The 72089-nt window shown below is 42.1% G+C and overlaps 1 long non-coding RNA gene across 1 annotated transcript; it reads left to right on the plus strand.

Moving 5' to 3' along the window:
- The first annotated feature begins 29119 nt into the window (after window positions 1–29119).
- LOC127412080 (uncharacterized) lies at window positions 29120–36564 on the plus strand. The gene is made up of 3 exons (XR_007892389.1): window positions 29120–33750; window positions 34353–34588; window positions 35638–36564. It is a non-coding gene; the product is annotated as an uncharacterized LOC127412080 (long non-coding RNA).
- Window positions 36565–72089: the final 35525 nt, after the last annotated feature.

A 72089-nucleotide genomic window follows, 5' to 3' on the forward strand; every position in this document is an offset into this window, starting at 1 on the left:
CTGCAGAAGAGCTTTGTCCTCTTATACCTTTGGATCAGTGTAATTGCTGAGCTGGCCTGCTGACAGGAAGTGCATTCTCTATTCCATTTGCAGAACACCACTGCAGGCGTGCATACCAGTGATGGATAGGTAGTTAGTCCAGAGCCAGGGCAAGGTGGGATTTCTGCTTCTATGCCAGCACTCAAGCCCTTAGACCCCCGCTCTCATAAACACACATCCTGTGTTTGGCCTGCATCCTAATACAACCTACACTGCCACAAGCTCACTTGTGTATGGGGAGGGCTCAGGGACAGGTAAATAACAGTTGTTGTTTGATTTCATGTTTACTTATGTTTATTAAAAGTGTGTAGAGTAAATTGGTTCTTAATAAACTTACAATTAGATTTTAATCAAAATATACAGTAAGTAATGCAATGGTAATCAGATTAGATTTCCTAAAATTGTAATCTAAAAAATGTATACATGAATGTCTAAGAGGGATACTGATTGGTATGTTTATTTATTAAAATAAATTCTCACTTGCTCTGTTCTCGCACTCGTAATAACATGCAATGCAAATGTTGAAGCTAAAAATATTGCTGTCTATATATTTGTCCTGGGGCTGATAGAGAGGGCATTGTCTTGGGACTCACTCAGGCCTCTGAGCTCGTAGTTGTGCATGACAGCTGCAAAGTGTGCTTTGTTATGTGTCTAAGGATTGGGGTTCAAGACCTTGCTTTTTCTTGAAATACTAGGCAGATCAGAGCGCACATGTTCCGAGGGGAGCAGGGATCGACGGTTCTCTGTCCAATTTTTCTCCATTATTTATTTATTTTGATTCCCATGCTTTGTATCTTGTCTTCATGCAGCATGATTTCCAGGCTAGACCCTGAGAGTGCCCTGCAGTGTGCGGGGCCCCTGGGGCTTTCCTCTCTACTATTGTTCTCATTACCCAAAACACAGTATTTAACCTACAAACATTTAAAGTAAAACTGGGAACAGCTGTCACATTAGAGGGAGACAGCGCTGGCAGTAATAACCAAAATACTGTAATTGAAGCCGTGATGTAATGCAAGCGCAGACAGAATAAACGATAGTCTTGCTTTTGTTTGTTTTCTAGGCTGTTAAACAGTAGTGAGTTTTCCCTCAAGATAACTAGCAGAGTTATTCCCCACAACAGCGGACTGAGATTGTTTTATTTTTTTTTTCAGGAAGCACAGCTCGTGTCTGTTGTTTAGCATTGATGCTGTCGCTGTGTTGGCACTGCCCGCATATGCAGCTCTCATTGTCTTACACTGCCACTCTGTCCCTCTCTCTGCAGGCCTCTAAACTATAGCAGAGGGTTAGTGTCATATTGCATTTCAGCATTTATTGGCAGAGCATGTTAGCATGGGGGGAGGGGGGATTGTGCCAAACAAGGGCCCCAAGAAGCAATGACACAGTACCTGCTTTGCCACTCTTACTACAAATTATATATATATATATATATATATATATATATATATATATATATATATATATATATATATATATGTCAAAAGTACCAGTACTTCGGTACCAAGTCGATACTAAAATAAAAAAGATGTAACAATACCAGTGTTTCTACAGTACCAGTAGTATCGAGCACCGTTCCAATTCAGTCTGAATGACAGATGGCTGCTTACAAATGCTCACATGCTCATTTAAGTGTGTGTTCTGATACTCCTTTTACACAGAAATGGACAATTAATCAAATTAAAATTGTGATATGTCCTAGTGTGATTATTAAACCACAAATGGATGTGATGTCATTAAATATACAGTCTGCATGTGCTGCATGCAGCACAGTGAATGTGTTAAGCTGCTCATATGCTGAAAACACAAACTGATCTAATACCACATTGTATAAGATTCACGTGCTGTGCTTACTGTTGTAGATAACAGAAGAGAGTGCTCATTCAATGTGACACAGCAGTGCCTGCAGACTATATATTTATATAATTAAATCACAGCATTTTGCGCTTTAACCTTTTCGCACATGAGTTTCTCCTGTATTGACAGACCCCCCAGCGTGAGTTCTTTAATGCGCGCTGTAATAAAAAAAAACATATAATGTGGTTTTTAAATGTTTATAATGATTGATTATGATAGATAAGATGTGATCGCGCTTGCTGGCTATGCGCGCCGCCATATTGTTTACATGCAATGCGAGATGGGAATGAGTTTGTCTTGGAAGCATAGAAGATTCTAAAAACCTAGCCCTTCCACTTTCCCAGTACTGGAAGTGTTTAGAATGAGTGATGGACAGAATGGGAGAAGGCTCGAGTGGATTGACTAGTTTGTATATTCTTTAACGTCAGAAAACATGGCCGCATCACTGCATCAAAACAGTGTGCTTCGACGGTACCGGCTTTAAACATTTATTTAGTGATTGTTTGAATGTTTGTAACATATAAAATTAAAGATATTGAAAAGACTATTTGAGCAGCTGGTTCATTATGACAACCACTTCAGTCCCTGTTTTGCTGGTAAACAGCAGCATGAATGCTGTCATAATAACCAATGTATAGTGTGAAACTACTATCAAAACACAGAACCGGAAATGTATTCATGTCAAAATAAAAGTTTGATTCAAAATAAAAGCTTGACACATGAAATGGAAATTTTGAATGTTAAACATTCAGTATATCTCACCTGCTGTTGTTCTGAATAGGAGTTAATGTTTTTTTTTATTTTTATTTTTTTTAAGTGATGCTCTGTTGTGCAGCACTTTATTTGACAAAATAAGACCAATGTTGTGTTTTAGATTATGTTGTGATGACCTTTATTAGAGCACTTGTTTTAAAAAATAATAATTGTTTTGTTGAAAAGTAAAATACCTATTTTCATTTGATTATAGTGTAGTGTGGGGAAAAGATTTGCACACACAGCTAACAAATACAAAAAATGGGTTCTATTCTGATAAAGTGGTAAAAATTGGTTGTTCCCTATCTGCCACTCACTCAATGTTGTGTCGATGTAGTGACACTAGGGGTCACTCTTGGGAGCCCCAAACACCTCTGATGTTTTAAGAAAAGGCCAATGAAAATTGGCGAGTGGAATTTGCATGCTGCTCCCCCAGACATACGGGTATAAAAGGAGCTGGTGTGCAACCACTCATTCAGATTTTTTCTTCAGAGCCGAGCGGTGTTGATGTATTCCACTGCCAATCCATTCACCTCTGCAAGAGAAAGCAAAGAGCGATCTCCACGACTGCTGGATTTTACGGCGCATCACAGCGGTTTCTCCCCCACTCGCACAGATAAGTGTGGAGAACACCCCTGGGCACTTCGGCAGCGCGTGTTGGGCGCTAAAAGAGTATATTTATCCTTAAAAGAGTGTATATTCCCTAAAAAGAGTGGGCACTGATAGAATGCGTCTTTTTAAAGATGCCTTTCCGGTTATGTGCAGTTCCTGGTTGGGCTCCAGACACGCTGAGACAGCATTCGTGGATGGTTCATGTCTGCACTGCGAGAACATGACCATGGCCACGTTGCAATCACGGCTTTCCTTCTTCAGAGGGAAAGCCACTCCAGCCGCTCCCTGCCTCGGTTCTTCTGCCCGCAGGCACAAGACCGCGACGGTTAGCGCTGGGGGCGATTTTGGGACTTCAATGGAAGTAACTCCGCCGGGTGAATCCCCACGGACCTCCCATTCCCCAGCATGCTCGTGTGCCCTGGTTGAGTTCCAGGATGAGTCAGGCAGCCCGCCACAGAGCATGTTCGACCTCTCATTTGGTGCTCAGGAGGAGATCTCGATAGCAGCATCGGAGAGCAGGCTGCTTCAGTCCGATGCAGAGGACTCAGCTGGGCTTCTGCCTTCAGGTGTGGCTGCCCAGTCTGAGGCTGACAGCGAGTTGACGGCCATGCTTGCCCGGGCTGCCGCGAGCGTCAGGCTAGAGTGGAACCCTCCACCCTGCCCTGAACCCTCACGGCTTGATGATTGGTTCCTGGGGTCGGAGCACCGCTCACGGTGCCTTTCTTCTCGGAGGTGCATGAAGAACTTGCAAAGTTGTGGTGGGCACCTTTCACTGCCCGGACCAGGCTTTCGAGTTCTGCTGCTCTCACCACCCTTGACGGCGGGGTGGCCAGGGACTACACAGACGTTTCCCAGGTGGAGCAGGCGATTGCGGTGCACTTGCAGAGCGCCACCACCTAGCGGAACCATCCTAGGCTCCCATCAAAGGCCTGTAAAGACTACGTCGTATCTGACGGTGAAGGCTTACAGTGCCGCGGGGTGGGCAACATCTGCTCTGCATGCCATGGCCCTCCTGCAGGTCCACCAGGCCAAGGCATTGAAAGAGCTGCACGAGGGTGGTCCTGACCTGGGAGTAATACAGGAGCTGCGCTCGGCTCGGCAACTGACCTTGCCCAATGGGCGACGAAGGTCACAACACGGGCTCTTGGGCAGGCGGGTTCCACGTTGGTGGTCCAGGAGCACCACCTTTGGCTCAACCTTGACGCCCCCATTTCCCAGGCTGGCCTTTTTGGCGACACCGTTGAAGACTTTGCACAGCAGTTTTCGACGGTAAAGCAGCAGACCGAGGCCATTCAGCACATCTTGCCCTGGCGTGGTTCAAGATCGCACACCCCATCTGCCCATAACCGCAGCGACCTTCCTGCAGCAGCAACATCGGCTCCACCGCAGCCTGAGCCAATGGCTCAGCCCCAGCTTAGAGCTCCCTGCAGGAAGTTGATGCCCCCTGTCTCACAGTCCACGACCAAGAACCCTAGGAAGGTTTCTAAGCGCCCCTGAGACGGGCGACCCGGAGGTGAGGAGACTCGCGCCACATTTGGAGGTGGTAGACAGACCACTCCATCCCCCAGTGGAGGGCCGGAGGGAGAATCCTTGGTTTCCTTTTTGTTGAGTTCGCCGCACACCCGAAGGGCCCACATTTAAAAAAAAAAGCACTTTCCTCACTCTCTGGGTCATACACTCGATGCCTTCGGCTGTCGATATTACGACAACCATGCACCGAGCATTCACTGCCAGGGTGTTGCAGTTGTGGGTTTCCCGCCTCCATGCACCCGGCCACAACATACACACACCCACGCACAGGCGGTTGTGGCAGGCTACGAAGATGCTCAGCCTCCTCCCCCATCGCTGACCAGTCCTAAGTGGGGTACGTGGAGCGAGGTAAGTGCTTTAACGTCTCTCCCTATACAGCAAGATCGGGACACAAGGCCCCCTGAAGTAGCACTTTCCTCCCTGCTCCGCCACAAGACCCATTCCGCGGGTACACCAGCAGCGGTCGTCTCCTTGGTGCCCGTCGCCCGGAGTTTGGAGGCGTGGTTAACGCTCTCCAACCCAACGTGATGGCTGGCCAAGATAATCCGGCTACGCGATTCAGTTCGTCAGGCACCTGCCCAGGTTCAGCAGTGTCCATTTCACCTCGGTAGGTGGCGAGGATGCCGCTGCCCTACGTGTGGAAATCACGGTCCTTCTGCAGAAGGGCACAATAGAGCCTGTCTCTCCAGCCGAGATGAAGAGTGGCTTCTATGTTCCTACTTCATCGTGCCCAAGAAAAGCGGCGGGTTGCGACTGATCTTGGACCTGTGGGCACTGAATCGGGCCCTGTACAGGCTTCCGTTCAGGATGCTCATGCAGAAGCACATTCTATCGTGCATCCGGCACCGAGATCGGTTCGCGGCGGTAGACCTGAAAGACGTATACTTTCATGTCTCGATCCTGCCTTGTCACAGGCCAAAGGGGCATACCAGTACAAGGTCCTCCCCTTCATTCTGTCCCTGTCGCCTCGTGTCTTAACGAAGGTCGCAGAGGCAGTCCTTGCCCCGCTAAGGGAAGTGGGCATCCGCATCCTCAACTATCTCGATGACTGGCTGATCCTAGCTCACTCTTGAGATCTGTTGTGTGCACACAGGGACCTGGTTCTCACCCACATCAGCCGATTGGGGCTTCAGGTCAACTTGGAAAAGAGCAAGCTCGCCCCGATGCAGAGCATCTCTTTTCTCAGGATGGAGTTGGACTCAGTCGCTATGACCACTCGTCTCACGAACGAGCATGCTCAATCGGTGCTGAATTGCCTAAAAGCATTCAGGGGGAGTACAGCGGTCCCACTGAAATGATTTCAGAGGCTCCTGGGGCATATGACATCCTTGGCAGCGGTCACGCCCCTCGGGTTGATGCATATGAGACCGCTTCAGCACTGGCTTCAGACTCGAGTCCCGAGATGGGCATGGCGCCGCGGCATGCATCACGTGGCTATCATGCCGATCTGCCGCCGCTTGTTCAGCCCTTGGACGGACCTGGTATTTCTGCGGGCAGGGATTCCCCTAGAGCAGGTCTCCAGGTGAGTCGTTGTCATGACAGATGCCTCAAAGTCGGGCTGGGGCGCCGTTTGCCATGGGCATGCAGCCGCAGGTTCCTGGACAGACCCTCGTCTGCATTGCCCTGTGGATGCTTCGGCCGTTGATCCAGAGCAAGCATGTGTTGGTCTGGACAGACAACATGGCGACGGTAGCGTACATAAACCGCCAAGGCAGTTTGCGCTCGCCCTGCATGTCGCAACTCACCCGCCATCTCCTTCTCTGGAGCCAGCAGCGGCTCAAGTCGCTGCTGGCCACTCATATCCCAGGCGATCTCAATCACACAGCGGACACGCTGTCGTGGCAGGTGACGCTCATGGGAAAGTGGAGGCTCCAACCCCAGGTGGCCCAGTTGATTTGGAGTCAATTCAGTGAGGCACAGGTAGACCTGTTTTCCTCCCGCGAATCCTCCCACTGCCTGCTGTGGTATTCCCTGTCTAGGCCCCCCTCGGCACTGACGCACTGGCGCACAGCTGGCCCCGGGGTTTCCTCCAGTGAGCCTACTTGCACAGATGTTGTGCAAGGTCAGGGAGGATGAGGAACAGTCTTGTTGGTAGCGCCCTACCGGCCCACCCAGACTTTGTTCTCGGAACTCATTCTCCTCGCTACAGCCCCTCCCTGGCAAATTCCCCTGAGGAAAGACCTTCTTTCTCAGGGATGAGGCATGATCTGGCACCCGCAACCAGACCTCTGGAACCTCCACATCTGGCCCTTGGATGGGACGTGGAAGATCTGAGTGGTCTACCACCCACGGTCGGTGCTTTCCTTCCTGCAGGAGAGATTGGAGGGGCGGCTGTCCCCCTCCACTTTGAAGGTGTATGTAGCCGCTATAGTGGCACACCACGATGCAGTGGATGGTAAGTATTTGGGGAAGCACCAGAGGCACCAGGAGGTTGAATCCTCCTAGGTCGCACCTCGCTCCCTCATGGGACCTTTCTGTGGTCCTGCTGGGCCTACAGAGAGCCCCTTTCGAGCCCTTAGAGTCAGTTGAGTTAAAAGCCCTCTCCTTGAAGATGGTCCTCCTGACTGCGCTCACCTCCATCAAGAGGGTTGGGGACCTTCAAGCATTCTCTGTCAGTGATATATGCCTAGAGTTCAGTCCGATGTACTCTCACATGATCCTGAGACCCTGGCCGGGCTATGTGCCCAAGGTTCCCACTACCCCCTTTAAAGATCAGGTGGTGAACCTGCAGGCGCTGCCCCGGGAGGAGACACACAGAGAGCTTTAGATGCTCCGAGCAGCTCTTTGTCTGTTTTGGGGGACAGCAGAAGGGGAACGCTGTCTCCAAACAGAGGATTGCCCAATGGATTGTGGATGCCATCGCGTTGGCATACCAGGTCCAGGGTGCACCGTCCCCTTTGGGACTACGAGCACACTTTACCAGGAGCGTAGCCTTCTCCAAGGCCTTGGCCAACGGCACCTCTCTAACATACATCTGTAGAGCAGCAGGCTGGGCAAAACCCAATACCTTCGTGAGATTTTATAATCTCCGGGTTGAGCCAGTTTCGTCCCATGTGTTGGTAGGTACAAACAGGTAAGGATGTGGGCAGCTGGCCGGGTGTACCGCTTGCACACAAGTGCCTTTCCCCTTCTGAGGGGAAGACGTGTGCACTTTCATCCACGTGAGTTCCCGGGATCGGTGAACCCTAGATTCCTCCCCAGCACCCGCGGCAAGCAAATTCGGCGGAGGAATTCGACGCCAGACCCAGTACTTGTGTCAGTGTGCCCTGTTCAGGTCAGCCCCTGTACTGGGATAGGTGCTCCATATGCATTGGTTCCCTGTCGGTAACCCCATATGACGTAATCTTCCATGGTACGGTCTCCCTGATGGTAGACCCGTGTCTCCCATTGGGCAGAGTCCCCTCTGCCACCAGTCACCGTGTTTGTAGAGCTCTGTCCCATCCAGATAGGACCTACCACGGGGACTTCCTCCACATGCGATACTGCCAATAAAGAATCGGTAAGCCCATGTGACAATTTCCTCCCCTTCGGCCAGGGTGTGGTCTCCGCGGTGTCTTTTTCCAAGGACAAACCCCCCCCCAAGAAAAAAATAACGCCACAACCAAACCAAAAGCAAGTGAACGTGCAACAAAACAAACTCAATTCGGTACTAAATACGGTAGTGGCAAACCTAGACATTAAAAGAAAAACAAACAATTAGTAATCCACAACCCATATTTACACTCCAAAATATGTTCATAAATCACATCAAACATACTCACTTCTTTACGGTGGCCATGAAGTGCAAACAACAAATCTAAAAACACAACAGCAAATCCAAGACAAAATAACAATTCAGAAACACATCAGCAAATCTGAAAACAAAAGAGCAAATCAGGAAACACAACACCAACTCCAGAAACAAAACAACAAGTTAGAAAACACAACAGGAAATCAGAAAACACAACAGCAATTCAGAAAACACAACGGCAATTCAGAAAACACAACGGCAAGACAGAAAACACAACAGCAATTCAGTCAAAACGGAAAGGGTAGGTTTCATAGCTTCTCATCTGATTGGCTGTGTGAATGAGACCTAGTCCTTTCTTCAGGATTGTTTCACTGATTATATCAAATCCATGCCAAAAGGTCACTGACTGAAAAACTAAATCATTTGGAGTGTTTTCTCTCTTGGGAAAACAGTAACAAGAAGCTTTATAACACAGAGTAAAAGCAACGAGCGGGAAAAATTAGAAGACTCGCAGATTTGAGTAAAGTTTTAGATTACATTTATTTGATGAATATAAAACAGGAATGTAATGTCTCTCTTTGGCGTAAGCCCCGTCTGGCAGTCCGAAGTTGTTATATTCGGAACCATCAGATCCTGCTGGAGATAGGAGGCAGGGGCGAGGAGCCTACCCCCGTGCAGGACGGAACTCAACTGGTGGCGGTGGGGTGGTGGAGGTTGCCGTGTTAGCACACTGAAACAGCAATGTGATAGATTGTGAGCAGATTATAAAGCATTGGCTTACATGTGATTGGCTAGGAGTTACCTAGCTAATGGTGCGATGTTGTACAGCTGCTAGTCTTCCTGCTAGAACTACGCTGTGCTTACATTTTTTGGTATGATGTTCATCTATGGTCTTCTTGGTTCATCTAGTGCATAAGGGACCATCTTAAAGTCCATAAATTGCACTAAAACATTGGTTGCGTCCAAGTGTTCATTCAGTTTGCATGTTCTAACTTAAAAAAAAAAACTTTTTTTTCCGTATGATTAAAAAATCAAAATGATAAAGGTTCCAGTTGCTGCCAATGGATACAGTTGAAGTCAGAAGTTTACATACACATAGGTTGAAGTCATTAAAACTCATTTTTTAACCACTCCACAGATTTAATATTAATGAGTGGTGGTGGTGTAGTGGGCTAAAGCACATAGCTGGTATTCAGGTTGCTGGTTCAAGTCCCACAGCCATCACCATTGTGTCCTTGAGCAAGGCACTTAACTCCAGGTTGCTCCAGGGGAATTGTCCCTGTAATAAGTGCACTGTAAGTCGCTTTGGATAAAAGCATCTGAAAAAATGCATAAATGTAAATATTAGCAAACTATAGTTTTGGCAAGTTGTTTAGGACATCTGCTTTGTGCATGACACAAGTAATTTTTCCAACAATTGTTTACAGATAGATTGTTTCACTTTTAATTGACTATATCACAATTCCAGTGGGTCAGAATTTTACATACGAATTTTACATTCTTAAAATAAAGTTAACTGTGCCTTTAAGCAGCTTGGGAAATTCCAGAAAATGATGTCAAGCCTTTAGACAATTAGACAATTAGCTTCTGATAGGAGGTTTACTGAATTAGAGGTGTACCTGTGGATGTATTTTAAGTCCTACCTTCAAACTCAGTGCCTCTTTGCTTGACATCATGGGAAAATCAAAAGAAGACCTCAGAAAAAAAAAAAAATTGTGGACCTCCACAAGTCTGGTTCATCCTTGAGAGCAATTTCCAAATGCCTGAAGGTACTATGTTCATCTGTACAAACAATAGTACACAAGTATATACACCATGGGACCACGCAGCCATCATACCTCTCAGGAAGGAGATGCATTCTGTCTCCTAGAGATGAATGTAGTTTGGTGCGAAAAGTGCAAATCAATCCCAGAACAACAGCAAAGGACCTTGTGAAGATGCTGGAGGAAATAGGTAGATAAGTATCTATATGCACAGTAAAACGAGTCCTATATCGACATAACCTGAAAGGCTGCTCATGGGAAAATAAAAAGCCAGACTACAGTTTGCAAGTGCACAATGGGACAAAGATCTTACTTTTTGGAGAAATGTCCTCTGGTCTAATGAAACAAAAAACTTTTTGGCCATAATGACCATCGATATGTTTGGAGGAAAAAGGAGGAGTCTTGTAAGCCAAAGAACACCATCCCAACCATGAAGCATGTGGGTTGCAGGATCATGTTGTGGGGGTGCTTAGCTGCAGGAGGGACTGGTGCACTTCACAAAATAGATGGCATCATGAGGAAGGACAATTAAGTGGATATATTGAAGCAGCATGTCAAGACATCAGCCAGGAAGTTGAAGCTTGGTCGCAAATGGGTCTTCCAAATGGACAATGACCCCAAGCATACCTCCAAAGTTGTGGCAAAATGGCTTAAGGACAACAAAGTCAAGGTATTGGAGTGGTCATCACAAAGCCCTGACCTCAATCCGATAGAAAATTTGAGGGCAGAACTGAAAAAGTGTGTGTGAGCAAGGAGGCCTACAAACCTGACTAAGTTACCAATTCTGTCTGGAGGAATGGGCCAAAATTCCAGCAGCTTATTGTGAGAAGCTTGTGGAAGGATGCCCAAAAGGTTTGACCCATGTTAAACTATTTAAAGACAATGCTACCAAATACTAACAAAGTGTATGTAAACGTCTGACCCACTGGGAATGTAATGAAAGAAATAAAAGCTGAAATACATCACATTTCACATTCTTGAAATAAAGTAGTGATCCTAACTGACCTAAGACAGGGAATGTTTTCCACAATTAAATGTTAGGAATTGTGAAGTTGAGTTTAAATGTATTTGGCTAAGATGTTTGTAAACTTCTGACTTCAACTGTAGATTTCCAAGTATATCTAATTATATGGATACAGTATCCAATTATTTTAGAAAAAATACACTAAAATTCATCAAGATGTAATTTTTACATTACAAAGGTTGTAGCAGGCTACCAGTGGTGTGAATGACTAACTTACATTGTTTTTATTATTATTATTTAAAAAAAAATAATTGAATACTGTATATGTACAATTCCACATCCTGGTAAAATCTCACCTAGAGTAAATCAGCATATCTAATAGCAGCCTTCGAGAACCTTTACAATATGAAAATAATATAGCATTTTTTTTTTTTTTCCTAAAATAATTTAACACTGTACTCATAATTGGACATGCTGGCTTCAAATGTAGAAAGTGAGCCATCATGCTGGCAGTCTACTGCAACCTTTAGAGTTGCAGTAGATTGAATGAACACTTGGACACCGGCGTTTTAGAGCAGTTTGTGGAAATTTTAAATGGTCCCTTACACACCGTAGTTGAACACTGTACCTAAAAAGTTTCCCGCTCTCTGTTTTTGCTCTGTGTTATGTCCCATTACTGTTTTACTGAGTGACAAACCACTCATAATTTTCAGTAATTGAGCATTTGGAATGCATTTGGAATTAACCACGCAAGTGGGCAGAGAACCAGTCCTGAGGAAAGGACTAGTTATTCTCCACACAACCAATCAGGTGAGACGCTATAGTACCTACCCTTTCCGTTTTGACTGAATTGCTGTTGTGTTTTCTGAATTGCCATTGTGTTTTCTGAATTGCTGTTGTGTTTTCTGAATTGTTGATGTTTTTCTGGATTTGGTGTTATGTTTTCTGATTTGATCTTTTGTTTTCAGATTTGCCTTTGTGTTTTGTGATTTATTGATGTGTTTCTGAATTATTATTTTCTCTTTGGATTTGCCATTGTGTTTTTAGATTTGTTGTTTTGTTTTGCACTTCACGGCCACTGTACTTCTTTCCCATCGTGTGATTAACCACGCACATGTGCTTAACCAAATCTTAATGCCTGGCTGAATGCTCTCTATACCACAAAAAACAGGAAACTTACAATAAGCAAACAACATTACATACATTTGAAAAGCTAACCAAATCACATACATTTTTAAAGCAAAAGAAAACAACTCTTAAAAACATCTTTAATCTTAACTTTAAAACCAAGAGCTAAAAACAGCAATTTCAACATTGAGTTCACATTTTACAGTTTAGAAGAAAAAAACAACCAATATTTCACCAACCTGGAGAGTTTTACACAAAAACAGTTTGCATTCTGAACAAAGGCACGGGCCTCGAAGTTGCCTGTTTGGAAGCACACATTTGTTTCCCCTAATCAAACAGCAGTTCAATGCATGCTTGGCATCTTCAGGTAGATATATGTGTCAGTGCATAATGATGTCTCATCACCAAAGCTCCGGTCTTAAAGGGGCCATGCTCCCTTAAAGTTTCATCCACACAATCATTTCTAAATAAAAGTACAGACTTTACAGACTTTAAACAGAAAAATAATTACAAAAGAAAAATAACATTTTACTTCACACTGTAAACCAGGGATCATGAAATCTTTGAATACCACCTGGTTACAATGGTTTGATTAGACACAATTTTGATGATTAAATTTAATTAAACTTTAAAACATAGAATTCTGAATAAAAAGAAATTGGAAAACGTGGAATTTGGGTAAAAATAAATAGAATTTAGAACAAATAAATAAACTTATTTCATAAGGTCCTACTTATAAAACTTTTTTAAGCAATTTTTACTTAATCGAGAAACACTCGAAGGAAACATGCTATTGTTTTAATGTATTATTTACTTTGTAATTTAACATTTTAATAGACTTAAGGAGTGTGTTTATTGGTATATTACCTTTTTTTCTGTGAAATTGGTATCGATAATCGTGAAATATGACTGGTATCAGTACCGAATACTGAAATTTTGGTATCTTGACAACACTTTATATGTACAATATATACAGTAATGTGCAAAAGTTTTTAGGCACTGGTGAAAAATGTTGCATAGTAAGGATGTCTACAAAAATAATGCCATAAATAGTTTTTATTTATCAATTAATGTCAAAGTCCAGTAAACATAAAAAAAGCTAAATCAATATTTGATGTGACCACCTTTGCCTTCAAAACAGCACCAATTCTCCTAGGTACACCTGGATACAATTTTTCTTGGTTGTTGGCAGATAGGATGTTCCAAGCTTCTTGGAGAATTTGCCACAGTTCTTCTATCTGTTTAGGCTGTATCAATTGCTTCTATCTCTTCATTTAATCCCAGACTGGATCTATGTTATATAGATAGATAGATAGATAGATAGATAGATAGATAGATAGATAATCACATGAATAAGTAGATGTACAGGTGTACCTAATAAAGTGGCTGGTTAGTGTGTGTGTGTGTATGTGTATATATATATATATATATATATATATATATATATATATATATATATATATATATATATATATATATATATATGTATGTTTGTATGTATGTATGAGAAGATAAGAAGATGGGAACATTTGCCTTGAGATCAGCTGCCTTATCAATAAAATGCTGCCATGTTACTTAGATAAATATTGCACGATGATGCCACAGTTTATAAACAGTCATATTACCTCAGTATTTGCAAGGACCTTCTTTTCTGACTCACTCATTGCTTCTCTCCCCAGCCTCTTAAATGTTTGTAGTTCTTGAAATATAAGGGTTAAACAGTAAAACAATATCAAAATATCAAACCATGTAACAAGTACTGTAATCAATAAATTTTATAAATGTGTGACATTTAAAACACATGTGACAACTTGCCCCGACCTGATGTTTATGAAATGTACTCTTGTCCTGAGACCACTGTTTAAACTTTTGGTTAAAATCTACCATTGTTGTAAACTTGACCCGTGTCTGAATGTATGCCATTACACTATGTGCTTTTTTTTTTTTTTTTTACCCTACAGCTATATCAAAAGTATGTTTATAATGATTATTTTCGGGAAAAAAAACCTTTGACTGGGAGTTTGAAACCAACATCCAAAACCACTGCCAGAGAAACCACCCATTTGTGTGGTTGGATTTTTGGCCCCGGTCACCCTATATGTATAAATATTACATGATTTATGTTTATCTGAAGCTAGAGTGAGTCACTAAACTCAGTTTAGCATCTATGGACTCCACCGATGCTGTTCATTTAATCTGGCTGCCTGAAGAAATATATCCTCTTAATTGGTGAATCATGACGCATTGTAGTAGCCGTGATTGCCACCAAAGTGAAACAGTGAGATTATTAGCCAACACGCAATGAAATTTATTATGATCTGCAGGGCTTTGTGTCTGGAGAGACCATTCCACCTCAGCGGGAAAACAACAACACCGCTCTTATTAGTCATACTTCACTAGCTGACAAAAGCAACAAAGGCGACTCGTGATTAAAAATGAACATCTCGCACATGTTCAGGAATGTCTCGTGTTTGGTGTCAGGAGTAAAATGTTTGGTTATTTGTGTGCTTTATTGATGGAGCGGTTTGGAGAGGAGTCTGTGTGTTAATTTTCGTATTGCAGCAAAGAGAAAGAGAGAAGGAGAGGCAGAAAAGATAGCTGGAAATAAATAAGCAAGTGAACACAATTCTCAGTTTCATAATTCTGTGGAAAACATTGGGAATGAAACAGAGGAAATTACAGAGGAAATTGAAGCCCTTTGTTCTTAAGCATTCTCTTTTTCAGATATTTCCCTGGATGGAGTCGGAGATTTGCCGGTCCGGAGTTATCCAGATGAGACAAACAGGAATTAAAACGCCATATGCTTGGAAACGCTATCTCGGCCCTGCTCAAATGCCTCTGCAATTTGTATCAGTGTATTGAGGAAAGCTTCAGAGCACCTCATCCATTTATTTATATATTTTCACCTTGCTCATTTGTTTATTTTTTCACTCTCTTTTCCTGCCATGTTCATCAGTTTTGCAGTGGTAGTGCTGTCTAATGTTTTGAATTGTTCTTTTGATGGCAAAAAGATACGGCAACAATGGGTAATTTGAGTTGATCAACTGAAGCTGAGGACCCAGATGCATAGAAGATGGGTCATTATGCTTAAGAAAAAAATAAAATAAATGCCTGTTTTGACCAGTTTTCCTCAAAAAATAATCTCCATCAAGTGTCCTGAGAGAGTCAGCCTTTGACAATGAGTTCATACCGATGGGTTTCAGCAGGGTTAGATGGCTGGTAGCCTGGGAGCCCCTGCTTTGATTTGTAAAGCCAATGAGATGTTTCTTATTTGGAAGCCCAACTCAATCTCAATCTAGCTGTGCATTAGAGGTGCTGTTCCCCTATGCCCCACCTAGCTCAGTTAATTGTGTGTTTTCAACTCACTGTCGGAGGCTAATTTAACTATAGATTGAAATGAAACAGCCCTGGCCTCACATTTTCTGGCAATCAGGACTCCAATTTGACTGTGTTTTCTCAGAAGACATTAATGATTCCAAAGCTAATACTCATTGTTTGAGGTGACATAGCAGCCCTGGCATTTACTTAACCTTTTGTCTTATGTACAAGTCTGAATCGATGCAGAATCTACTCTTAATTAATATCTTTTCTTCTCTCTGCCAACATTCATTTCTTGAATATTCAGGGACAGTCAAAGTATACAAAGGCGGATAATTCAAAGATAAAAGGACGGCAAGAACATTTTATGTAATCGTTAAAAAAAGGGAAAAAACTTGTTTCTTTTATGTTTTTAATGAGATTTGTCAGGCATAATTAAGATTCAGAGCAATTTCTTGGTTACTGTAAAATATGGCTAACAAAGAACAACTTGGGTCACCTTGAACCTTAAACTGCTGTTATGAACAAGGTCAACAAATTAAAGTGTAATTTCCGTAATTAAATGCAAGTCATCCATCTATTAATAACTATATAGAGCATTGCTATAAATGAAAAACAAATAAATAAATAATAATAATATGCAATTTTATGGTAGAAATTGAGCCACGTAAAGCAGGAGTGTCTTGCTCATTCAAATTGAGAGGGCATGTGCCCCTCAGATTCTTGAGCTAAATGGATTAATGCAACATCCAGGAAAAAAATAATAATAAATGTGTGTGTGTGTGTGTGTGTGTGTGTGTTTTATTTATTTTTTTCTCTGGATGTTGCATTAAAATCCATTGAGCACTACTATTATGCAATAATTATGCACACTATATATGTGTGTAAATGTATAACTTGAGCAAAATTATTGTACGTAAAATTGTGTCAATTTGAAATCGCAGAACAAACTCTTTTTTTCCCCTTTAAATTCTGTCATCATCTACCCACCCTCATGTTGTCTGAAACTCTTTTTTTCACAAATTGTTTTTTTTTTTTTTTTTCAGTGTAAAATTAAAGTAGTTATTATAAAATGCCAAAGCTGCTTTTTTCCATATAAAGAAAATGCATCTGTCTTCACTGGCTGTCAAGTTTAGTTGTAATTTTGCTTGGCTGATTTAAAAAAATAAAATAATAATAATAATAATAATATATATATGCAGCTCTGGAAAAAAATTAAGAGACCACTGCAAATTGATCAGTTTCTCTGGATTTACAGGTATGTGTTTAAGTAAAATGAACATTTGTAAGGTACTGACAACATTTCTCCCAAATAAACATTCTCATTTAGAGCATTTATTTGCAGAAAATGACAACTGGTCAAAATATAAAAAGATGCAGTGTTTTCAGACCTCGAATAATGCAAAGAAAACAAGTTAATAATATTTAAACACCACAATACTAATGTTTTAACTTAGTGTGACAAAGTGCTGAGGTGACACTACTAGTACGAAATCTTTGACAAAAATGCAGAATAGGAGAGCTGACTACGCCACCGTTTTGTTTTTATACACAGGGAAATACTAACCCAATAAGAATAAAGGGCACACAGGTTCGACCATTCCATGGAAAATGGGTCAAGAGACGTGTATACAAACATATAAAACATTTCCCTTTATTAAAGATGCACACATAGAATAATAAAAAAAAGGTAATAGACACTTATTCCATCATTTAAAATTACAGTGTTAACAGGCAATAGACTGAGTGATTCACAATAATCTATAAACTCTTTTTTTATTTTTTTTATTGTGACAGTTTATTGTAGTTGCTGTACCACACAGAGGGCTGAGGGCAGGTAGGCTAGCCGAACTCAGCGATCCACCTATAAAAAAAATTAAATTCTCAGGTAAACACTCACTCACACAAGCACATAGGTGAATCAAGTGTAAATACACAGCACTCAATGACAGGGACACCACCACCATAAACAGAGAACAGCTAGCCTCCTACGCTGGGCCTTATGCACCTGAAAGTAACACAAAAGAAATTACAACAAACAAATATCCTATAATAAACAAACAAAAGAACACAAAACTCTGGCCACCAAAGAAGACACAGAGCTGATATAAACTCAATAAAAATGAACAAAATATGGTTGTGAGAAAAGTAGAGGTGAGGGAGGCTGATGGCAAATCACCCTGCTAAAATCAACTTCACAACCAAAAACAAGGAATAATTTCAATTAAAGAATTCAAAACACAAAATAACACCACTTCCAAACCCAAGACGATCTCACTGGCTCCAAGCATCCACATTTAGAAAGAATTCAAATTTCTCATGTTTTCAGAGCCAGTCACAGGATTTGAGAGCCAGTCACAGGATTTGAGGGAAATCAACAAAACAAAACAAAAAATTAAAAAGCAACACAAAACAGCAGCGTCGGGATTCAACTCTGCCGCCTTAATGCGGATAAACGCATTATGGTGTGCAGATTATATTGCCTAAAAACAGGACAAACAGTAAAAAAAAAAAAAAAAAAAAAAAAAAAAAAAAGTTAAAGCAGCACATGTTTCAAATTGCTAATGAGTTCACATACCAGGAATACTGATGCCACTGCCATGACTATGTCTGTGAATATGCTGACCCCAGTGGCACAAACAAACTAAAACACAAGACAACATGACATCACATGCTGCACAAACACAGATCAAAAACACAAACTAAACAGTGACATACTTGGGAGGAAGGCGTCAGGCGGCCAGTGACACTCGCTACGAGTCATGAATGAGGAAATGCACGATTCAAGTCATACACGAACACGCTATCATACAAAGAGAAAATAACATTAGCCCTAAATACCAGAGCTAGCCTGTTAGCCTAAAAACAACAAGCACATACCTTCAGTGTGGAAGCTATTAAAGCCAGAAAGGGGCGGTCATTAGACAGTGATGCATTTCCAGGTGGCACAAAACTGCCCTAATAAACCCCATGGGTGCATCCTGATTGGCTACCAGGTTCACTTAATTCTAAAGGGGAGTGTTATAATGAAACATATCACTCCGAGAGAAGCATGCAGAGATACACAATGGTCTGTCCCACTACAATCTACCCCTCACTTTTGGGTCATTGCCCCAACGATCATTAAATCAAACCAACCACTCACTCAATTCCAAGGTTTACAATCGCTGTGACAAGAATATAAAAGAACTGAAACACAACATAAAACACATAGATGCACACACACAGAGGCCACGTGTGTCTCTCTCTCTCTCTAACTGGTGCCCCCGGCTCGTCATTATCCCCCTCCTGGCTGATTATGTGACTCAGCGCCGGCCGTGCACCCTCATGGCCCAGCCATGCCCTCCTCCTCGTCTCATTCCTCCACTGCCCAATTCAGGCTGGGGAAACCTCAAGCATGACGTACTCCACTCCACTCCCCTCCCTTCCTGGAGGGGAGGTATTGCCCTTCTGGCCGTCCTTCTGCTGGCAGGTCTTCCCCGCCTCTCTGGAGCCCTGGGAAAGACGAGGGGAGGGAGAGGGAAAGAGCGAGGGGGAGAGAGAGATAGAGGGGGGAGAGAGAGAATAAAACTCGCCTGCCAGTCCCCTGACATGCCGTTGCCTGGTCCTCAGCCACTCCTCTGGCAGATGGCAGTGAGTAGTCCAACCCCTGGCAGACAGAATGGCTCCTCCCCTTCCTGGCGGATGGCAGTGGTTCCTCTGACTCCCGGCGGCCAGCAGCGACTCCTCCATTTCCTGGCGGACAGCAGCGGCGAGGACTCCATGACAGCGCATCCCTGCTCCTTCCCGGGTTTCGGCACCAATTTAACATGTTCAGGATGGGCAAGGAGTAGGTGGGAACCGGCAGAACAGTAAACATAACTTTAATGACATAAAAGAACTGAAACATAACATAAAACATAGACGCTCACACATGGCGGCCGAGTGTCTCTCTCACTCTCTCTCGAACTGGCACCCTCGGCTTGTCTTTATCCCCCTCCTGGCTGATTAGGTGAATCAGCACTGGCCGTGCACCCTCACGGCCCGGCCACGCCCTCCTCCTCATCACAACCCCATATCTCACAGTACCCCAAGAAACTACAGTACCGCCAAACACTGTCAGCATAGGGCCATAACCAGTGACAAGCATTCAGAATAGCCTGACCCCACCCCCCAGAACATTTCAAGACAGCTGCGGCATAGCTAAGGCATTGGCTGTTTCATGCCAAAACCAATCCTGACCCCGTACTACACAACGTTCAAAAAATCTGCTCTGGGTCATAAATGCGAGCATCTACAAAAGCAGGGCACTTAAACAACCCCCAATAAACCAAGATGAGTAACAGGATAAAGCAACTTTACAGCTAAGTGAGAATAAATCTTTCTGAGACTAAAATAGGCAACCTTTAACTCTTCTTCTTGGCCACATCAGCTAGAGACTACCCGTGAAGGGCAAAATCTTACCTTGGTCTCTCCTCTCTATACCCAGCCCACACCTGCTCTCCCCTTGCATATACCCATGAATTGGTCAAAAATGGCATGGACAACCCTGCGTGGATAAGGAGCCTACATACAGGCATTAATCTCCCCATCTCATCTATTTACCTTAAAAAGGGAGCTAAACTGGGGTCCTGTAACATCACTGGATCTCATGTTTACAGCAATCCCTCATTCAAGCATGGTACAAGACAACCCAGTCCTTAACACCCCCTTTCCACAACTAGAGGCACACTCACCACCTGGTAGGCAATGGAGTCCAGGCAATAGAAGGGTCAGAAAGCAATCAATCAAAACATACCTCCCATTCAGATCCGTACGCTGCTGTTTTGTTTTCAGAAAAACACCCACAAAAAAACGAGGAAAGGAAGACAAATCATTAGCCTACATTCGTCACACAGTTAAAAGGATAATCTTTGTACATCCACGTCTCTGCCCAAAATATGAACATCCTGCTGACTGCGCCAGACTGTGATGAAGTGCTGAGGTGACACTACTAGTACAAAATATTTGACAAAAATGCAGAATAGTAGAGCTGACTACACCACCCTGTTTTTTTATTTTTATACACAGGGAAATACTGACCCAATAAGAATAAAAGGCATGACATTCCAAGGAAAATGGGTCAAGAAAAAACATTTCCCTTTATTAAAGATGCACACGTAAAATAATGGTACTAGACACTTATTCTACTTGACTACATTACTAGATACATTAGGAAGAGTTCAGAAATCAATATTTGGTGGAATAACCCTGATTTTCAATCACAGCTTTCATGCATCTTGGCAAGCTCTCTACCAGTCTTTCACACTGCTGTTGTATGACTTTATGCCACTCCTGGTGCAAAAATTCAAGCAGCTTGGCTTTGTTTGATGGCTTGTGGCCATCCATCTTCCTCTTGATCACATTCCAGAAGTTTTCAATGGGGTTCAGGTCTGGATATTGAGCTGGCCATGACAGGGTCTTGATCCTGTGGTCCTCCATCCACACCTTGATTTACCTGGCTGTGTGGAATGGAGCATTGTCCTGCTGTAAAAACCAATCCTCAGAGTTGGGGAACATTGTCAGGGCAGAAGGAAGCAAGTTTTCTTCCATGATAACCTTGTACGTGGCTTGATTCATGTGTCCTTCACAAAGACGAATCTGCCCGATTCCAGACTTGCTGAAACACCCCCAGATCATCACCGATCCTCCATCAAATTTCACAGTGGCTGCGAGACACTGTGGCTTGAAGGCCTCTTCAGGTCTCTGTCTAACCATTAGACGACCAAGTGGAAGAATTGCGTCTTGAGGTCAGAAAGTCTCAAAAAAAAAAAAAAAAAAAAAAAATATCAGACATCACCTACATCACAACATGTTGTTTGGGAGGGTTTCAAGAAAAAAAGCCTCTGCTCTCATCCAACAACAAACTCAAGCATCTTCAGTTTGCCAGACACTACTGGAACTTCAAATGCAACCATGTTCTATGGTCAGATGAAACAAAAAAAAGAGCTTTTTGGCAGCAAACTCCAGAGATGGGTTTGGCACACACAGAGATGAAGAAGTACCCAATACCCACGGTTAAATGTGATGCTGGATCTTTAATGTTGTGAGGCTGTTTTTATGCCAGAGGTCCTGGACATCTTGTTCAGATACATGGCAGATACATGGCATCATGGACTCTATCAAATACCAACAGATTAAAAAAATCAAAACCTGGTTGCCTCTGCCGGAAAGTTTATAATGGGCCCTGGTTGGATCTTCAGCCAGGACAATGATCCAAAACAAACATCAAAATCAACACAAAAATCGTTCACCAGCCACAAAATCAAGGTTTTGCCATAGCCATCCCAGTCCCCTGACCTGAACCCCATAGAAAACCTGTGGGGTGAGAGTCCACCAATATGTACCTCTGAATTTGAAGGATCTGGAGAGATTCTGTATGGAGGAATGGTCTCAAATCCCTTGCAAGGTGTTCTCCAATCTCATTAGGAATTATAAGAGAAGACTCAGAGCTGTTATCTTGCTAAAACAAAAAAGGGAGGTTGCTAAAAGTATTGAATACAAGGGTGCCAATAATTATGGCCAATGCATTTTGGAGAAAAATATTAAAATATTAAAAATGAGATGTTTCCCCTGTTTCAACTGTTTTCAATTAAAGGTTAGATTTTTGTGATTTTTTTATTATTGAAGATCAAAAGGATAAACAATGCAGATTTTTTTTTTCACAGCCTTCTTTGCTCATATTTACCAAGGGTGCCAATATGTTTGGCCACCACTGTATATATATATATATATATATATATATATATATATATATATATATATATATATATATATATATATATACGTATATATATATATATATATATATATATACGTATATATATATATATATATATACAGTATTCAGGGTTGGGAGGGTTACTTTTGAAATGTATTCCGCTACAGATTACAGAATATGTGCTGTAAAATGTAATTTGTAACGTATTCCGTTAGATTATTCAAGTAAAATAGATTTTCAAATAAAAATCTAAATCAAATCATTTTTATTGTCACACAACCATATGCACAAGTGCAACAGTGGGTGAAAGTCTTGGGTGCATTTCCGAGCAACATAGCAGTCATGACAGTGATAGACATATACCAATTTACAATAAACATCAGATTTACACAACACAATTTACAAAACTAATATACACATATTACACAACACAATAATAATATACAATGTACAGTATACAATACACAAAATATAGAATGCACATACACATAATATAGAATACACATACAATAAAAATAGTAAAGTACATATAAAATGTACAGTAGGTTGTATTGTACTGTATTGACATTCAGGCTGATGGTTGATAGTCAGTTGCCAATGTGTTGTTAAGAGAGAATATAATTTATGATAGTCCAGTGTGAGATAATAAGATTAATAATGTGCAGTGCTGATGTATATTGATCATGAGAGATCAAGAGTTCAAAAGTCTGATAGCTTGGGGGAAGAAGCTGTCATGAAGTCAGCTGGTGTGGGTCCTGATGCTGCGATACCGCCTGCCTGATGGTAGCAGTGAGAGCAGCCCATGGCTCGGGTGGCTGGAGTCTCTGATGATCCTCTGAGCTTTTCTTACACACCACCTGGTATATAAGTCCTGGAGGGAGGGAAGCTCACCTCCGATGATGTGTCTGGCAGTTCGCACCACCCTTTGCAGGGCTTTGCGGTTGAGGGCGGTGCTATTGCCATACCAGGCAGTGATGCAGCCAGTCATGATGCTCTCTACAGTGCTGGTGTAGAACCATGTGAGGATGTGGTGGTTCATTCCAAACTTCCTCAGCTGTCTCAGGAAGAAGAGGCGCTGATGAGCCTTCTTCACAATGGCCTCAGTGTGGATGGACCATGTGAGCTCCTCTGTGATGTGGACACTGAGGAACTTGAAGCTGCTGACTCTCTCCACCGGTGCTCCATTGATGGTGATGGGGCTGTGTTCTCTGTCTTTTCTCCTGAAGTCCACCACAAGCACCTTGGTCTTGCTGACGTTGAGGGAGAGATTGTGCTCCTGACACCAGCGTGTCAGAGTGTGCACCTCCTCTCTGTAGGCTGTTTCATCATTGTCAGTGATCAGACATACCACCGTCGTATCATCAGCAAACTTAATGATGGCATTGGAGCTGTGTGTTGCCACACAGTCATGTGTGTACAAGGAATACAAGAGTGGGCTGAGAACACAGCCCTGCGGGGCTCCAGTGTTGAAGGTCAGTTATGAGGAGATGTTGCTGCCCAGTCTAACCACCTGGCGTCTGCTTGACAGAAAGTCCAGAATCCAGCTGCACAGCGAGCTGTTTAAGCCCAGAGCCCGGAGTTTCTCATCAAGCTTGGAGGGCACTATGGTGTTGAATGCTGAGCTGTAGTCTACAAACAGCATTCTCACATAAGTGTTCCTTTTTTCCAGGTGGGAGAGAGCAGTGTGTAGTGTAGATGCAATGGCGTCATCAGTGGAGCGGTTGTTGCGGTAAGCAAACTGCAGTGGGTCCAGTGAGGCAGGCAGCACAGAGCAGATGTGATCTCTGATTAGCCTCTCAAAGCATTTGCTGATGATGGGGGTCAGAGCAACAGGACGCCAGTCATTTTAGCAAGTAATTTTGGTAATGGTGGATGTTTTGAAGCATGTGGGGACTACAGACAAGGAGAGGGAAAGGTTGAAAATGTCACCAGCCAGTTGGTTCATGCACGCTCTGATGACGTGGCCCAGAATGCCGTTTGGACCCGCGGATATTCACCCGTCGGAAGGATAGGGTTACATCTGCTACAGAGACGGAGAGTGAACTAACCTCTGTAGCCTTGGCCGTGAGAGCTCTCTCCGTGAGGGCGGTGTTATTTCCCTCGAAACGAGCATAAAAAGTATTTAGCTCATCCGGGAGAGAGGCAGCGGGGTTCATGGCGGAGTTTTTATTCCCTTTGTAGTCCGTGATGATTTTAATTCCCTGCCACATGCTTCTAGAGTTGGTGGTGTTGAACTGTCCTTCAATCTTGTCCCTGTACTGGCGTTTTGCTGCTCTGATAGTTTTGCGGAGGGCATAACTGGCTTGTTTATTCTCCTCCGCGTTCCCGGAATTAAAAGCGGAGGTCCGCGCATTAAATGCCGTGCAAACATTATTATTAACCCATGGTTTCTGGTTGGGGTAGATCCGTATTGTTTTGGTCGGAACAACGTCCTCTACGCAGTAATGTATTCCAAATATTTTGGATTACTTCTTCAGCATTGGTGGATTTTTTCACTTGTTTTGACTATAAAAACTCTGCCAGTACAGTAAGACAAAATACACATGTTAAAAATGCATTCTCTGAAAAACCTAAATATCTCATGCAGTGTTGTTTCTAAAACAAGATTAATCAAATTGATCTTGTTTTAAGGATTTTTAGATATTTTTCAGGAAAATAATACAAAAATGATTATCAAGAATATGATTTTTGCCCTAATATCAAAGGTCTTACTAGAAAAAATTAATTATGATCCAACATGAATTTTCTTTCTAAATATGATCGCACCTGTTAACTTGTGCATGTAAAATGGCTAGAAATAGCATTTTAGCTTAGCGTAAAGCTGACAATTTACACAATGTTTATTTCTGTTTCTTCTGCTCCAAACTTACTTCAAACTTACTTCTCTGTCTGCTTGTATGAATGTAACACATCATAACTGCTTCGCCGCTGTTCAAATGCACTTTGGATCGCATCATTTATATGTATAAATGTTTTCCATCTGAAAGGACTAAATATTAAATGAAACAAATGACAATAAATGCAAAGTAATCTCTTCAGTAATCAAAATACTTTTTGAATGTAACTGTATTCTAATTACCAATGATTTAAATTGTAACTGTAGTGGAATAGAGTTACTTATATTTTGTATTTTAAATAAATAATCCCGTTACAAGTATTCCGTTACTTCCCAACCCTGACAGTACTGTGCAAAAGTCTTAGGCACATAAGATGTTTCACAAAAACATTTGTCTTAATATGGTTATTTATATCTTCTGCTTTAATGTGTCAATAGGAAATATAAATTTTTGCCTCCCAAACATTCATTTTGCAAATAGAATAGAATAGAATAGAATAGAAGAACAGGGAGCCCTACAACAGATTGCATAGCCCCCAAGGAGCCCCCCACTGAACTTTGTGTCAGTCTGAGATTACATGAAGAGACAGAAGCAATTGAGACAGCCTAAACAGATAGAAGAACGAGTCAGAATATTGATGCATGCTCCAGTGTGTGTAATCTCACATAAGGCCATCTGAGATTAAAATGGTGGGATAATTATGGCAGCACAGGAGTTTCCCTTTGTATTTGCATACACGCGTGAGATTTGTAAGATGTGCATTAGCCGCATGGTGTGGGACACCACTGAGAAGGTAATTTAGGGAGAAAATTCTGGTGGATTCTCCCTCCCGATATCATTACCAGGCTTATATGCTCTGTCACGTTCTCGCACAGCTAACCTCGTGCTGTAGATGAACACCATGGCAAGTAATTGTTCTGAGTTTGAATTTATAGCTTGTTCGTTGACCAAAGCTCAGAGAATGGTTTGTTCTAGCCATTTATATCTAAATTAAATTGTCTTAATCTTATGCTGCTGAAAAGGGGAAAAAGGGGGAAAAAAATTAATTTGTTAGATCAAAAAAATATTAAATTTTTCAACACATCAAACAAACTTTTATTCAGACAGGGTGTACTGCGGCGGCCCTTTTTTCTTAATTAAGAAAGCATTCTATTATTAAACCAGATGAAAAGAAACATCAATTCAAACAGTACAGTCATGTTCGACTACTACTAATCTTTTGGTAATTATTTTTTAATTGAATCTTTTGAACACAAAAGCCCTGAGCAGATGCTTGTATTACTTGAATCCCTCATCACACCAAGTCATATATGTGCAAAGATGATGCTCTTCCATGTGTGAACAAAGGAAAGGGAGAAGTTGAAGCAAAAGAAAAGTGGGGGGGGGGGGTTGGATTGGAGAGACCCAGTGGTATTCTGAAAAGTTGGAAAATTGTGCATAAACGAAAAGCTCAGCAAATAGCTTCCTTAGATGATCACAGACATACACTATGCACATGTACAATGGTGTGCGCACAGGGCTGTGTTGCTGTTTTGCTGATATGTACTGTATTTTTTTAAATGAAGTGGTCGAGGCGGTTTGCACTGAAGCAAAGGTCTGTGTGATTTTACCCTGCGTACAGCCCAAACCTCACTTCTCATACCCTTAAAAAACAGCCAGACAAGCATTGCCTTCCAACTTTTAGTTTAATGGAGTGCTGATTCGTGAAAGTTCATGTGATGAATCGTAAGGAAAACATGTTTTAAAAAACGTATTAGCAAAACCTGGTGCGAAGTTGGAAAGGCTTTGGGAGGTAGAGGGGGAAAAAAGATGTTAAAGAATGGAAAAGCTTGATTTTTGACAGTTGATATGCTCCCTGTGTGGAAATTTGTGAAGTGCACTCTAAGACTCTTCAAAGTACTTAAGGTGGTTGGTGGAGATGCAAAGACGGACTTATGAAACAGACTGTGTTCGTCTGGACAGTTCTAAAGAGACATCCTTAAGAGTATGCAGGAACGCAAGCGGCAATCAGACCCAGCCCAGTGCCAGATAAACCTGGGAAAATCACATTAAACGCATTATGCATGTGTCTACAGGATGGCAAGCCACAAAATGGCTTCTACACGGGCTCAGACTATCACTGCATAAAAAGCTGTCAGCATCATTTCCGACAAAGATGTTTTTCTGTACCACCTTCTTAAACACACACACACACACACACACACACACACACACACACACACACACACACACACACACACACACACATAAACAGATGCAGATCATAGAAATGTCTCTCTTATTCACTATATATTTACGAAATGGAAACAGCGACTATTACTCATTTTGGAAGCTCAGACTGCATCTAGTGTATTGCTGTAGCAGAAAAAGTGTTTGTTGGCAAATTATAGGTCATTTTAAAATCAGAGAAATGTGTCCCTCTGTCCTCTAATCAACATCTTTCAACATCAAGAGTGCACTGTTTTCTTCTTATTGACTGCCTTAGGTGGGCACTTTCAGTTTCCAAAGCGAAGGACTTTCTTTAAAAGCCAATGTTAGTTAAAGTCCTTCCTACTGTAGATATAAGTAGGAACATAGAAAAAGAGAAGTAGAGACAGGAAGCAACAGAGAACTAGAAAAAAGAAAGTGAGGGATTTCTTAGCAAAGAGACGATGATAAATAAACAATTACACGAATAACCTTCTGAAAAGTCACCTGTCCTCCATAAGGAGGCTGCCGACAGCTTGTCGAGGGAAATTAAAGGTTTGTCACCATCATCCATGCATAGAGCCAACAGAATGGAGCTCTTTGAAAATGGAAGTGCTTTTGAGAATATAAAAGGGCTTTTTATTCAGGATGTGTATGGATGCAGGCAGTGATTTGCAGTCGTTCAAAGAAGTGCAGCAATACTACAAGTGCAAAGCGTATGCAAACCCCCCAAACCATTACTCTGTACCCAGATGTGATATTAATCAGTGGCTTGTGGTGGACTTCTGAGATGAGGAGGCAAAGTCCAACAATTGTGTTGTTTTTTTTGGTTTTGTTTTTTTCAATGTATATTCATGTTCCAGTTCCCTTTGATTTTTTACATGGTTTCTGGTTTAAAGGCTAATGGAACACCATTTACCTTACACTTGGGACTAACAACAAGCAACCAATCACATATTTTTGCATGTTTATAGTAACATACTATTTATTAACTAATATATAGTTCATAGTGTTTTTAAGGGACACTACAGAATTCTAGGCCCTCTATCGAGATCTTTTATTAATTTATATGTGGTTGAAACATAAAATTGCAAGTTACTTGCTGAGGAGCATTGTTTTTTTGTTGTTGTTGTTGTTGTTGTTGTTTTTTTAACATCAAATGTGCTTCAGTACTGCTCTTCTGCACAGATGAATCTGATTTTCGGTACACCCATGGTTGCCTGTCACACCATATCAGAGTGGATCTAACTAGCTACAGTACACCAAGAATCACTGATAGTAAGAACAAAGTTCTACAAGACGTAAAGTACATCAGAAAAATATGACGCCTGACCAAGTAATTTAATTACAGCGGCATGTAGTAGCTGTTACGAATACCCAGACTCGATGATGGAGTTGAACCCAATAGCAGGTGTTTGAGACACAAAACACAAACACAAACAAAGACAAGCAGTTGAGTTGTAATTTAACAGTTCGGGGCTGATGTGAAGATCAGTGAAGATCAGTAGCGTGGTGAATACACAACTAAGGTGCTTACATTGAGGAGAAGGATAACAGGGATTGCTGGAGTGGAGGTGGAGAGGAATCGCAGAGAAGACGTATGGAGACACAGGTATGTGAGTCTATATTCAAAGTTGAGACCAGACACTGAATGAATGGAGAGTGAGGTTTAAATAGAGGAGCTGATTGACGCGGTGATTGGAGGCAGGTGTGGGTGATCAGTATTCAGGGGAGAGAGAGGGTTGAGTGTAAGTGGCAGGAGGGTCAGATGGATCTGTGACATTACCCCCCTCCACGGACCGCTCCAGAGGGATGCGCTTCCCGACGCCATGGCCGACCCCATTAGGGGGTTTTTAGGGTGTGTGTCGTGGAAGTTGGAGAGTAGGGTCGAGTCCAGGATGTTGTCTCGAGGAATCCAAGATCTTTCCTCAGGGCCATAACCTTCCCAATCTATGAGGTACTCGAGATGACCCCTGCGGCAGCGGGAGTCCAGAATGTCTCGGACAGCGTCTTCCAGGATAAGCGGCTGTATAAGAAGAAACTCGAAGCAGCAGGGGAAGTGGAAGACCGGATGTATCCTTGCCTGAGGGCCTCCTCGATATAATCCTCCATGGCCTTCTGCTCGGGAATGGAAAGAGGGTAGATTTTGCCACAGGGCACTGGCTCACCGGGGATGAGGTCTATTGCGCAGTCCCATGGTCAATGAGGAGGTAGCTGAGAGGCCCGCAAGTGGGAATAGCAGGAAGAGATCTCCACAGAGGTAGAACTGGCAGGGCTCTCGATGGTGGTTGTGTTGAGATTGAGAGGGAGAGATTTCCTGACAGAAACTTTGGGTCTGGGAGTGAGACGGTTTTGGAAACAGGAAGCAAAGCATTGGGACCCCCACTTCAGGACGTCACCGGTAGACAAGGAGATGACAGGGGAATGTTGTATGAATATGTATCTGCGGCGGAACACTCTAGAACCAGTAGGGTAATGTCCTTGCTGTGCAACCATCCCACCTGGAGTTTGAATGGACCCACACAGTGACTTATGATGCCTTTTCCCAAGGGCTTGCAGATTATGGAGTGAATTTGGAGCTTGGGGTCACAAGGTTGCCTTTGGAGTTGGAGTTGGTGGCAGAGTGCGTCCGAGATAAATTTGCTGGCTGAGCCAGAGTTGAGGAGTGCGGATACTGAAAGAGAAAAACTATGAGCAGTAAGCGTAACATTGGTTAACAAAGGAGAGGTACAGACCCTTGTAGTGTTTATGTGACTCACCAGTGGATGGGGAGGTCGAATGGGACACGCAGAGATTACGTGTCCCTTTCACCACAGTACAGGCACAGACCCTGGTTCAGCCTATGTTGGCGTTCTGCCGAGGTCAGTTGAAAGGCATCCATCTGCATGGACTCCCTGTTTGTTTCTGGAGAGTGGTAAGGGGACCTTCGTGGAGGGAAAGGCAGAGACTGCAAGGCGGGAGACTCATCGAGGCAGTTCTTCATGCAGTTGGCTACTCGGATGGAGAGTTGGATGAAGTGCTCCAGCCCCATGGTGTCATCGTAGGATGAGAGATGCAGCTGCAGCTTCAGTTCAAGTCCTAGGCAATAGGTGGTAAGCAGAGCGGGTTCATTCCAACCACTAGATGCTGCCTGAGTGTGGAACTTAAGGGTATAGTCATTGATGGAACTCTGACCCCGACAAAGATTATGAAGTGTCACCCTCAGGGTGTCCAAATACCTCCTAAAAGTGCTGGGTGAAGCTATCCAGTGATTGTGTTACCGGGCTATTCTGATCCCAAAGTGAACGGGCCCATTGTAGTGCTCATCCGGCCAGCAGGAAGATGATGTTGGCAACCTTCGCCTGCTCTGTGGGGAATCGATGTGGCTGCATCTCAAGGGCGAGCAAACATCTGAGCAGAAAGCTGCCACAGTCCTCCACTGATCCAGAGTAGGGCGCTGGATTGACCACGGAACTGGCGGAATAGACTGGAGAAGAAATTGCAGAAGTGCTGGGTGAGGTTGGAGATGCTGAGGGGTTTGCAGATAGCGTGAGTGCTCTCCGGAGAGCGTCAACCAGCTCCTGGATGGGATCCGGACCTGCTGGGTTCATGGCTTTTGTTGGTCTGGTCTTCTGTTATGAATAACCAGACTCGATGATGGAGTTGAACCCAATAGCAGGTGTTAATTGAGACACAAACACAAACACAAACAAAGACAAGCAGGTGAGTTGTAATTTAACAGTTCGGGGCTGACGTGAAGATCAATAGCGTGATGATGGCAGGGGCTGACTCTGGAGGTGATTATACTTAAGGTGGTGAATACACAACTAAGGTGCTTACATTGAGGAGAAGGATAACAGGGATCACTGGAGTGGAGGTGGAGAGGAATCACGGAGAAGACGTATGGATACACAGGTATGTGAGTCTATGGAGAATGAGGTTTAAATAGAGGAGCTGATTGACGCAGTGATTGGAGGCAGGTGTGGGTGATCAGTATTCAGGGGAGAGAGAGGGTTGAGTGTAAGTGGCAGGAGGGTCAGATGGATCCGTGACAGTAGCCGGTCCTTCTTTTCTTTTTGTACGGACATAATACGAGCACGCAAAGACAAATCTCAGAAGCGTGAATTTTCCCACCAAATTTAACCCGACAGCTCTAAATCTTATTGGTTGCCGTACCATAGTGATTTGGGGTAAGGCAAGAACGCTGTTTTGAACACAGATGTTTTTTTTGTTTTTTTATGTACTGGCTCAATAATGGTATTTTATTCATATCTAACAAAAAATTTAATGAGAAATTCTCTGTACCTATTAAAGATTTATTATTATTATTATTTAAAAAAGAACAACTAGAATAATGCAGTAATAGGCATTTTGTTTATCTATTAGTTGTTGTTTGGCTACTATTTGTAAAGAAGTCACCTTCCTTTCAGGTCAGTCATTTATTTGGATTTGGATTTGGACATGACCAAAATGTGAAATGTCCATCCATCCATCCATCCTCTATAGCCGCTTGTCCTGTGTAGGATCACAGGTAGTGCTGGAGCCTACAAAAGGTTAAACATTTACTTTGTAATTAGTTCATCCATTTCCAAAATTTGTAACCATTCAGGCTGATTTGCAGGGTGATTTTAAACATTATAGCCTGGTATTATCACATTCAGAGGGTAATCGACCAATCATAGTGCTGTAAGGAGGCACTTCCTCCTCTCATGTGATTTTTCCCTGTATTTCGCTGTTAGTACCCCATCACACTCATGGCACTAGTGATGGAAAATCTGATTCTTTTCTGCGAACTGGTTTTTCAGACAGTTTGTTACAATGAACCGTTTTTAAAAAACTATTCAACAGTTCTTTTATGTCATCGCATAATGGCATCACTAGTACATAATGCTATCAACCCGGTGTCGTGGAATACACGTTCACATTCAAACACATTCAAATAAAAACAAATGTAATTTCATATTGCTGATTATTACATTTTAATCAAGTTATAAGTTATAATACTATTATAAGTCTGTTTATTTTAATCAGTGTTTCAGTCAGTGATCCTGCACCTCGAATACAACTGATGACTATTGACTACATCTTGGATAAGTTTCCTACATTAACATTTTGCACCTAAAGCATCCAATACAGACACTGATGTACGACGTTGATGTTACAAGTCTAAAGCATATAAAGTGAATAAACTAGTCATAATCAACTCACCCTTTTTACAAAAACATAATCCAGCTCATAACAATTTAAAATATATTCTGCATGCACAATATTCAATAGTAAAATTAATTTACATCTCTCGACTGAAAGGTTTTTGCATATTTTAATAAAAATGGAGTCTGCAGTTGTGTCATTAAGGCATGTCCAGCACCTGGTAAGATATTTAAACTGCGGGATCCTTAGTAAGTTCAGGAGAAGCGATCTATTTACAGGAGTCTTTAGTTATGTGTAAGTGTGTGTTTATATCATTGTTTCACTTTGTTTTAGAATAGTATTCATCACTAGACTTGTGCTGTTTGTTTACTGTGTTGTGTACTGTTTTGAACTCATGTCGCTTCAGCGTGTGTGTGTGAGCTACATTGTTTTGACTTGTCCTAGGGTATTTACTGCTAGGTTTAGATTTGTTTGTTTACTGTGTCTCTTAACAGTGATTCACTTGTTTTAGAGTATTATTTATTGCCAAGTTTAGCATTGTTTGTTTACGGTATACTGAAGTTGCGTTTGTTCCCACGTTTGTCATCTCGCACGACCCTTAGTTTAGGTTAACTACATGACTGTTTTGTTGTGCTAAGCAACATTAAGGCGTGTCCAGATTTTTTCACTTAACGACACAATAGCAGCGTGTAATTACTGACGTTAATGCTGATGCAGAAGCAGCAGCGGAAGTGGCAGCCCTCTTGTGAAGACTAGCGAGTCTAATGATGCGAGTCCACCGAGCAAGGACACTCACCATAGCACTTAAGTATCTTTTTTCATTTTTTACTGTTTTCCTTATACATTCCCATATGTCTACTCCATACATAACACGTGCCCTCAAGCACATCCCTGTTATCTGTTACAGACAGTTCACACAATGCTGATGCAGGACGCATCGCAACCCACACAACCTACAGTCATTTTGCACATTAGCAGCTGCTCTGCTCTCATTTTCGGTTGGACTCTGGAACTGCCAGTCAGCTGTGAATAAAGCTGTCCTCTCTCCACTAGGCCAGCACGTATGACACCGCCCAGCCCCTGGCTCTCTGGCGTTCTTCGTGAACATCGTACTGACCTCAAGACAGCTGAGAGGAGTTGGCAGAAATCTAAAGATCCAGCAGATTTGAGTAAGTATCAGTCTCTGCTTGCATCTTTTTCAGATAACGTTAAATCTGCAAAAACTGCCTATTATCAGGACAAAATCAACAGCACCACAGACATTTGCAGCCTATTTAGAACATTCAACACACTCTTCTGTCCTCCCCCTCCACTACCTGACACCTCACTGACAGCAGATGTCTTCACCACATTTTTTACTAATAAGGTTACAGCCAATAGCAATATATTATCAGCATCAAACCTTCTCAAACACCCACCTCCTGCATGCAGCTCTTCTATCTCAATGTTTCTTCTCTGACTGACATTGAGGTCTCTTAACTCCTCCTCTCCAGCCACTCCACCACCTGTCTCCTTGACCCCATTCCTTCCCACCTTCACCAAGCCATCTCTCCGTCCATCCTAATTGCACTCACACACATAATTAACACATCTTTACTTACAGCAATTTCCCCCTCTATATTTAAGCAGGCTCGAGTAACCCTGCTGCTTAAAAAAACCTGCACTTAACCCCACACAAGAAGAACAATACAGACCAGTCTCTCTCATCCCATTCATGGCGAAAACACTTGAAAGGGCAGTTTTCAATCAGATCTCTGCCTATCTCTTGCAGAACAAGCTGCTGGATGACAAACAGTCAGGTTTCAAAAGTGGACATTCCACAGAGACTGCCCTGCTCTCTGTTACTGAGTCACTGACAGGTGAGAGCTGGATCCAGATCATCTGTCCTGATTCTACTGGACCTTTCTGCAACCTTTGACACAGTAAACCATCAGATCCAATTGTCTACCCTCTCTACTCTGGGCATCACAGGAACTGTGATTTGCTGGTTTAAGTCCTGTCTCTCAGGTAGGTCCTTTAAGGTAGCTTGGAGAGGTGAGGTGTCCAAGTCACATCAGCTACTTACTGGAGTACCTCAGGGCTCAGTGCCTGGGCCACTTCTCTTCTCTATATACACAACATCACTGGGACCCATCATTCAAGCACATGGGTTCTCTTACCACTGCTACGCTGATGACCAGGGTTGGGAAGGCTACTTTTGAAATGTATTCCACTACAGATTACAGAATACATGCTGTAAAATTTAATTTGTAATGTATTCCATTAGATTACTCAAGGTCAGTAAAATATTCTAAATACTTTGGATTACTTCTTCAGCACTGGTAGATTTTTTCACTTGTTTTGACTATAAAAACTCCAGTACAGCAAGACAAAATACACAGGTTAAAAATACATTCTCTGAAAAACCTAAATATCTTATGCAGTGTTCTTTCTAAAACAAGATAAATCAAATTGATCTTGTTTTAAGGATTTTTAGATATTTTTACAGGAAAACAATACAAAAATGATTATCAAGAATATGATTTTTGCCCTAATATCAAAGGTCTTACTAGAAAAAAAGAAATTATGATCCAACTTGAATTTTCTTGTTAAAAAAATATGATCATGCCTGGTAACATGTGCATGTAAAATGGCTAGAAATATCATTTTATCTTAGCATAAAGCTGACAATTTACACAAGGTTTATTTCTATTTCTTCTGCTCCAAACTTACTTCAAACTTACTTCTCTGTCTGCTTGTATGAATGTAACACATCATAAGAAAGTGTTTCACCACTGTTCAAATGCACTTTGGATCGCATCATTTATATGTATAAATGTTTTCCATCTGAAAGGACTAAATAATAAATGAAAAAAATGACAATAAAATGCAAAGTAATCTCTTCAGTAATCAAAATACTTTTTGAATATAACTGTATTCTAATTACCAATGATTTAGATTGTATCTGTAGTGGAATACAGTTACTAATATTTTGTATTTAAATACATAATCCCGATACATATATTCCGTTTCTCCCCAACCCTGCTGATGACACATAGCTCTACTTGTATTTCCAGCCCAACGACACCAAGGTGATTGCTCGAATCTCAGCCTGTTTGGCAGACATCTCAGCCTGGATGAAGGAACACCACCTGCAACTTAACCCAGCGAAGACTGAGCTCCTCATCTTTCCAGCCAACCCTGCTGTTGAACACAACATCACCGTTCAGCTGGGTTCAACTACAATAACACCTTCTAAAACGGTCAGAAATATAGAGGTAACCATGGACAACCAACTCAGTTTCAAAGACAGTACGGCCATTTAGATTTACAATCTACAATATCAGGAAAATAAGACCCTTCCTCTCTGAACATGCCACACAACTTCTTGTCAGTCACTTGACATAACTAGACTGGACTACTGTAACCCTCTCATTGTAGGCCTCCCTGCTTGCACAATTAGATGCGGAGTATGCAGCAGCACTTCTGGTCTTCAATGAACCAAAGAGAGCACATGTTACACCACTCCTTGTCTCTCTACACTGGCTGCCGGTTGATTCACATATCAAATTCAAGGCACTGATGCTGGCATACAGAACAGTCTCTTTGTCTGCTCCAGTGAACCTAAAATCATTTCTGCAGAGCTACATTCCCACCAGAAGCCTGTGGTAGGCTAATGACGGCACCTTGTTATACCAACACAAAGAGGCACCAAAACACTTTCCCAGACTTTCAGTATCACTGTACCTCGTTGGTGGAATGACCTTCCCAACTCCATCCATGAAGCAGATTCACTCTTTGTCTTCAAAAAACTGCTAAAAACACATCTTTTCCATGAGCACTTAACCATGAACTCATAGTATATACTTTTATATATTCTTGTTGCACTCTAATCTGTCTTGGATACCACTATTCTGATGCTAGTGAAACTTTGTAATGCAGCACTTTTCGTACTGCTGTCTCCTTAAGATGAATTGCTTTTGATGTATTATTCCTCTTTTGTAAGTACTGTAGCTTTGGATAAAAGCATTTACCAATAAATGTAAATGTAAAATATTGTTTAATAAAACTAGTTGAATGCATATTTCCAGCATGTTTTATTTATTACTTAAACTTATATTTCGCCCCCTCATTCAAGTCCTCGTTTCACGTATGCTCATCCGCTGCTCACTCATCAGTTCTCAACACTTCAAATATGTCCGAAAGTGGTGCACTAGTGTACTGGTGACTCGAGAACTCCTGCGACCGACTCATTGTACTGTTAACTCAAGAACTGTCGCGACCGGGGTGTTCAGTCCTATTTGTGAACTAGTTAGAGTGGTTCATTGCAAATAATAGTTAAAAAATATAAAAAATAGATATCAACAGTTCTAGGATCATATTACTCCAAGTTATCGACTCATTTTGAGCCGGAGTGTCAGGCGCGTCCGAGAAACGGGTTAAGATTGAGTAACTTGTGGATCAGTGTTGACTTGAGACGCGAACTGTTTCATATGATTCAGTCTGATTTTGTGAACTGGTTCAACTTGTTCACTTAAAAGAACCGGTTCAAAAGAATGATTCGTTCACGAACCGGACATCACTACACACCACAATTAGGACTTCAATGATGCATTGAGCTCAAGGGAGACAATATAGACACTGCTTCCATCTGAAACTTTATCCACTGGTGTCTGCTGGACAGTATTACTTTAGAAAAATGAATGTTTCACAAACTATTTGATCTCACATTTCGTAATGTTTGTTTTGTTGTATTTTTGTGCTGTTGATTATTTTCACAACTGATTTTCTTTGAGGAGGCTCTGCCTCCCTTTGTCTCCTAGGAGAAAACAACCCTGATTTTAATATATAACCATATCAGTTTGTCATCATTCAGTAACAGCAGAAATCAATCAATACTGTCCAATATTTCATTTCAGGTTGGAATTTTAGCCATAAAAGTATTACTGAGCATAAACAGGAGAGGGTTTCTATTGCATTCACAGTGGGGGGAGTTTTGGCACACAGTTCACACAGAGAAAAGAGGTCACATGCACAGGTTGAGTGGGCAGGTGCTGAGGTACTGTTTAGGTTCCAGGTGTGACTGTTTGGATCAGCAGTACAGCGCTCTTTGCACAGGTCCACAAGATAAAGTGTTTGCCCCCAGATCACTGAAAATGCAGCATCTGAGATGAGCTTTTACTGTTACTCTGACTTATTTGGGGTTATTACACTTGCTGTTTTTATTGCAAATAAACAGCTCTGAGCCACTCATAGAGTTGCATTTGAGCTGTCTATTGAATTACATGGTTTTTTGAGTGTTATTTCCTGTCAAGAAAGGCAATTTTTGCACACTGTATGATTTAGTTGGTTGCTGAATTGCTGTGTTTTATTTATGAGTATGAGCTAGACCTATTCACTAGTTTTGTTGTACGGAAAACAATACAAGAAATAAACAACACTAATCAACAACATGTGAGAGTCAGTTTGGACCAAATATGTTTTCACTTTTCATTCATTTATTTTCTTATGATTGGTAACATCAGTACTAGTGTATTTAGCTCAGCATAAGGAAAAAAATGTCTCTTGGGGTACAGTTTACAACATGGGGAAATAATTTAATTCAATGTTTTGATGTTTTCCTTAAAAAAAAAAAAAGAAGAAGAAAAAAACAGAGAGATGTCCTCGATATCGATGATAAACTTTTGAGTAATTTTCTATACTTAGCCTATGTTCTACATCTAGACCTGGGGTGTTCATTACATCAATCGCGATAGCAAGACAACCACTGGTTGGTTGATCTAGATAAAATAGAAAAGACTGACTTTTTATTTCCTGATGTCTGTAGCTGCGCGCTGTTTGATTGACAGGCGGCTAATGTTTGTGTGCTAATGCGACTAATGTTTGTGCACCAATGCGGGTACGTGCCAAAATGGTCAAATACACTTCATAATTCCACCAATGCCCATCTTGGTAAGGCATTAATGTAAACGCAGTTGGTTTGGTCTAAACTGAACGTACACAGTGGGAAAAAAAGCGTATTTGCATCAAAATGTTGGACTTGAAGTGTACATGTAACCGAATTGAGCACTGTCTAGTAGGCTATGTCATGAAAAGGCTATTAATCAAACAACAATAACAAGGAAACGAGAAAGCCACTCCCTACTTTTGGCTGAATAACTTGAGAAGCTTTAAAAATATTAATGTAATAGAATCAAACAGTGACATTTTTAATAATAATCTTTTTTTTTTTTTTTTTAAATAATATTGTTAGTTTTCTTTTTTTTATAATACTGACCCCTGATGTAGAGAGTGTGTTAATTTGTATAATAAATTACCAGGAAAGTAGAGATGATAAAATATTTTATAATTATGCTTAGCCTTTATCAAGTTTTTTCTAATGCCTGATAGAAAAGTGTCAACCTTTGTAGAGCAATACTTCAGGCAGAACATTCCACCAGTCACAAACTTCAGAAAATTGTGCATCATGCATTAGAATGAGAACACAACTATTTCTGGGCTTAAAAAATACAAGAACTAAATCAATGTGGAACATTGTATCTCAAAAGGAGTACAATGTGTCCCCCCATGTGCTACTTAAAGAAATAGTTCACTCAAAAATGAAAATTCTCTTATCATTTACTCACCCTCATTCCATCCATTTCTTTCTTCAGTAGAACACAAATTAAGATTTTTAGAAGAATATTTCAGCTCTGTAGGTCCATACAATACAAGGGAATAGATGGCAAAATTTTGACGCTCCAAAAAGCACATAAATGCAGCACAAAAGTAATCCATATGACTCCAGTGGTTAAATCCATGACTTCAGAAGTTATATGAGGGGTGTTGGTGAGAAACCCAATATTTAAGTCCATTTTTGCTAGAAATTCTTCTCCCTGCCCAGTAGATGGCGATATGCATGAAGAATGTGAATCAGCAAAAACAAAAGAAGAAGAAAGTGAAAGTTAAAGTGGAGATTGACTGAGCAGGGATGAGAATTTATAGTAAAAATTGACTTAAATATTCATCTGTTTCTCACACAACTTATCATATCGCTTCTGAAGACATGGATTTAACCACTGGAGTCACATGGATTAGGCTACTTTTATGCTGACTTATGTAATTTTTCTTCAAACTTTTGGCACCCATTCACTTGCATTGTATGGACCAAAAGAGTTGAGATATTCTTCTAAAAATCTTAATTGGTGTTCTGCTGAAGAACGAAATACACATCCGTGGTGGCATAAGGGTGACTAAATGATGAGAGAATTTTCATTTTTGTGTGAATTATTCCTTTAAAGCCCAATGTGGCCCCTGTACCAAACAACTGCTCTACAGCCTCTACTGTGCGGGACATGATGCGCCAAGTGACCCTGCTTTTTTAGAGGTTTTTTGGGTTTTTTTTTTTTCATTCCTTGCATTGTTTTGAACATGTTTTATGCACAACAATAACTCTCTCAGTCGGCATTAAGGAAAATTTAGACCCTACACATAAAAGTCCTGGTTACTTTTGTAACCTCCATTCTCTGATGGAGGGAACGAGAAGTTGTGTCAATGTAGTGACACTAGGGGTCGCCCTTGGGAGCCCCAAACACCTCTGATCTTTGAGAAAAGGCCAATGGGAATTGGCGAGTGGAATTTGCATGCCACTACCCCGGACATATGGGTATAAAAGGAACTGGCTCGCAACCACTCATTCTGGTTTTGTGCTGAGGAGCCGAGACAGGGTCCCGGCCATTTCAGTGGGTAGTTCAGTGTTGTGGCAGGAGGGACACAATGTCCCGTTCCCTCCATAAGGGAACGGAGGTTATGAAAGTAACCAGGATGTTCCCTATCTGTCACTCACTCAAAGTTGTGTCGATGTAGTGACAGTAGGGGTCCCTATACGAAACGCCAAAACTAGTTGAACTGTGTTACGTGGACTGGCGGTGCGAGACGGGCAAGCCATTGCGTGCCCCGTAGCCAGTGCACCTGGCCATCACGTAACCTCCCCCAATGCTCCTACGAGTGTCGTGCGGTCCCCCGCACCTCGGGGACAAGTCGACTGCCCAAAATGGGGCCTCTTCTCTTCTTTTTTTCTCCTCAAAAAAGAATTGAAATCGTTCAGCTGGGGGCCATAAGTGTCCGCGTCGGGGGGGTGTCCGCTACCAAGGGGAAGACACCGCAGAGACCACATCCTGCCTGAAGGGGAGGCAATTGTGTGGAAATACATCACTTGGTCTTACTGAGTCTTGTCGGCAGTGTCGCATGTGGAGAAGTCCCCGTGGTAGGTCCTACCCAGAGGGGATGGAGCTCTACTACATGGCAACCAGTGGCAGAGGGAACTCTGCCCAAGGAAGATGCGAGTTTACTAACGGGGAAAGCGTCTCGCAGAAGATACATCACACGGGGTTACATACAGGCAACCAGCGCATGTGGAGCACACTAACCCAGTACAGGGCCTATTAGCACATGTACTGGGCCGGCATCGAATTTCTCCGCGAATCCACCTGCCACAGGGCTAAGGAGGAAGGACATCCAGGGCCCATGGTCTCGTGAACACTGCTGGGGGGTAAAAAGCTCACGTCTCCCCCTCCAGGAGGGGAAAGGCACTATACGCAAGTGGTACACCCGGCCAGTTGTCCTGCCAACTTACCTGTTCATACCTGACAACACACGGGATGAACCAGCTCAACCCGGAGATTGAGGAACCTTGTGGAGGTATTGGGTGTTGCCCAGCCCGCTGCTCTACCGATGTCTGCCAAAGAGGTGCCATTGGTCGGGGCCCAGGAGGCCGCCACACTCCTGGTGGAGTGTGCCCAAAGCCCCAAGGGGAGTGGCACGTACTGGGCGTGGTATGCTAAAGTGATGGCATCAACAACCCAGTGGGCAATCCTCTGTTTGGAGACAGCGCTCCCATTCCGCTGTCCTCCGAAGCAGACAAAGAGCTGCTCAGAGCATCCTAAAGCTCTCTGTGCGGTCCAAGTAGATGCGCAAAGCATGCACCGGACACAGCAACAAAAAGGCTGAGTCTGCCTCCTCCTGGGCAGCTTCGCTTGCAGGTTCACCACCTGATCCCTAAACGGGGTTGCGGGAACCTTGGGCATATAGCTCGGTCGGGGCCTCAGGACCACATGAGAGTATTCTGGACCAAACTCCAGGCACGTGTCGCTGACAGAGAATGCCTGCAGGTCCCCTTCCCTCTTGATGGACGTGAGCTCAGTCAGGAGGGCAGTCTTCAAGAGACTGCCTTTAGCTCAACTGACTCCAGGGCTCAAACGGGGCTCCCTGCAGGACCACGGAGAGATCTCATGAGGGGACGAGGCGTGGTCTGGGAGGCCTCCTCGCACCTCTAAGGAACCTTATGTTCAGGTTGTGCTTTCCGAGAGACCTACCGTCAACTGCATTGTGGTGCGCCGCCATAGCGGCCACGTACACCCTCAATGTGGGGGGGACAGCCGCCCCACCAGCCTCTCCTGCAGGAAGGAAAGCACCAACCCGACTGTGCATCTCTGGGGGTTTTCGCGTTGGGAAGAACACCACTTAGTGAACAGACGCCACTGCAAGGCAGACAGGCGCCTCGTAGAGGGAGCCCTAACCTGAGTGATTGTGTCTACCACCGTGGGTGGTAGGCCACTTAGGTATTCCGCGTCCCTTCCAAGGGCCACACATGAACATTCCAGAGGTCTGGTCGCGGGTGCCAGATGGTGCCCCGTCCCTGAAAGAGGAGAACCCTTGTCAGAGGAATTCACCAGGGAGGGGCTGTCGTGAGGAGTATGAAGTCCGAGACCCAAGTCTGGGTTGGTCAGTAGGGTGCCACTAAGATGACCTGCTCCTCGTCCTCCTTGACCTTGCACAGGGTCTGTGCAAGTAGGCTCACTGGGTGAATTCATACTAGCATTAACGACTTCAGGCAGTTCAGCGCTGACTGCGTGCGCCCGCTCATGAGACGCGCCATCATAGCAACTGAGTCTAACTCCAACCCGTGAAAAGAGATGCTCTGTACTGGGGAGAGCTGCTCTTTCCCCAGTTGACTAGAAGCCCCAGCCAGGGCAGGATATGCTGGATGGCCTCCGTCTGCTTCCTGACCGCCGAGAACTGCTGCGCAAAGTCCTCGACAATGTTGCCGAATAGGCCAACCTGGGAGACGGGGGCATCAAGGAACCATACCTTGTCAGCCTCCCTCATCTCAACTAAGTTGACCCATAGGCGGCGCTCCTGGACCACCAGGGTGGACATCGCCTGCCCAAGAGTCCGCACCGTGACCTTCGTCACCCGGAGATCGGTCACCGAGCACAGCTCCTGCATCAATCCTAGGACAGAACTACCCTCGTGCAGTTCTCTTAGTGCCTTGGCTTGGCGCACCTGCTGGAGAGCCATGGCATGCAGGACGGAGGCGGCCTGTCCAGCGGCACTGTAAGCCTTTGTCGCCAGTGACGATGTAAATCTACAGGCCCTGGACGGGAGTCTCGGACGGTTCCACCAGGTGGCCCCTGGCAGCCCCACCATCGAGGGTAGTGAGAGTGGAGGAGCTCAGAGACCAGGTCCGGGCAGTGAAAGGTGCCTGCTACGACCTCGTGAGTTCCTCATGCACTTCCAGGAAGAAAGGGACTGGGGTGGGGATGGCAGCCCGGGCAAGCATGGCCATCAGCTCGGCATCAGCCTCAGACTGGGCAACCACACCTGAAGGCGGAAGCCTAGCTGAGTCCTCCTCATCAGACTGAAGCAGCCTGCTCTCTGATGCTGCTATCGAGATCTCATATGCCTCCTGAGCGCCGAATGAGAGGTTGAACCCGCTGTGAGGCAGGCCGCCTGACTCATCCCAGAACTCAACCGGGGTGCACGAGCGTGCTGGAGAATGGGAGGTCCGTGGGCATTCACCCGGCAGAGTTACTCCCATTGAAGTCCCCAAATCGCCCCCAGCACTAACCATCGCGGTCATGTGCCCGCGGGCAGAAGAACCAGGGCAGGGAGCGGCTGGAGTGGCTTTCCCTCTGAGGAAGGAAAGCCGCGATCGCAATGTGGCCATGGTCATGCTCTCGCAGTGCGGGCATGAACCATCCACGAACGCTGTCTGAGTGTGTCTGGAGCCCAGACACCTAAGGCAGTGATTGTGACCGTCAGAAGTGGAGAGATAACGACCGCAACCAGGAACTGCACATAACCGGAATGGCATCTTTAAAAAGACGCTTTCCGTCAGTGCCCACTCTTTCAGGGAATATATACTCTTTTAGGGAGAAACATACTCTTTTAGCGTTCAACGCGCGCTGTTGAAGCACCCCAGAATCTCCAAACTTATCTGTGCGAGAGGGGGAGAAACCGCTGTGATGCACTGTGAAATCCAACAGCCACAGAGATCGCTTGCTTTCTACAGAGGCGAATGGATTGGCAGTGGAATACATCAACACCGCTCGGCTCCGAAGAAAAAATCTGAATGAGTGGTTGCGAGCCAACTCCTTTTATACCCATATGACTGGGGGAGCGTCATGCAAATTCCACTCGCCAATTCCCATTGGCCTTTTCTCAAAGATCAAAGGTGTTTGGGGCTCCCAAGGGCGACCCCTAGTGTCACTACATCAACACAACGTTGAGTGAGTGACAGATAGGGAACTGATTTTAATATCATTGTTTCATACATTATGATATTGAAAATAACTTTTTCATCTTTTCAGTTCTGTAATCGAGTCACCCTTTTATTTTAATTTTTTATCAGATTCATGTAGTGTTTACAGTATCATAGATAAGTGATGTGTTTTAAAAGGTGTCAATCATAAACACCTATAAAATACCTATATTTTTTATTCTTTCTGGCAAACATAAAAGGGAATGTAAATTACGGTATGTGTGCTAAATTGCAGCATCGATTTTTTATTATAAAGGGGCATAGCTTTCGCAACTCTGTACTCAATACTCTCTACTCATGAGTACTTTTAAATGAGCTACTCTTTTACTCTTACCTGAGTAGTTTTTAGGACAGGTACTTTTACTCTACTCAAACTAATTTATTAAAGAAGTAACAGTACTTTTAATTGAGTATTATTTTTTAGTACTCTTTCCACCCCTGACAATTTGTTTCATGTCACATTTTGCCATCTCTACTTTTGTATGCCAAATCTAGATATAAAACGTCATACTTTATTTTAAAGCATGAACATTTATATTTGAAATTGACTTTAAATGCAAACAGGCAGATGCCCCAATCATTTTCACAGAGAAAACCCTATTCTTCAAATTTCACACTGTGTATTGTGCTTGGATAAAAATGGAGAGAGAAAGAAAGAAAGAAAAATCAATAGCGAAGACATTGCTGGAGGCTTACATTTTACATTTTGCATAAAAGTCAGACTTAATTTGGCTTTGATCATCATTCCCAACGATGACTCACTGGAGCCACTATCATAAGCAAGTCCTGGGAAAAATCAGACACTGACGAAGAACAAAGGCTCGCACAGTCTCCCTTTGGCTCTATGTTTTTGGATACTGATTTGTGCATGGTGACTGAGAGGATACCATGTTATTCATTAAAGTGGACACTTCAAGACCTCCCAGATTCAAAGCTGAAAAAAATATATGGGACCGTTGTTAAGGCCTTATCTTATTCAAGCGGGAGGATTATGCATTTTCAAATATTATCAGGCGTGATTGTTCTTTTATGCTTAATTCATTATGATAAAAATAGGAAATGCTTATATCTTGTGATAAAAATATTCAATCTTTATTAGATTAGATTAGATTAGATTCAACTTTATTGTCATTGTGCAGAGTACAGGTACAGATCTAAAGAAATGCAGCTAGCATCTAACCAGAAGTGCAAATAGCAATATGTATGTATAAAATAAGTATTTATAAGACTTTGAGCAATACAGTATCCATTTCAACAGTAATTGGGATAAAATAAAGTAATTCTAAAACTTGCTAAGAACTTGCTCTTGATTTTTATCTTTTTTATTATAACAACAGTTAGATCAAGGGACTTAGGTCACAGCAATAAAAGTCTGTTTAATAATTTTCAAGACTGCATTTCTTAGCTGCAGTCCCTGATTAAAAATCACATTAGCAGGGTGGAAAAAAATGAGATGTGAATATTATTAATAGATAGAGGAGCGACACAGGGAAGAATTTGTCTTCACTTCTATGCACAATGCCATTGTTCTTGGGACATTCAGAAGTCACTTTATTATTAATGATACTCAGATGTGATAGTTCTGTATTTAATTCACACATTCCTCTGAAGTCCCTTGTAAAGATGTGGGCATGTGAACACTACAGTATAGTACCCAGATATAAACATTTACAAATGTCTTTACAGGCTTCTATAATTTATGCATAATTTAAAAACATTCCAGTACTGTGTTTTAAGCTCTGTGGTGGTTATGGGAACACACTGTCAAGATATGCCCACAAGCGCTGGCAAGCTGTTACCAAACACCCATACGCTGCTAATAACACAAGGTAACCATTGAAAGATGTATTCATGAAAGCTTTAGGCAAATGCTGACGATTCATGGTGCTTCTCCTCCTCCTCGCTTGGCCTCTGAAAACGAGACATCAGTGTCAAAACTGACAAGAAATGTGCTTATTTATAGAGCTTTCCTGGATGTCCGTGGGGAAGAATGATCTGGAATGGGGTGCTTAGCTTTAATAGTGTTGAATTGGTACATTGCACTGGTTTGGTGCTTGGGTGTAAATTTATAGGAAAACTTGTGAAGTGGTCTTTAACGCCCCACCCAGACTTTGCTTCCATATCCACACACATGAAAGCAGCATAAGATGCCATCATGATGGGAGGGTTTGTTATTATTAAAACCAGATCTCTGCACTGTTTTTTTTTTTTTTTTGTTGTTTTTTTTTTTCTGAAGATTGAATCAAACATAGATGCAATTGCAAAATTAGACTTATGTTTCACCTAACAATAAGTTGCTTGTAGATCAACACATGGATCAAGTATAAAACTATTATTTTTGACTGTGGAATATACTTCCAAAGACTGGCATAAAATGCAAATAATATCTAGGCTGTACATGCAGTACAGTTGTGCTCATAAGTTTGCAAACCCCTTGCAGATTCTGCATGATGTTTAAATTGTTTTAAGAGATCATACGTTTTGTTTTGTTTTGTTTCGTTTTGTTTTTTGTTTTTTAGACTGGTCATAGAAATGCATCTCTTCTTCAAATTCAAACTCTTCAGACATGTTTTGTAAGTTCTGTTCTCTGGTTTGTGTGCAGCTGTATTGTGTTCTGTTGTTACCATCACTGTGGCGGACCATTTTTAGATAAACAAAACAAGTTTTTGCTTAAATACCCCATCTCATGAGAGGGGGCTGTGTATTCAGCTGATCTTGTGCACTCTCATGAACACCTACAGAATCGCAATGGTCACTGAAGAGTTTCACTAAATAATACATTCGATTTTGGTTTGGGTCTCACCAAACCTTATCGAATGCCTTCAGAACAACGCATGAGTCACATACAATAGTTTTTAAGACTTATGAATTATACTTGCATCTTTTTTGAAGCTTGAAGAAGTGGGCACCATAAAAAATCATTGTATGACACCACTGAGCACAGCATTTATTTATTTATTTATTTATTTTTATGTCTCCCTTTGTGTTAAGAAAAAGAAAGAAAGTCATATGTGTATATAACCACACAGGGGTGGGTAAATGTTGATTGAATTTTCATTTTGGGTGAACTATCCCTTTAACAGTATCTGGAGGCTTTAGTCAAGAACAGTGGGCAGCTTCACTGCCTAGGAAAAAATATCTCAAAAGGCTACAAATAGTGATTGATGCTCAAGTAGGCAACACAGCTTAGTTAGGGCAGTACTTAAAAATAAAAATGCATTCTTATTCATTGTATTATTATTATTTTTTTTTTTTTTCAAATGGTAAACATCTTCCAAGGGCTATGTAAACTGTATACATTTGAAGCTGGTGTCTGAATTAGAGTGCAGTCATGTGAAATCACTGCTCCATAATGAAGAAATTAATTAGACCACCATCTTTCATCAAAGCACTTCTTATTAGAAGCAACCAAAATGATAGAGAATTGCTTATTTAAATTACAAAGAAGAAGAATACCATTTGAACTACAACAGGCCCTGGATCTTACTGAGTTGCATTAATCCCCCCCCACCCCCACCATATACAGGTGCATCTCAATAAATTAGAATGTCGTGGAAAAGTTCATTTATTTCAGTAATTCAACTCAAATTGTGAAACTCGTGTATTAAATAAATTCAATGCACACAGACTGAAGTAGTTTAAGTCTTTGATTCTTTTAATTGTGATGATTTTGGCTCACATTTAACAAAAACCCACCAATTCACTATCTCAAAAAATTAGAATACATCATAAGACCAATAAAAAAAACATTTTTAGTGAACTGTTGGCCTTCTGGAAAGTATGTTCATTTACTGTATATGTACTCAATACTTGGGAGGGGCTCCTTTTGCTTTAATTACTGCCTCAATTTGGCGTGGCATGGAGGTGATCAGTTTGTGGCACTGCTGAGGTGGTATGGAAGCCCAGGTTTCTTTGACAGTGGCCTTCAGCTCATCTGCATTTTTTGGTCTCTTGTTTCTCATTTTCCTCTTGACAATACCCCATAGATTCTCTATAGGGTTCAGGTCTGGTGAGTTTGCTGGCCAGTCAAGCACACCAACACCATGGTCATTTAACCAACTTTTGGTGCTTTTGGCAGTGTGGGCAGGTGCCAAATCCTGCTGGAAAATGAAATCAGCATCTTTAAAAAGCTGGTCAGCAGAAGGAAGCATGAAGTGTTCCAAAATTTCTTGGTAAACGGGTGCAGTGACTTTGGTTTTCAAAAAACACAATGGACCAACACCAGCAGATGACATTGCACCCCAAATCATCACAGACTGTGGAAACTTAACACTGGACTTCCAGCAACTTGGGCTATGAGCTTCTCCACCCTTCCTCCAGACTCTAGGACCTTGGTTTCCAAATGAAATACAAAACTTGCTTTCATCTGAAAAGAGGACTTTGGAACACTGGGCAACAGTCCAGTTCTTCTTCTCCTTAGCCCAGGTAAGATGCCTCTGACGTTGTCTGTGGTTCAGGAGTGGCTTAACAAGAGGAATACGACAACTGTAGCCAAATTCCTTGACATGTCTGTGTGTGGTGGCTCTTGATGCCTTGACCCCAGCCTCAGTCCATTCCTTGTGAAGTTCACCCAAATTCTTGAATCGATTTTGCTTGACAATCATAAGGCTGCGGTTCTCTCGGTTGGTTGTGCATCTTTTTCTTCCACACTTTTTCCTTCCACTCAACTTTCTGTTAACATGCTTGGATACAGCACTCTGTGAACAGCCAGCTTCTTTGGCAATGAATGTTTGTGGCTTACCCTCCTTGTGAAGGGTGTCAATGATTGTCTTCTGGACAACTGTCAGATCAGCAGTCTTCCCCATGATTGTGTAGCCTAGTGAACCAAACTGAGAGACCATTTTGAAGGCTCAGGAAACCTTTGCAGGTGTTTTGAGTTGATTAGCTGATTGGCATGTCACCATATTCTAATTTTTTGAGATAGTGAATTGGTGGGTTTTTGTTAAATGTGAGCCAAAATCATCACAATTAAAAGAACCAAAGACTTAAACTACTTCAGTCTGTGTGCATTGAATTTATTTAATACACAAGTTTCACAATTTGAGTTGAATTACTGAAATAAATGAACTTTTCCACGACATTCTAATTTATTGAGATGCACCTGTATATATATATACATATATATATATATATATATATATATATATATATATATATATATATATATATATATATTACACATGGTGTCAGACAAGACAAGAAAAGAACATTTCAGCTTCATCGAGAGCTTCATCAAAAAGCTAATGTGAGAACATGAATGATCTCCCCCAAGTTATTTTTCTCTTTATTATTAATCTCTAGTGTTCAACTCAAGGTCACAAATCTGATGGTATCTAGTAATTTCTAACTATGATAGAGTAAGGGCCTCTCATGTTTTAATTGTACTTTAGTTTACTTGTGCTTGTTTAATTGCTTGTCGATTTGCATATAGCAACTCCATTACACACACACTCTCTCTCTCTCTCTCTCTCTCTCTCTCTCTCTCTCTCTCTCTCTCTCTCTCTCTCTCTCTCAAATTCAAATGAGCTTTATTGGCATGACAAATTGTACATTGTATTGCCAAAGCATTTATATGAGCATGAAAATAAAAATGAACAAAGTAGAACAAATTCTGTATTGAACAAGTGTGGAAAAACGGGTATATACTTTCAGTGGTGTGTGTGTTTGCATATGTGTGTATGTGTGTGTACAAGAGTTTGTGTGAATTCACGTGTCTTTGTGTGTGTGTGTCTTTATGTGTGTGCCTGTGTGCGTGTCTGTGTGTGAATAAATGGGCGCATCACTGTTTGGTTGACTCTTCCCTCTTTTTGTGGCAGGAATTGATGTACTTTGCTGCTAGTGAAACCTCTCTCTCTCTCTCTCTCTCTCTCTCTCTCTCTCTCTCTCTCTCTCTCTCTCTGTTGTGTCCTAAATGGCACTCCCACTCTCACCTGGTTTGAAGCTGCAAATTCTTTGAAAAGGCAAGTTACGACGAAATTTTTTTTTTTTTAGTTTGATTGGACACAGCTTTTGATGTCAACAACAAAATATATGTTTTATTTTCTACTTTAAAGGTTTTTTTTATTTTGTTGTTATAACTATGTACAATTGCATTTAATTATTTGCATTTAGAAAAAAAAAAATTCAGCTGTTTGCGACAAAACAGACTTACAGCTCACCTGTTGAGAGTCTTGAACATACCTCAGTATACGACTGGCTATACCTCTCTGTCCGTTGGGAGGTGGCATCAGTGCAGTAGTGTAGGAGTGCAGTTTTTGCGTGATTATCTAAGGTTCACAACAGCACAGGCTTAAGAAAGAGTCTTCTCACACAACGTACCTCGGGGAATTGTTAAATGATTGGCCCAGCACTTAATTCAATCACTTAGCGCTCTCTCTCTCTCTCTCTCTCTCTCTCTCTCTCACCTTCCCACTCCTTTCCTCATTGATCATGGTCATGGAAATGTGATATTTTGCATATCTGGTTAAGTGCTCTTAACAACCTCAGCTCGTGCTAGGTTCAAAATTAATAAATAATAAAAAGGGGCGGGGGTGATCTTGTCAGGGAAGTAATTTGCTTCTCTTGAACCAATGATGGCTTGCACTTTATGTAAATTGGTGTCTAGGGACTACAAAATCCCTCTTAATACACATGCAGAGTTCATAACAAAATGTAATGATGAGGAAGGGCGAATGGTGGCAGGGAAGGAACAGAAATGATAAATAGCAACTCATGTTTTCTGTGTTGAAGTCCCTGTTCAGCGAGTACCTTTACTGACAGTATCAAAAGCTGTGGTGACATACTAAAATTATTTCAGAGTTGCATTATTTCATAGTGACGATGTGTAATTTATGGCTATAAAGCCAACTCTATTCAAATAAAAATAAAAAAATATCCTAAATGAAATTACCTCTTGCCATCACAGGGTTCTGTGAGAGTGAGAGAGATAAATTGTTGGTGCTTAGCGGTTTAGCAGTCAGAGGTTACGTGTTGGGCTTGTTGCTGACAGCCAGCAGCTGAGGAGTGCTGTGTTTACACCACACATACAGTACAGAAGCTCTGAGAGAATGAGAAATCAAGATGTCAACTTGTGCCACCACATGGCAATATCTCAAGCACTCTGACCATGGGCTATCTTAATCTTGGATGTGTCATTCAGAATTGAATGGAGAATGCCTTTTAAATTAAAAATGAATTCTTGAAACGGGATGCAGATTTGTCATTTAAATTTGATTTGTTTGTAAGACGATTTAGAAATTCAAAGAAATTCATATAATTTCTAGTTTTTATTAAAAAAAAAAAAAAACATTCAGTATAAATTACCCATATAAATAATCATAATAATCACAACTAATAATCAGTGTATTTAAAATTTATATTTGTCATTACATTTAATACATTAATTTTCATGTTATGAACTATAGTGGGAAGAACACTTCCCAGAATTTTGCATAATGCTCTGATTTACTCAATATATTATATACTCAATAGATTCAAATTGTGATGTCAATGTTTATTTTGTGGTGCTTTATGGCTCTTATTGTTTTCAATTCAAATTCCAGTTCAACATCCTGTGAGGCGTGTAGATTTTGATTCAAATTCCAACTTATTATATGAAAGGGAGCCAATTCTTAAACTCTAAAGTTAAGCTCTAAAGAACAGAAGCTTCAACCAGCACCGACAACTCTTGCCATGCTCTCAGTCAGATTCCTGTTCTCCCAGAGTGACCAAGACAAGTCATGTCACAGAAATGTATGTCATCATTATGGATTGAGAAAAAAAAAATCCATAAAATAATCCTCTGTGTTATTTGGGCAAACTTTTTTTTTTTCTGTGTAGCATGCATGAGTCCCCTGTGTCTGCACATGTCTTTAATGTGGCACCATAGATGGCTTCCTCCATACACAAGTCCTTTTGTATTGTTTTATTATTTATGCATGGGGCCACTGCTTTAAAACAGGGGGTGTGAGGAGTAATTTGTATTCCATCTCTGCCACATCTTAAGCAGCTGTGCAGTTCAAATATTTTTCACCACGGATAAAAAAATTAATAAATAATAATAAAAAAGAAAAGAAAAAAAGGATGAAAAATGGGTAGGTGCAGAGCGAGTGAGTAACAAATTAATAAAAAGCAAAGAAAACAGAAAAGAAAAACTTTGCATGGTCGAGCCAGTGGAGGTTTTTCTTTATTATATATATATTTTTTTTCTATTTTCCAAATCTCAAAGCCTATTAAATATAGATTTAACTTTTGGCATCTAAAAGGGGAGGGATCTTGAGAATTCTTGCAGGTGATGAGGTGCTCTTGTAGCACTTGCTCCTCCCCTGATGTGTGTGAAAGTGAATGAATGCATGTGTGAGTGTGTACAAACCAAATGAATAGCCACCAAAAATGAACTGTGGTTGCACGGCCATGCGGTGCGGAAAGCAGTTCACGACTCAGAGACGTTACGCTGTTTCTATCCTGTGAGAAAAACACATACACATCAAGTACATACAAGTTTGCATCAAGACAGCAGCTGTTTATGCAGCAGTTTAGCTTAAAATAAAAGGCAGACACGCGAGTGCAGCTCAGCAACTCTATTGAAAAAACAGAGCAGCCAGGAAAACACGACCAAAGCAATCGACTGCCGATCGCATGATCCATTACATCCCGTAACATCCCCCTTTACAAATATGAACTAAAGAATCCCCTTTTTACAAATAAGAACTAAATAACAACAAAATACTATATAAACTTTAGGCTGCATAACATTTAAGCAACTGCAATAAACTTCACATTTTAGGCACTAATGACCTGAAGTATCGCTGACTATAGAGTCCTTGTTACATTAACAGTTATTTTCCTTTCCAAAACTGCCACAGCAGCATTCCTAACTTATTACAAATCAAGCCTCTTGGGTGGCTTGGACAATCAGCCAACCCTAGTGTAAGTGTGTCCATCTAATGATGAGGGTTTGACAGGGTCAGTTGAAGCCTGTGACTTGGGCTTCACAAGAGTTGAGTCAGCAGATGAAAGGGCCTCTGCAACACTCCCTTCTAGCGTAAGAGGCAACTCGGGTTCAGTCCTGTCCAATGCTTGTGTGGTGGTTGACTCTGCCCACCTTAGGCGCACTCTGTTTCATCTATATAGGGATCCACCCATATTCACAAGAGAAGATCATGGTGCCACTTCCTGAAGGCAGGTGCCAACCCTCCAGAGTGCAGGGTTTTCCCCTGGAAGAGGTTTCATATGGATCCTCTCTCCTATGTTCAGGTCTGGCAGATCACGAGCTGACCTGTCATAATAAGATTTTTCCAATTGCTTTCGGTGGTGAAGCCGCTCCACAACCCTAGTTACAACACATGGCTCTAGAAGCTTGTTTGTTACTGGAAGAGAAGTTTTCAGTCTCTGCGACATCAACCTTTGTGCAGGGCTACTGTCCATGTATTCAGTTGGGGTGTTTCTCCAATGAAGGATTTCTTTCCAAGGGTCAGTTCTGTCATGTATGGCTTTGTGCAGGAGGTTCTTAGCAATCTTGACAGCTGACTCAGCCTTTCCATTTGATTTAGGATGTCTTGGTGAAGAAGTGACATGCTCAAATTCCCAGCTGGAGGCAAAGCGATTAAAAGGAGCACCAAACTGAGGGCCATTATCTGTGATCACTCTATCTGGCTGACCATGTCTAGCAAACTGAGCCTTGCAGCGTTTGATGACTGTCTCTGCAGATAGATCAGGAAGCAGTTCAATCTCCCCAAAATCTGAGAAATTGTCCACAATTAGAAGATAGTCCTTTTGCCGGTGACTGAACAAGTCCATGCTGATGACCTGCCATGGCCTGCTTGGGATGTCATGAGATAGCATGGTTTCCTTCTTTTGGTTGTGCGCAAATTCATTGCAAGTCGAACAGTTACTCACAAAGTCTTTGATTTCTGCTTGCACACTAGGCCAATACAGTGTGTCACGGGCTTGACGATAACATGCGTCACCTCCTATGTGGCTTGAATGTATGTGCTTGAGCATCTCTGGACGTAGTGACTTGGGGATAATAACTTTCTGTCCACGGTACAAAAAGCCATCTTGCGCACTTATTTAATCTCGATAAGGCCAGAATTCTCGGATGATGTGTGGTGTTTTTTCTTTCTCATCAGGCCAGCCTGCAAGGACAGTGGCTTTAAGGGCCTGTATTGCATCATCCCTTTCAGTATGCTCCCTGATTTTCTTCAGCCGCTGGTCCGTTACATTCAGGTATTCTGCTTGGTTGATGAGTTGTACATCTTGCTGCTCTTTCTGCGGATGACATATGGCATGCCGCTGGTAAACTGCTTCCTTGCCTGTACAGTCAACAGCTGCCCTGCTCAACATGTCACTGATGAACATTTTAGGCCCCAGCTTGTAGACAACCTTGAGATTGTAGTTGTGAAGTGTCATGAGCATGCTTTGAAGCTGCTTGGGTGCACTGAGAAGTGGTTTGCTGAATATAGAGATCAAGGGTTTGTGGTCAGTCTCTGCTGTAACCAACTCTTGTCCATACAGGTAATGGTGAAATCTTTGGCAAGCGAAGATGATACTGAGACACTCTTTCTCGATTTGCACATAATTTTTTTCTGTGGGAGTCAGGGCTCTTGAAGCAAAGGCGACAGGCTGTCTTTCTTGCATAAGACAGCACCCAAGACCACTTTGGCTGGAGTCACTTTGTACTGTGATAGGCTTAGTAACATCATAATAGTGCAGCACAGGCATTGACGTGGCCAGGATTTAAGCTTGCAAACTGCATCGTCATGTCTGGGTAGCCAGTGCCAAGGGGTGTCTTTGTGGAGCAAGCGCCGCAGTGGCTCGCAAACAGTCGACAAGTGGGGCATGAACTTGGCTAAATAATTAGCAAAGCCGATGAGATGCTGTACACCTTTGGCGTCCGTAAGGTTAGGCATGTCCATGATAGCCCTCACCTTCTCTGGGTTGGGCTTCAAGCCAGTGGATGAAAGGATATGACCATGGAACTTCACTTCGGTGACCTTAAATTGCAATTTTTTTAAGCTAAGTCGTAGCTTGACTTCTTTGCAATGCTCCAACAGGGCCTGAAGTTTGAGATCATGATCATTTTCAGCTTGCTGGTCTGTGTCACCGCAGCCAACGACAAGAAAATCATCTGCGATGGGCTCAATCCCCTTTAGACCTGCTAACAGTTCATGCTGTTTCCGTTGATACACCTCAGGTGCCACTGAGACACCAAATGGGAGCTTTAACCACCGTTTCCTGCCCCATGGGGTCCAGAATGTGGTCATGAAGCTGCTCTCTTGGTCCAGCTTGCACTGTAAGAATGCGTGTTTGGCATCAACAAAGGTGAATATCCTTGCTTTAGGCAGTTTGTATAACACATCCTCCAGATTTGGCATAATATAATGAGAGCGTTGCAGAGCTTTGTTCAGGAACTTTGGTTCCAAGCAAATCCTCAGCTTGTCTGTTTTTTTTTTTTACTATCACCATGTTGCTGATCCAATCTGTTGGCTCTGTAACATCTGTAATATGACCCTCTGCCTGATATGAATCCAGTTGTGCTTTGACGGCTGCTTTCATAGTGATTGGAACATTACGGGGGGCACACTGTACCGGTGTGACACTGGGATCCAGCTCAAAGTGGACCTCACCAGGCAGAGATTCCACAGGCATGTTGAACACATCACTGTATTTGTCAATTAACTGTTGCTTAGTCAAAGGCTCAGACCATTCATGTTCCATCTTGAGCACGTCATCTGGGATTGTAAACTGCATCAGGCCTAGATGTTCACAAGTAGAGCCTGAGAGAAGTGGACTTTGACTTGTCTGTACTATCTCAAATGACAGCTGGTATCTCTCTCCTTTGACCAAGTATTCTGTATCAAAAACACACATGGAGTCCAGCGACTTACCTGAGTACAGCCGTAGTTTGATGTTACTGGGGCGGAGTGGTGTGTGTGGTGCCACCTTTACTTTGTCCTTGTAGCTCATCACATTGCATGTTTCCCCTGAATCTAACTGACAACGCAGTGACTTGCCATGTAATCGCAGAGAAACAAACCATTTCTTCCCTTTCATGTGCACTGCGCTAATGGACTCAACTGTGTAAATATGATCATCACTGTCCCCAACTGGCTCCTCTTTGAAATCTTCAATGCAGTGAGCTTCCCCTCTGTAGATCTGCTTTTGCTTTTAAGGTACACTTTAACGAAGTGATTGTCAGTTCCACAGAGTCTGCATGTTTTGCCGTATGCTGGACAATGATCCCTGCCTCTTGAATGCACATTACCACTGTATCGGCATGTCTTTCTTGTGTCTAAGAGTCTTGGTGAATTACTCTGCTTCCGCTGGTTAGGCTTGAATGGTTTCCTAGCAACAGCGTGAACCATTTCGGCTGGAGGCATGCATGCCGCATCCATCGCTCTCATATGTATAGCGGTCTGTTCAGCTGTGCGACACATCTCAATGGCTGTGAGCAGTTTATAGTTTTTTCACTTAACATCCTGCGTCTGGTGCCTTCACTTGTAATGCCCAATACGATTTTATCACAAATTATTTCATCCTTCAATCCACCATAATCACAAGTTGCTGCTTTTTCTCTCAATCTGGTCACAAAATTGTCTATGGATTCCCTTCCTCCTGTTTACAACAGCTGAAAACATACCTCTCATAAATGACATTTCTGGCAGGCTTGAAGTATGCTTCCAGTGCATCTAGGATGGTTTTAACATCTCCCTGTTGCGCCGCTGTGAGATTCAAATTATGCCGGTAAACATGTCTGCATTCAGATCCCATCACACTTCTCAGTGTGGCAGTTTTGACCTCCCTGGTCTTTTCAACTAGGCCTGTGACCAGCGCATAATCCTCAAACTCTGCTCTGAATAAGTCCCAGTTAGCGCTCCAGTCTTCGTTCATGTTCATTGGTAATGGCGGAGGTATATTAGCCGCGATGTAGGCTGGTACGCAGCTAGACGGGCGAGGTGCGGCTGGTAGCATTATCAGCATCCATAATCAAAGAGATGGTCGGAATCAGCTGTTACAGCGTAAACTTAAGGATGAACGTGCTAGGCATCTTCTGACACCATGACACGTGAGTGCAGCTCAGCAACTGTATTGAAGAAACAGAGCAGCCAGGAAAACACGACCAAAGCAATCGACTAATGATCGCATGATCCATTACATCCCGTAACAGCAGCTTTGTTCATTACTGCATAACAATGCATAATCAGCAGATTCTAAACAGAGCAGGTGGAAAGGTGAATATTACTGTTTTGTTAATTTAACCACAAGCAACCACATCTTTTCTTGGTGCTTTTATGACACTTTCAAATCACATGCTCTGCAGAACTCATGCCCGTGTCCTTTGTTTTGCAGGTACAATGCTCTATCAGTTGAGTTCAGCGACTTCTCACCACAATTGTACAGAGCGGTTATCTGAGTTACGGTAGACTTTGTCAGTTAAAACCAGTCTGGCCATTCTCTGTTGACCTTTCTCATCAACAAGGCATTTCCGTCCACAGAACTGCCCCTCACTGGATGTTTTTTTGTTTTGTTTTTGGCACCATTCGGAGTAAATTCTAGAGACTGTTGTGTGTGAAAATCCCAGGAGATCAGCCGTTACAGAAATACTCAAACCAGCCTGTCTGGCACCAACAATCATCCATGCAATTATCTAATCATCCAATTGTGTGGCAGCACTGCAGTGCATGAAATCATGCAGATACAGGTCATGAGCTTCAGTTAATGTTCACATCAACCATCAGAATGGGGAAAAAATGTGATCTCAGTGATTTGGACGGTGGCATGATTGTTGGTGCCAGATGAGCTGGTTTGAGTATTTCTGTTGATGAGAGAGGTCAACAGAGAATGGCCAGAATTGTTTGAACTGACAAAGTCTACCATAATTCAGATAACCACTCTGTACAATTGTGGTGAGAAGAATAGCATCTCAGAATGCTATTCTGAGATGCAGGTTGGTGCTGTTTTGGTGGCATGAGGGGGACCTACACAATATTAGGCAGGTGGTTTTAATGTTGTGGCTGATTGGTGTAGGTTCTTAAGAAAGACAAAATGAAAAAGAGAGGGAACATAAAATGGGGGCTGTCAGAGGAGAGGCTGGGGTTGATTTGTGCTGAAAGTAAAACAAAAAGAGTTCAGAGCTCAGAGCAGCTGATTATCTGCTGTCTTGTCAAGATAATATAGATCAGAGGTATTTCTTTATTCAATATGCCTGCATTTGCGCTCAATTGGAGGCCATCAGCTCTCGGCAAGCAGGCAGACGACTTTGAACACCCCTCATCTGTGGCACACACTCTGCCTTCAGCTTGCAGTAAGTGTGAAGAGAAGCTAAAGTAAAATTGATATCACAATAATGCCCTGTCTGTGTCCTCCATGTCCTAAACCTGAGAGAACTACATAAAGACTCCAGCTATCTTGCCCAGTCAGGGTCACACACATTATTATTATTATTATTATTATTATTATTATTATTATTATCTGAAAAAGCTGCACAGCTTGAGCACATCAGAGCTGGATCAAATACTAACAATTAAAACAGAAACATATGGTATAATGTGCTGATCATGGTTTGTATCTTAGTATGTGTGTGGTTCATTTAGACCTATTGTTTTATCTCCATAGCCATATGTTTGTTATAACGTTATTTACAGGACAATTTAAGATGGATTATCAGTTGTAAAAGGGATAATTCACCCAAAATGAAAATTATGTTATCATTTACCACCCATTATATTCCAAAATCCAAACCTTTATGACTTTATACCTTACATGGAACACAAAAGTAGAAGATAAGCAGTATATTAGCCTCAGTTACCGTTCACATTAAAGGGACCGTTCACTCAAAAATTTAAATAATCTCATCATTTACTCACCCTCATGCCATCCTAGATGTGTATGACTTTATTTCTTAAGCAGTCACATTTGAAGAAAAATAGAAAAAAAATATCTTAGCTCAGTAGGTCCTTAAAATGCAAGTGGATGGTGATACGACCTTTGAAGCTCCAAAAAGACAATCAGCATAAACTTCATCCATACGACTCCACTGGTTAAATTAATGTCTTCCAAATTGAAATGATCGCTTTTAGTATGAAAAATATCAATATAAGTACTTTTCAACTATAAATCAGTTGCTTACGGTCAGCAGCAGTATACGCATTCACAAAAGAGCGGAGCCGGAGTTCACGCGGTCTTTCATGTGACGTATTCATGCTGGCATGTTCGGATATACTCTCGCATTTTTTTCTCAGTTGAGACATCCAGGATGAACACACAAATGGACCATTGTGAGTAAACATACAGATACATGTTTTCCGGTATTTTATTTTGAAATGATTTCACTTCCTTGTCTAGTCATGTGATTATCCTATTTCCCTCTTGTTCATATGTCTTGTTCTCATTGGTTTATTGTCTTGTTAACTTATTATCAGTCTTGTCTTTTCATTGGTTCATGTATTAGTAGTCTTGTTATCTTGTTATTAGTTTAGTCTTGTTATTGGTTTATGTTTCATTGTCTTGTTTTCAGTTTTGTATTTTCATTAGTTGTCTTGTTAACTTGTTTACCTAGTCTGTGAATTTATAGCCCTCATGTTCTCTAGTCTTTGTTGAGTATTGTTGGTGTAATGTTGTCAAGTTGTTTATGGTTGTTTTGTTTTCACGGTTTTGGATTTATTGCACTTTCTAAAATAAAACTGCACTTGAGTTCTCACTTCATCATTGTCTCATCCTTGCTTGTTCCTGTCTGCCTGTCCTGCCTGCCTACACATTACAGAATACTCGACCACAACATGAACCTAGAATGTTTGCCTCATGCGGTTAAGCCAGGGAAACCGTTCCATAGAGGAATATGTGGAAGACTTCTGCGTTCTGGACAGCAAGGTGGATTTTAATGATGTGGCTCTGAAAGACTTTTTCCATGTGGGCGTAAATGAGCCTTTATATTCCATGTTACTGGGAGGTGGAATTTCTTGGACTCTGGAACAGTACATTGCCCTGTGTCTTAGTGGTTGACTGTTTACTGTGGAAGTGGCGGATGAGGATGCCAACTCTTTTTCTGTGGCCGCCAAGTCAGAGTTCCCTGTCATGGCTGCCAAGCCCTAGAGGAATTTTCAGGGGGGACCACTATGGCTCCAGTGGTCTCTGAGCTCACTTCAATGGAGACCACTTTCTCCCCAGCCTCGGTGGTCCTGGAGACTTCCTTCATCGAGTCTCCCACAGCTGTGCTCATGGCTGTCAGGAAGCAGAAAAGAAGGACCCCGCTCCCTTCCTGGAGCCGCCACCAAACTCACCACAGGCTCCGCCCTGGTCTCCTGTTCCATGCCCTGTCTCACCACTTAGGTCATTCCCCAGTCGCCACCAGTGCTCATGACCACTGAGGTCGTTCTCCAGTCTGAGCCAGTGCTCATGACCACAGGGGTCATTCCCCAGTCCCCTCCTGTACTCACAGCCACAAAGGCTGTTCCCCCATCAATGCCAGTACCCATGACCACAGAGGTCGTTCCCTCATCACTGTCTGTGCTCACGACCACAGAGGTCGTTCCATCATCACTGTCTGTGCTCACAACCATGGAGACGGTTACCCTGCCACTGCCTATGTTCACAGCCACTAAGACTGTTCTCCTGTCACAACCAGTGCCCGAGCCTTCCACGGCTCTGCCCTCTGAGCCACTCCCTCCTGAACCCTGTCCAGTGGCTGAAGCCCAGAACTCTTTCCCCTCTGCCCCGTGGCCACCTCCCAGGCCTCCTGACCCTGTCCCTGCCCTGTGGTCACCCCCCAAACCGCTGGACTCCGCTCCCTTCCTGGAGCCGTCACCAAATCCATTTCAATTTAAATGTGTTTTTGTTCATGTTTTCAGGTCTCTTATTTATAAATTAGTTATCTTCCTTGTCTAGTCATGTGATTATCCTGTTTCCCTCTTGTTCATGTGTCTTGTTCTCATTGGTTTATTGTCTTGTTATTAGTTTAGTCTTGTTATTGGTTCGTTTCATTGTCTTGTTATCAGTTTTGTATTTTCATTGGTTGTCTTGTTAACTTGTTTACCTAGTCTGTGTATTTATAGCCCTTATGTTCTCTAGTCCTTTTTTGAGTATTGTTGGTGTAATGTTGTCAAATTGTTTGTTTTGGAGTCACATTTTTGGATTTATTGCACTTTTTAAAATAAAACTGCACTTGGGTTCTCACTTCATCTCATCCTTGCTTGTTCCTGCCTGCCTACACGTTACACCAATGGAGCTTCTGTACCGCTTTCCTCCTCCTCCGTTGTAAACACCACCACTCTTCCGGGTGTGTCGCACATGTGTCTGTTCTCTCGTAAACGTGCAAACACTAATGTCATACGCGCGTACTGCTGCTGACCAGAAGTGATGATTTATAACTAAAAGTACTTAAATATTGATCTTTTTCACACAAAGGTTTTTTTTTTTTTTAAACCAGTGGAGTTGCATGGATTATGTTTATGCTGACTGTCTATACTTTTTGGAGCTTCAATGGTTATATCACCATCCACTTACATTTTAAGAACCTGCTAAGATATTTGTCCTATTTTTCTTCAAATGTGTTCTGCTGAAGAAAGAAGGGCATATACACCTGTGATGGCATGAGGGTGAGTAAATGATGAGAGAATTTTCATTTTTGGATGAACTAAGCCTTTAACAGCAGTTTTGGTTTTTTTATTTTTTTTTTCTCAATACACTGAAATTGAATGACTGAGGCTGTCATTCTACTTAACATTGTTTTTTGTGTTCCATGGAAGAAAGTACTGTAAGTCATGTAGGTTTGGAATGACCTGAGGGTGAGTGAATGATGACAGAATTTTCATTTTTGGGTGAGCTATTCCTTTAACTTCAGAGAAAATTACATGCATGTTAAAGTGGTTTTAAAATTACTTTCAAATTCATTGTACATGTAGCTTCTTTGTATTTTCTAATCACCTTTTTTCTAAGTGATGTTGTATGGAAAAATGCACACTTTAGTCCTCCTGTTTGTAGATAATTAAATACATATTCAATAGTTTTTGCAGATGTTATACAAATGCTGGACTTTTAAGGAATAATGTGTGGCTTTTAAGACAAAACTCCTGATGTTAACTATATGGTGCAGTCCTACATTATCACTAGGTTATGTCACTTACTTGGCCCAGTTAAGTGTCACATTTGTTAGTGGGCAGAACTGATTGCCTACCTCTTATCCTTTAGAAATGTACAGTAACGAAAATAAGAAATTAAAAATGTCTTTCTATATTTTCAGCATTGGAGCTCTTCCCTCATGCTCTGAAGCATTACAGACATATGTTCCATGGTAACACTTTGGTGGATTGTAGATTTCTGCTCTGTTCTTTCCTGAGGCATCTTGTCCAGGAGGAGTTAACCTTTAGAGATTTTCAGATTGATGTTCAGAAGATAGTGCTTTTATTCGGTTTGAGACATGTTTCCTAAGGGATTTCAAACCATTTACTTAGATGAGTCCAGTAATGCCATGCAAATATAATTTAATTCAAAGTTAATTCTGCTGCATTACTTTTTAATATATATATATATATATATATATATATATATTATTTTACAGTCTCCTCTGCACTTTAATCTGTTTCTGTTGTTTAATGATTTGTTGTGAAATGTTTTAATGTAGGAGAATGTTAATCTATGCAACATTTTTACTGGAAAATTGAGTGAATTAAATTTATACTTATGGTGCAGAATGAACTGAACATATACTGATCCTCCGGTAAGAACTGACCCATACAGAATGTGCACTTTGCTTTCTACAGACATTGAGCATTCTGTGCTATTTTATAACAAACAAAGATTTCTCATTAGATAGTGTACTGTATCTCTGCTATGACTATTTCTGGTCCATCCTTATTCAGGCAATTTTTAGAAGGGTAGTTCACTAAAATAATAATAATAATAATACATTCTAGCATTATTTTAAAGATGTCAGGCAGAATGCTTGCCTGAGTCACCATTCTCTCTTGCTCTCTCTCTCTCTCTCTCTCTCTTATATAATTTAAAATTAATGGTAACTGAGGTTTTACCTTTTATGTGTAAAAAAAGACTGAATGAGAGATGTTATAGTAATGGGAAGAGTCTGTAGTGTCTATTGGCAGTTCAGAGTAAATTGGTACTACTGTCTTTCTGCCAGTATCCAGACCCAGAGCTGAATAAACACCCTTGTTAAACACTGTTAGAAATACTGACTATTAATGCAAACCAGACAATGTGCTAATTAGCACATTTGCATATGATCATGCAAATAAAAAAGCTGAACCCAAACCTGTATTTGCATGTACTACAGTTTGGGCTCTGTGCTGGAGGCTTGCTGCAGAGCAAGGGACGATACCACTGCCATCAGCACACTGGCCAGTTTAGACTAAAAAAGCTTGCTTATATCTGTTGTAAAAATTAGATAAAATAAGGCATAATAGCTTAAAGGGATAGTTCATCCAAAAAACTAAAAGTCTTCATTTTGTCACCCACATGTTAATCCAGAAAAATTTTACTTTTTCTTCTGTGGAACACACAAGATGATATTAGGAAGAATGTTAAAAACATAGTTCACAAACATGTCTGCAGTTAATGGTAAATTTATTACAGTATCTGAACATTTTCTTCTTGTGTCTTTTTAAACAGACATGTTTAAACTAAACAAACACACAGGGCTTAAATAATCATAAAGCCAGTAAGCACAATTTGTAAGGGCAAAGGATCGAATTGATAATATTCCAAGGCTCATTTCTCTGATATCAGAGGTGATTGGTTGATTAGACTTTTCACCCCACTGAGGATCTGTTTTAATAGCTTCATAATGTGTCATAGACTAAGATGGGTAAAACTCAACCAATTAGAATTGTAATAAGGCTAATTAAAAAAGAAAAAAGAAAAGAAAAATCAGATGAGAAAAGAAAAGAAAAGTGGGGGTTTAAAGAAGAGGGAGGCGATGACAATCTCGATAATTAAAATTTTCTCTTATTTAGGGGCCCTCACTGTCTCATAATTTATGCATGTCTTTGAGGCATCAAAACACGTCTCATTAACAACACCCCGTTTTTGATCACAGGGAAGCTGGGGGGAGAGGTTTATATATATATATATATATATATATATATATATATATATATATATATATATATATATATATATATCAATGTTAATTTTCTAAAAAATCAATGCACACAGAATTAGGTTTACATTTTTGGAAATTTTCACTCAATACAATACGTCAAAAGTACTCTGTGAAGATCTGTCGAACATATGCAAATGCACATGCTGTTGAGAGGAAAAACATGCTGTACTGAGTCACCATCAGGAGTGGGTGCAGGTATCACTGCCATGCCGTTTAAACGTCAATTCATCAATAATTTGCAGAAACAGTTTTAGAGTGAGTCCAGTCTCCCAGTGCTGAGACTGCTCTGCTCATCGCCTCGGGTCATTCCAGAAATTTCACTTAAGGAGTCCTGCATACAGACTCAACACCATATGGCAGGCAACACACTGTGAATGCTCTCTCTCTCTCTCTCTCTCTCTCTCTCTCTCTCTCTCTCTCTCTCTCTCTCTCTTCCACTCTCTCTTTCCTCCTCTGTATCCTTTTCCTTCCTTTTCCTTGATCTGGTTTCAGCTGTGTATATTTGTGTAAAGCATGTAGCTGTTTTCTTCCTGGTTTATTTTACAAACTTGACATCCCATTGCTTTCAGCCAGGGCCTGTCACAGTTTGAGAGATGGCACCGAAAGCAAAACTGAACAAAGAGGACAGCAGGTAGCAAAACATCCCCTGCAACAGAGCTAAAGCCACCAGGTCGCTTTGCTGGTGTTGCTGCCATATGGTAACCTCAGGCAAAGCAGGCTTTCTGTTTACCTGCTCTATGCACGGTCATGTCAGCTTAATTTCTGCTTAACTGCAACATGCTTCTGGTGCCAACCTGTCCACATCATCCCCCCACAATGGTCTCATCCCCTCCTGAGCAGAGGATTGTGGATGAATCAGGGCACATGCATAGCTGCATTGAGTACTTTTTTTTCAAAGCCTTCAAAGAAGTAACTATATATCCCTCAGTATCAAGCTCAGAGTCAGTCTGTTAAAAAAAAATAAATAAATACATATGGTTGAGATGTTGGGTGGTATGGATATATTACATCTGAAATGTAATCCAGTAGTGATTACAAATTACATGAACAAAATTCTAAACAGTAATAATCTTTTAGAATACTGGTTATCTGATTACTTTTGGATTGCAAATTGCATCCAATATATAATTTTAAGTGTATTAAGAACCAATTAACACTTTTTTCATTAAACAGCAACCTGCTATTTTGTCAGTCACTGAAAAAATAAAAATAAAAATAACATTATGCCACCCAAAATGGAAGAAATTGATAACATGCATGTATATTAAAATTTAAAATGTAAATTTAAAATTTAATTGCTGATATTAATTAATTAGTGCTGATTATTAACTTAATTGCTGATATTTAAGAATGGGGGTTGGAGGGGCCTGGGTAGCTCAGCGAGTAAAGACGCTGACCACCACTCTTGGTGGGGCGCGTGGTGAGTTGTGCGTGGATGCCGCGGAGAATAGCATGAAACCTCCGCACGCTCTATGTCTCCGCGGTAACACGCTCAACAAGCCACAAGATAAGATGCTCGGATTGACGGTCTCAGACGCGGAGGCAACTGAGATTCATCCTCCCCCACCTGGATTAAGGCGAGTCACTACACCACCACGAGGACTTAGAGCGCATTGGGAATTGGGCATTCCAAACTGGGGAGAAAAAGGGGAGAAAAAAAAAGGAATGGGGGTTGGACTTTTTTTTTAATCCGGCTTTGAAATGAATTTAATGAGTAAATGTATCTTGATATGTTTTAGAGGTTTATGATTTATACCTCCTTATAATTATTCATAAGAAGATGTGGCCTTAAACTATGACAGGTGCTTTTTCTGCCATCCTCAAACAAGTATGCAAGCATGCTGCAAAAGAACAACGTTCATTTTACCAACACCTCTGAAAATATTTTGCAACATGCGTTTTTACTGAAGATGTCTAATTATGGACAGGTGGACACTGGTTCGTTTAAAACCCTGACAGTACTTTCAATACAACATCAAAACTAACTATTTCAAATCCAAAATTGCATTAAGATTCTTAATTTTGGATGTAGAGTGTTTTTCAATGGATATAATTTTTGATAGACAAATATTATATTATAGTTATTTTTCCCGTGTCTCTTTTTTTTATGTGGTCATATAAGGAACAGGACTGCACTATCGTCAGTGTACGTACTTTAGTGGGCCTATTGCACATGCTCTGGCTCAGACAAATTTAGGAGCATCATCAGTTGCATATTAGCTATTGCCGTTGACTGTTAAAAAAAAAAAAAAATGCAATTCAATTACAAATACTTTTTGTAATGTGATTACATATTCTATATTTCATATAATTCATTACTATCAAACACTGGTTGAGAGGCAGTTGCCAGTTCAACCATCTTCTTTTTTATCTACCTGTAAAAAACAAAACAGAAATTGCCACACTTATTTTCCATTTAATTTACTTAAGAAATGTCTGGTTGTTTATGTTCACATATGTATGGCGTATGACTGAAAAAGCTGTTATTTTACTTAACATGATTGCTAGAATATGTTAGTGCTTTTGATTTTGTGTAGTTAAAATTTTAATTGTATTAATGCATGTAGTGATGACGCCGGGGCAGTAATGTTAAGATCCATATGCAGTTTAATAAAAGTATAAACAGTACAACAAAGTAGCAAATCAAAGGGTAAACAAAAAGCAGCCAAGGGTTTGGTACGCAGGAAGACCGTCCAAGAAGGGCAAACCAAGTAAATCCGAGAGACAGAGGAGTAATCCAGTAAACAGGCATTAGGTCCAAAAGCACACAAGCAGGCTGGGAAATACGATGAACAGGCAGGAGTCAAAACACAGGGAAAACAGTAATGGTAAATAACGCTCAGAATTGCAGACTAGGCAGAACAAGACTTCACACTGAATGCGTGTAAACAGGGAACTTAAATAGACAGAGATAATGTGAAACAGGTGGGTGAGTAATCAGCCTGAGTGGAGGGTTATGGGAAATGTAATTTGTGAAGGAAGGGTTAGTACTCTGGAGATGGCGACCTCTGGCGGCATTCAGGAGAGATAGCAGGCGCTGTCAGTGTAACAGAGCACCCCCCCCCCCGCAAGCGGCTGAGTTTGTCTGCGTCGGGGTCTACCATGACCTCTGGGAGCGATACGGTTAGGGAAATCGTGGTGGAATTCAGATATGAGAGCAGGGTCCAGAATGTCCTCTGAGTTTGTCCAGGAACGCTCCTCAGGCCCGTAGCCCTCCCAGCCAACCAAGTATTGGAGAGTCCGACCCCGGCGTCAAGAGTCCAGGAGCTTGTGTACCCGAAAGGCCTCCTCTCCATCAATAAGGAATGGAAGGGGTCTCTGGGGGTTTTGAGACCCCTCCTCTCTCAGAGGCACCGTGGGTTTGAGCAAGGAGACATGAAAGGTGGGGGAAACATGGTAATTAGCAGGCAGCTGAAGCTTGAAGGACACAGGATTGATTTGACGAAGGATTTTGAAAGGACCAACATACCTGGGACTTAATTTCTTGCACGGGAGCCGAAGACGAAGATCTCGGGTGGATAGCCAAACTCACTGCCCTGAAGCATAGTTGGGGCCAGGCCACCGATGGAGATTGGCCTGCTCCCTCTGTCGGTGAATAGTATGTTGTAAGTAGACATGAGCTTAATCCCAGATAGCCTCACTGCGCTGCATCCAGTCATCGACTGCAGGTACATTGGATGGCACCCCGGACCAGGGAAAGAGTGTGGGTTGAAAACCTAGGATGCACTTGAAAGGAGTGGTTCCGGTGGCCGGTTTGAACAGGGAGTTTTGAGCATATTCGGCCCAGGGAAGGAAACGGCTCCATTCGTGCTGGTTCACTTGACAGTAAGCCCGGAGGACTTTACCTAGGTCCTGATTTAGGTGTTCAGCTTGTCCATTGGATTGAGGGTGATATCCAGAGGTTAGGCTCATGTTGACGTTGAGCAATTTGAAGAATGCAGACCAGACTCGGGAGGTGAATTGAGGACCACGGTCAGAGACAATGTCTTCTGGTAGGCCATAGAAGCGGAAGACATACTGGAACAGGTTCTCAGCACATTCCATAGACGAGGGGAGCTTGGACAGAGGGATGAAACTACAGACCTAAGAGAAGTGGTCCACCACGGATAAGATGGTAGTGAAACCCTGAGAGTTGGGTAGATCTGTGACAAAATCCACAGCGATATGGGACCAAGGACGACGAGGGGCAGGCAGGCAAAAAAAAAGTTTGATTATAGATTCTCCCACCAAAACCGGTTTTGAACTAACTTGCAAGTAGCTTGTGTGCCTGGATGTCCGGAGCAGGCCAAGTCATGTACCCACTAAAGAACACTTGTGTAAGGATCTGGGAACAAAGACCTTATCAGGAACAAAGACCTTATGTCTGCCATAATGTCCCATTGTACGGGAGCGACAATGAGGGTTGGTGGGATTATAGAAGTCAGAGGGTTGTTGCAAGTAGTGGACCCATAAATGCGGGTCAGGGCATTGGCTTTGGTATTCTTGGAGCCAGATTGAAAGGTTATGGTGAAATCAAACCTGGAGAAGAATAGAGACCATCGAGCTTGACGAGAATTTAGATGCTTAGCAGACTGGATGTATTCCAGGTTGCGATGATCCGTGATCACCAGGAAAGGATGATGAGCTCCCTCTAACCAATGTCTCCACTCCTCGAAAGCCACTTTCATGGCCAACAGTTCACGGTTGCCGATGTCGTAATTTCTTTCAGCAGCTGACAACTTGTGTGAGTAGAAGGCACAGGGATGGAGTTTGGCGGGAGATCCTTGTCGTTGAGAGAATACCACACCAACTCCTGAATCAGAGGCGTCCACTTCCAGCACGAAGGGTCGAGTGGGGTCTGGATGATGGAGAATGGGTGCAGTCGTAAAACATCATTTGAGGTCATCGAAGGCTTGACAAACAGAAGGTGTCCAGATTAGTTTCAGAGCTTTTCCTTGGAGCAATGAGGTGAATGGAGCAGCCACCGAGCTGAAACCTTGGATGAAATGTCTGTAGAAATTGGAAAAACCAAGGAAGCGCTGTAGTTTCTTGACAGACACATGTAGTGGCCATTGCAGCAGGGCTTGCACCTTAGAAGAGTCCATGGTGACCCCCTCGGGGGAGATGACATACCCCAGGAAAGAGATGGTAGATTGGTGAAACTCACATTTCTCCATTTTGGCATACAGTTGATGTTGAAAGAGGCGGTTGAGCACCACTCTGACATGTTGAATATGTTCATCAAGGGAAGAAGAGTATATCAGAATGTCATTGATGTAGACAATAACCCATTTGCCAATAAGATCGTGAAAAATGTCATTTACATAGGCTTGAAAGACAGATGGACTGTTGGAAAGTCCAAAAGGCATCACCTGGTATTCGTAGTGGCCAGTGTGTGTAGAAAAGGCAGTCTTCTATTCATCCCCCTCCCGAATGCGGATTAAATTGTAGGGATTACGAAGATCCAGTTTGGAGAAGATTTTGGCGCATCGTAACTGCTCTAATGCTGCTGGTACCAGAGGGAGAGGATAGCGATATTTGATGGTGACTGTGTTCAGGCCTCGGTAGTGAATGCATGGACGAAGGCCCCTGTCCTTCTTTCGTATGAAGAAGAAACCAGCAGAAGCAGGAGAAGTGGATGGTCGAATAAACCCTCTTTCTAGGGACTCCGATATGTACTCCTCCATAGCTTTAGTTTCAGGTGCAGATAAGGGGTATATTCATCCACGTGGAGGAGAGGTGCCTGGCAAAAGGTCAATGGCACAGTCACAGGAATGGTGAGGAGGAAGTTGCATGGCCTTTGAATTGCTGAATGCCTCCTGGAGATCCGAATAATAAAGTGGCAGGATCGACATCTCCTTCTCAGTGAGGATAGTCACGGTGCTTACAGGAGGGAGAGAGATGGGTTCAGGAAGGTTGAGGCAAGACTGGAAACAGGAAGCACTCCAACGAGTGATCTGTCCATCTCTCCATGAGATCTCAGGGTTGTGAAGTCTCAGCCATGACAGGCCAAGAACAATCGGGTTCTTAGGAGAGTGAGTGACTAGGAATTGAATCTCCTCATGATGAAGGAATCCAACTTGAAGACGAATGGGTCAGGTGATCTGTTGAATCTTGCCAGAGCCCAGAGGTCATCTGTCAAGCACTGATACATGTAAAGGAGGGACACAGGGGACAAAAGACAGATTTAGATTTGTGGCGAGACTCAGGTCAATAAAGTTACCTGTAGCCCCAGAATCTAAAATGGCAGATACATGATGTTCCTTATTTAACACATGCAAAGTAACAGAAACTTCAAACTGTTCGATATGAATTAGGTTTGAAAGTTCCAAACTCACTGCCATATCCCCCTTCCTAGGGGGACGAGTAGGGCAGGCAGCCAGTAAATGTCCCGACTGTCCGCAGTAGATACATAATCTCTCCCGGAGACGGCGTCTTTGTTCTTTGGAGGAGAGAGAAGAAAGACCCACTTGCATGGGCTCATGATAACTGGTTGCAGCGATGTCAGAGTGAAGTGTCTGTATAGGGCTGACTGGAAGACAGGCTTTGAACAGGTTATCCAGGCGAATGGCTAATTTGATTAATTCATCAAGCGATCTCCCCTCATCACGACATGCTAGTTCAGCTTGAAGATCAGGATTTAACCCCTGACGGAACAACAGTTTCAAAGTGTCCTCTACCCACACAGTTTGCGCTGCTAGCATGCAAAAGGATAAAGAGAATTCAGTAGCAGACCTCTTTCCCTGTTTTAAACACAATAGAAGTTCACCCGGGTCCTTACCACCCTCAGAGTGTTCAAAAACCTCCTGTAAATGAGCTAGGAAGTGAGACAAAGAGCATTTTAAAATGTTCTCATGACTCCATACTGCAGTAGCCCAGTTTAGTGCCTAGATACATTTGAGGTAGTTGAGAGAGAAAAAGCTGATATTGCAAGAGAAATCCTCGACATTTACTGGGTGATCTGTCAAACTTCTCAGGAAGCGAGAGTCGAGGATTAACAACAACTTTAGAGTGCAATGTGCTCCTGGCAGAGTTGCTAGTGGAAACCCCCAATGGAGATACTTGCGGTTTTGGCTGCACGAATTTAGAGTTCTCCCGTGATAGAGGTGAGCTTGCACAGCTGCTGATGGTGACTGGTAAGCATTGCTGCTTGCACTGTAACAAGCTTGTGTAACTGTTGGAAGGCTGCTGGATCTAGGTTAAACGAAGTCTTCTGTAGCGAAGACGCCGGGGCAGTAATGTTAAGATCCATATGCAGTTTAATAAAAGTATAAACAGTACAACAAAGTAGCAAATCAAAGGGTAAACAAAAAGCAGACAAGGGTTCGGTACACAGGAAGACAGTCCAAGGAAGGAAAACCAAGTAAATCCGAGAGATAGAGGGGTGGTCCAAAAACACACAAGCAGGCTGGGAAATACGATGAACAGGCAGGAGTCAAAACACAGGGAAAAGAGTAATGGTAAATAACACTAGGCAGAACAAGACTTCGCACTGAATGCGTGTAAACAGGGAACTTAAATAGACAGAGATAATGTGAAACAGGTGGGTGAGTAATCAGTCTGAGCGGAGGGTTATGGGAAATGTAGTTTGGCGTCGTTCAGGAGAGATAGCAGGCGCTGCCGGTGTAACAGAGCGTCTATACAAAATGTATATCTGTATGGTAATATTCAGTACAATTTACAGTTCAAATTACGTGTTGTGAAACAATGCAGATATATGAGTAATTCAGTTATTGATCCCACCCCCAGATTTTCAAAATGTTCCCCATTTCATTTGCACTTGAAGTTACTTCCAGTCAGAAGGTAAGGAATCGTGTCCACAACAGTGTTATTTTTCATTTACATGGGCAAGACCTGTTCTTAATTATGTCCAGTCA

This window comes from Myxocyprinus asiaticus, chromosome 21 (genome assembly GCF_019703515.2).
Source record: "Myxocyprinus asiaticus isolate MX2 ecotype Aquarium Trade chromosome 21, UBuf_Myxa_2, whole genome shotgun sequence".
Taxonomy (NCBI): domain Eukaryota; kingdom Metazoa; phylum Chordata; class Actinopteri; order Cypriniformes; family Catostomidae; genus Myxocyprinus; species Myxocyprinus asiaticus.